Genomic DNA, 70,647 nt, shown 5'->3' on the forward strand with positions numbered 1-70,647 from the left:
GAATGATGTAACTATGCATTAAAATAGAATTTTCATTTTTTTAAATTTTTCTCAAAATCTACGGGTTAACCCCTACGAAAATATTTAATTTTTCGGTAAATGCTCTATATACTGAAACCTATGATTTTTATTGTAGTTTCAAAATTTTTAAACACATTCTACATTTGTATTAATATATATTAAACTCTTTTTAGTGGTACATGGGCATCATTTATTTTTTTTGTCAATTAATTTAATAAAAGTTCATAATACTCCCTAAACTGGCGGAATAACCACTAAAAAACCGCTATTCCCTAGAAAAACAGGGACAAAAAAGGTTCCAAACGTCTTTGACTTTCATCATATGTTAGTGAAGGATGCAACTATGCATTAAAATAGAATTTACATTTTTTTTTGTTTTTTTCTCAAAATCTATGGGTTAACTCCCTATGAAAAAATTTAATTTTTCGGTAAATGCTCTATATACTGAAGCCTATGATTTTTACTGTAGTTTAAAAAATTTTAAACACATTTCTACATTTGTATTAATGTATATTAAACTCTCTTTAATGGTACATGGGCATCGTTTAAATGTTTTGTCAATTAATTTAGTAAAACTTCATAATAATCCCCAAATTAGTTGACTAACCACTATAAAATAGTTATTCCCGAGAAAAACGGACACAACAAAGGTTCCAAACCTCTTTGACCTTCATCATATATTAGTGAAGTATGTAACGATGCATTAAAAATATAATTTTTGTTTTTTTGTATTTTTCTCATAATTTATGGGTTAACCCCTACGAAAATATTTAATATTTCGGTAAATGCTCTATATACTGAAGCCTACGATTTTTATTGTAGTTTTAAAAATTTTAAACACATTCTACATTTGAATTAATGTATATTAAACTCTCTTTAATGGTACATGGGCATCGTTTAAATGTTTTGTCAATTAATTTAGTAAAACTTCATAATACTCTCTAAATTGGTTGACTAACCATTATGAAATCGCTATTCTCTAGAAAAACGTAGACAACCAAGGTTCCAAACCTCTTTGACATTCATAATATGTTAATGACGGATGCAATTATGCACTAAAATAGAATTTCCATTTTTTTTCTCAAAATCTATGGGTTAACCCCTACGAAAATATTTAATTTTACGGTAAATGCTATATATACTGAAACCTATAATGTTTAGTGTAGTTTTAAAATTTTTAAACACATTCTACATTTGTATTAATGTATATTAAACTCTCTTTAATGGTACATGGGCATCGTTTAAATGTTTTGTCAATTAATTTAGTAAAACTTCATAATAATCCATAAATTAGTCGACTAACCACTATAAAATCGTTATTCCCGAGAAAAACGGAGATAAAAAAGGTTCCAAACCTCTTTGACCTTCATCATATGTTAGTGAAGTATGTAAATATGCATTAAAATATAATTTTTATTTTTTTGAATTTTTCTCAAAATCTATGGGTTAACCCCTACGAAAATATTTAATATTTCAGTAAATGCTCTATATACTGAAGCCTATGATTTTTATTCTAGTTTTAAAAATTTTAAACACATTCTACATTTGAATTAATGTATATTATACTCTCTTTAATGGTACATGGGCATCGCTTAAGTCTTTTGTCAATTAATATCTTAAAACTTCATAATACTCTCTAAATTGGTTGACTAACCACTATGAAATCGCAATTCTCTAGAAAAACGGAGACAACAAAAGTTCCAAACCTCTTTGACCTTCATCATATGTCAGTGAAGGATGCAACTATGCATTAAAATAGAATTTCCATTTTTTTGAATTTTCGTAAAATCTATGGGTTAACCCCTACGAAAATATTTAATTTTTCGGTAAATACTCTATATTCTGAAGCTTATGATTTTTATTGTAGTTTTAAAAAATTTAAACACATTCTACATTTGTATTAATGTATATTAAACTCTCTTTAATGGTACATGGGCATTGTTTAATTGTTTTGTCAATTAATTTAGTAAAACTTCATAATATTCCCTAAATTAGTTGACTAACCACTATAAAATCGCTATTCTCTAGAAAAACGGAGACTACGAAGGTTCCAAACCTCTTTGATCTTCATCATATGTTAGTGAAGGTGCAACTATGCATTAAAATAGAATTTTTTTTTTCTATTTTTTCTCAAAATCTATGGGTTATACTGAAGCCTATAATTTTTTGTGTAGTTTTAAAAAATTTAAACACATTCTACATTTGTATTAATGTATATTAAACTTTCTTTCATGGTACATGGGCAACATTTAAACTTCTTGTTGATTAATTTAGTAAAACTTCATTATATTCCCTCATTGGTTGACTAACCACTATGAAATCGCTATTATCTAGAAAAACGTTAATTTAGTAAAACTTCATTATATTCCCTCAATTTTGACTAACCACTATGAAATCGCTATTATCTAGAAAAACGTAGACAACCAAGGTTCCAAACCTCTTTGACCTTCATAATATGTTAATGACGGATGCAATTATGCATAAAAATAGAATTTTCATTTTTTTTTATTTTTTCTCAAAATCTATGGGTTAACCCCTTCGAAAATATTTAATATTTCGGTAAATGCTCTATATACTGAAGCCTATGATTTTTAGTGTAGTTTTAAAAAATTTAAAAACATTCTACATTTGTATTAATATATATTAAACTCTCTTTAATGGTACATGGGCATCGTTTGATTTTTTTGTTAATTAATTTAGTAGAACTTCATAATAATTCCTAAATTGGTTAACTAACCACTATAAAATCGCTATTCCCAAGAAAAACGGAGACAACAAAGTTCCAAACCTCTTTGACCTTCATCATATGTTAGTGAAGGATGTAACTATGCATTAAATATAATTTTGATTTTTTTGAATCTTTAATGTATATTAAACTCTCTTTAATGGTACATGGGCATCTTTTAAATGTTTTGTCAATTAATTTAGTAAAACTTCATAATAATCCCTATATTAGTTGACTAACCACTATAAAATCGTTATTCCCGAGAAAAACGGAGACAACAAAGGTTTCAAACCTCTTTGACCTTCATCATATGTTAGTGAAGGATGTAACTATGCATTAAAATATAATTTTGATTTTTTTGAATTTTTCTCAAAATCTATGGGTTAACCCCTACGAAAATATTTAATATTTCGGTAAATGCTCTATATACTGAAGCCTATGATTTTTATTGTAGTTTTAAAATTTTAAACACATTCTACATTTGAATTAATGTATATTAAACTCTCTTTAATGGTACATGGGCATCGTTTAAATTTTTGTCAATTAATTTAGTAAAACTTCATAATATTCCATAAATTAGTTGACTAACCACTATAAAATCGCTATTCTCTAGAAAAACGGAGACAACCAAGGTTTCAAACCTCTTTGACCTTCATCATATGTTAGTGAAGGATGCAACTATGCATTAAAATAGAATTTTAATTTTTTTTTATTTTTTCTCAAAATCTATATGTTAACCACTACGAAAATATTTAATTTTTCGGTAAATGCTCTATATACTGAAACCTATGATTTTTATTGTAGTTTTAAAATTTAAACACATTCTACATTTGTATTAATGTATATTAAACTCTCTTTAATGGTACATGGGCATATTTAATTGTTTGTCAATTAATTTAGTAAAACTTCATAATACTCCCTAAATTGGTTGACTAACCACTATAAAATCACTATTCTCTAGAAAAACGGAAACAACGAAGGTTTCAAACCTCTTTGACCTTCATCATATGTTAATGAAGGATGCAACTATGCATTATAATAGAATTTTAATTTTTTTTATTTTTTCTCAAAATCTATAGGTTAACCCCTACCAAAATATTTATTTTTTCGGTAAATGCCCTATATACTGAAACCGATGAATTTTATTGTAGTTTTTAAAAATTTAAACACATTCTACATTTGTATTAATGTATATTAAACTCTCTTTAATGGTACATGGGCATTATTTAATTGTTTTGTCAATTAATTTAGTAAAACTTCATAATATTCTCTAAATTAGTTGACTAACCACTATAAAATCGCTATTCTCTAGAAAAACGGAGACAACGAAGGTTCCAAACCTCTTTGACCTTCGTTATATGTTAGTGAAGGATGAAAATATGCATTAAAATAGAATTTTCATTTTTTTTTTATTTTTTCTCAAAATCTATGGGTTAATCCCTATGAAAATATTTAATTTTTCGGTAAATACCCTATATACTGAAGCCCATAATTTTTTGTGTAGTTTTTAAAAATTTAAACACATTCTATATTTGTATTAATGTATATTAAACTTTCTTTCATGGTACATGGGTAACATTTAAACTTTTTGTTAATTAATTTAGTAAAACTTCATAATACTCCCTCAATTGGTTGACTAACCACTATGAAATCGCTATTCTCTAGAAAAACGTAGACAACAAAGGTTCTAAACCTCTTTGACATTCATAATATGTTAATGATGGATACAATTATGCATTAAAATAGAATTTTCATTTTTTTTTTCTCAAAATCTATGGGTTAACCCCTACGAAAATATTTAATTTTTCGGTAAATGCTCTATATACTGAAGCCTATGATTTTTAGTGTAGTTTTAAAATTTTTAAACACATTCTACATTGTATTAATGTATATTAAACTCTCTTTAATGGTACATGGGCATCGTTTAAGTTTTTGTCAATTAATTTAGTAAAACTTCATAATACTCCTAAATTGGTTGACTAACCACTATAAAATCCTATTCCCTAGAAAACGGAGACAACAAAGGTTCCAAAACTCTTTGACCTTCATCATATGTTAGTGAAGGATGCAACTATGCATTAAAATAAAATTTTCATTTTTTTTTTGTTCTTTTTCTCAAAATCTATGGGTTAACCCCCTATGAAAATATTTAATTTTTCGGTAAATACTTTATATACTGAAGCCTATAATTTTTTGTGTAGTTTTAAAAAATTTAAACACATTCTACATTTGTATTAATGTATATTAAACTTTATTTCATGGTACATGGGCATCGTTTGATATTTTTGTTAATTAATTTAGTAGAACTTCATAATACTCCCTAAATTGGTTGACTAACCACTATAAAATCGCAATTCCCAAGAAAAACGGAGACAACAATGGTTTCAAACCTCTTTGACATTCATCATATGTTAGTGAAGGATGAAACTATGCATTGAAATAAAATTTTTTTTTTGAATTTTTCTCAAAATCTATGGGTTAACCCCTACGAAAATATTTAATTTTTCTTTAAATGCTCTATATACTGAAGCCTATGATTTTATTAGTTTAAAAATTTTTAACACATTCTACATTTGTATTAATGTATATTAAACTCTCTTTAATGGTACATGGGCATCTTTAAATTTTTTGTCAATTAATTTAGTAAAACTTCATAATACTCCCTAAATTAGTTGACTAACCACTATAAAATCGCTATTCCCGAGAAAAACGGAGACAACAAAGGTTCCAAACCTCTTTGACTTCATCATATGTTAGTGAAGGATGTAACTATGCATTAAAATATAATTTTCATTTTTTAATTTTTCTCAAAATCTATGGGTTAACCCTACGAAAATATTTAATTTTTCGGTAAATGCTCTATATACTGAAGCCTATGATTTTATTGTAGTTTTTAAAATTTTAAACACATTCTACATTGAATTAATGTATATTAAACTCTCTTTAATGGTACATGGGCATCGTTTAAATTTTTTGTCAATTAATTTAGTAAAACTTCATAATATCCTTAAATTGGTTGACTAACCACTATAAAATCGCTATTCTCTAGAAAAACGGAGACAACAAAGGTTCCAAACCTCTTTGACCTTCATCATATGTTAGTGAAGGATGCAACTATGCATTAAAATAGAATTTTAATTTTTTTTTCTCAAAATCTATAGGTTAACCCCTACGCAAATATTTAATTTTTTGGTAAATGCTCTATAAACTGAAACCTATGATTTTTATTGTAGTTTTTAAAAATATAAACACATTCTACATTTGTATTAATGTATATTAAACTCTCTTTAATGGTACATGGGCATTATTTAATTGTTTTGTCAATTAATTTAGTAAAACTTCATAATATTCTCTAAATTAGTTGACTAACCAGTATAAAATCACTATTCTCTACAAAAACGAAAACAACGAAGGTTTCAAACCTTTTTGACCTTCATCATATGTTAGTGAAAGATGCAACTATGCATTAAAATAGAATTTTCATTTTTTTTTTCTCAAAATCTATAGGTTAACCCCTACGAAAATATTTAATTTTTTGGTAAATGCTCTATATACTGAAACCTATGATTTTTATTGTAGTTTAAAAAATTTAAACACATTCTACATTTGTATTAATGTATATTAAACTCTCTTTAATGGTACATGGGCATTATTTAATTGTTTTGTCAATTAATTTAGTAAAACTTCATAATATTCCCTAAATTAGTTGACTAACCACTAAAAAATCGCTATTCTCTAGAAAAACGGAGACAACGAAGGTTTCAAACCTCTTTGACCTTCATCATATGTTAGTGAAGGATGCAACTATGCATTAAAATAGAATTTTAATTTTTTTTTATTTTTTCTCAAAATCTATAGGTTAACCCCTACGAAAATATTTAATTTTTCGGTAAATGCTCTATATACTGAACCTATGATTTTTAGTGTAGTTTTTAAAAATTTAAACACATTCTACATTTGTATTAATGTATATTAATCTCTTTAATGGTACATGGGCATTGTTTAATGTTTTGTCAATTAATTTAGTAAAACTTCATATTCCTTAAATAGTTGACTAACCACTATAAATCGCTATTCTCTAGAAAAACGGAGACAACAAAGGTTCCAAACCTCTTTGACCTTCATCATATGTTAGTGAAGGATGCAACTATGCATTAAAATAGAATTTTCATTTTTTTTTATTTTTTCTCAAAATCTATGGGTTAACCCCTATGAAAATATTAAATTTTTCAGTAAATACTCTATATACTGAAGCCTATAATTTTTTGTGTAGTTTTCAAAAAATTAAACACATTCTATCTTTGTATTAATGTATATTAAACTCTCTTTATTGGTACATGGGCATTATTTAATTGTTTTGTCAATTAATTTAGTAAAACTTCATAATATTCCCTGAATTAGTTGACTAACCACTATAAAATCGCTATTCTTTAGAAAAACGGAGACAACGATGGTTCCAAACCTCTTTGACCTTCATCATATGTTAGTGAATGATGCAATTATGCATTAAAGTAGAATGTTCATTTTTTTTTTTCTCAAAATCTATGGGTTAACCCCTACGAAAATATTTAATTTTTCGGTAAATGCTCTATATACTGAAACCTATGATTTTTAGTGTAGTTTTAAAATTTTTAAACACATTCTACATTTGTATTAATGTATATTAAACACTCTTTAATGGTACATGGGCATCGCTTAAGTCTTTTGTCAATTAATTTCGTAAAACTTGATAATACTCCCTAAATTGGTTGACTAACAACTATAAAACCACTATTCCCTAGAAAAACGGAGACAACAAAGGTTCCAAAACTGTTTGACCTTCGTCACATGTTAGTGAAGGATGCAACTATGCATTAAAATAAAAATTTTATTTTTTTTTGTTTTTTTTTCAAAATCTATGGGTTAACCAACCCCCTATGAAAATATTTAATTTTTCGGTAAATACTCTATATACTGAAGCCTTTAATTTTTTGTGTAGTTTTAAAAATTTAAACACATTCTACATTTGTATTAATGTATATTTAACTTTCTTTCATGGTACATGGGCATCGTTTGATATTTTTTTTAGTTAATTTAGTAGAACTTCATAATACTCCCTAAATTGGTTGACTAACCACTATAAAATCGCTATTCCCAAGAAAAACGGAGACAACAATGGTTTCAAACCTCTTTGACCTTCATCATATGTTAGTGAAGGATGAAACTATGCATTGAAATAGAATTTTTTTTTTGAATTTTTCTCAAAATCTATGGGTTAACCCCTACGAAAATATTTAATTTTTCTGTAAATTCTCTTTATACTGAAGCCTATAATTTTTATTGTAGTTTTAAAATGTTTAAACACATTCTACATTTGAATTAATGTATATTAAACTCTCTTTAATGGTACATGGGCATCGCTTAAATCTTTTGTCAATTAAGTTCGTAAAACTTCATAATACTCCCTAAATTGGTTGACTAACAACTATAAAACCACTATTCCCTAGAAAAAAACGGAGACAACAAAGGTTCCAAAACTGTTTGACCTTCATCATATGTTAGTGAAGGATGCAACTATGCATTAAAATAAAATTTTCATTTTTTGAATTTTTCTCAAAATCTATGGGTTAACCCATACGAAAATATTTAATTTTTCGGTAAATGCTCTATATATTGAAGCCTATGATTTTTAGTGTAGTTTTAAAAAATTTAAACACATTCTACAATTGTATTAATATATATTAAACTCTCTTTAATGGTACATGGGCATCGTTTGATATTTTTTTTAATTAATTTAGTAGAACTTCATAATACTCCCAAAATTGGTTGACTAGCCACTATAAAATCGCTATTCCCAAGAAAAACGGAGACAACAAAGGTTTCAAACCTCTTTGACCTTCATCATATGTTAGTGAAGGATGAAACTATGCATTAAAATAGATTTTGTTTTTTAATTTTTCTCAAAAACTATGCGGTAACCCTACGAAAATATTTAATTTTTGGTAAATGCTCTATATAGTGAAGTCTATGATTTTTATTGTAGTTTTAAAATTTTTAAACACATTCTACATTTGTATTAATGTATATTAAACTCTCTTTAATGGTACATGGACATCGTTAAAATGTTTTGTCAATTAATTTAGTAAAACTTCATAATACTCTCTAAATTGGTTGACTAACCACTATGAAATCGCTATTCTCTAGAAAAACGGAGACAACAAATGTTCCAAACCTCTTTGACCTTCATCATATGTTAGTGAAGGATGCAACTATGCATTAAAATAGAATTTCCATTTTTTTGAATTTTTCGTAAACTCTATGGGTTAACCCCTACGAAAATATTTAATTTTTCGGTAAATACTCTATATACTGAAGCCTATGATTTTTATTGTAGTTTTAAAAAATTTAAACACATTCTATATTTGTATTAATGTATATTAAACTCTATTTAATGGTACATGGGCATTATTTAATTGTTTTGTCAATTAATTTAGTAAAACTTCATAATATTCCCTAAATTAGTTGACTAACCACTATAAAATCACTATTCTCTAGAAAAACGGAGACAACGAAAGTTCCAAACCTCTTTGACCTTCATCATATGTTAGTAAAGGATGCAACTATGCATTAAAATAGAATTTTAATTTTTATTTTATTTTTTTTCTTAAAATCTATAGGTTAACCCCTACGAAAATATTTAATTTTTCGGTAAATGCTCTATATACTGAAACCTATGATTTTTATTGTAGTTTTTAAAAATTTAAACACATTATACATTTGTATTAATGTATATTAAACTCTCTTTAATGGTACATGGGCATTATTAAATTGTTTTGTCAATTAATTTAGTAAAACTTCATAATATTCCCTAAATTAGTTGACTAACCACTATAAAATCGCTATTCTCTAGAAAAACGGAGAAAACGAAGGTTTCAAACCTCTTTGACCTTCATTATATGTTATGGAAGGATGCAACTATGCATTAAAATAGAATTTGTTTTTTTTTTCTCAAAATCTATAGGTTAACTAACCCCTACGAAAATATTTAATTTTTCGGTAAATGTTCTATATACTGAAACCTATGATTTTTATTGTAGTTTTTAAAACTTTAAACACATTCTACATTTGTATTAATGTATAGTAAACTCTCTTTAATGGTACATGGGCATTGTTTAATTGTTTTGTCAATTAATTTAGTAAAACTTCATAATATTCCCTAAATTAGTTGACTAACCACTATAAAATCGCTATTCTCTAGAAAAACGGAGACAACGAAGGTTCCAAACCTCTTTGACATTTATCATATGTTAGTGAAGGATACAACTATGCATTAAAATAGAATTTTCATTTTTTTTTTGATTTTTTCTCAAAATCTATGGGTACCCCTACGAAAATATTTAATTTTTCGGTAAATGCTCTATATACTAAACCTATGATTTTTAGTGTAGTTTTAAAAATTTTAAACACATTCTACATTTGTATTAATGTATATTAAACTCTCTTTAATAGTACATGGGCATCGCTTAAATATTTTGTCAATTAATTTCGTAAAACTTGATAATACTCCCTAAATTTGTTGACTAACAACTATAAAACCACTATTCCCTAGAAAAACGGAGACAACAAATGTTCCAAAACTGGTTGACCTTCATCATATGTTAGTGAAGGATGCAACTATGCATTAAAATAAAATTTTATTTTTTGAAATTTTCTCAAAATCTATGGGTTAACCCTTACGAAAATATTTAATTTTTCGGTAAATGCTCTATATACTGAAGTCTATGATTTTTAGTGTAGTTTTAAAAAAAATAAACACATTCTACATTTGTATTAATATCTATTAAACTCTCTTTAATGGTACATGGGAATCGTTTGATATTTTTGTTAACTAATTTAGTAGAACTTCATAATACTCCCTAAATTGGTTGACTAACCACTATAAAATCGCTATTCCCAAGAAAAATGGAGACAACAAAGGTTTCAAACCTCTTTGACCTTCATCATATGTTAATGAAGGATGAAACTATGCATTAAAATAGAATTTTTATTTTTTTAATTTTTCTCAAAAACTATGCTGTAACCCTACAAAAATATTTAATTTTTGGTTAATGCTTTATATACTGAAGTCTATGATTTTTATTGTAGTTTTAAAATTTTTAAACACATTCTAAATTTTTATTAATGTATATTAAACTCCCTTTAATGGTACATGGGCATCGTTTAAATGTTTTGTCAATTAATTTAGTAAAACTTCATAATAATCCCTAAATTAGTAGACTAACCACTATATAATGATTATTCCCGAGAAAAACGGAGACAACAAAGGTTCCAAACCTCTTTGACCTTCATCACATGCTAGTGAAGGATGTAACTAAGCATTAAAATATAATTTTGATTTTTTTGAATTTTTCGCAAAATCTATCGGTTAACCCCTACGAAAATATTTAATTTTTCTGTAAATTCTCTTTATACTGAAGCCTATGATTTTTATTGTAGTTCTAAAAATTTTAAACACATTCTACATTTGAATTAATGTATATTAAACTCTCTTTAATGGTACATGGGCATTGCTTAATTCTTTTGTCAATTAATTTCGTAAAACTTCATAATACTCTCTAAATTGGTTGACTAACAACTATAAACCCACTATTCCCTAGAAAAACGGAGACAACAAAGGTTCCAAAACTGTTTGACCTTCATTATATGTTAGTGAAAGATGCAACTATGCATTAAAACAAAATTTTCATTTTTTGAATTTTTCTAAAAATGTATGGGTTAACCCCTACGAAAATATTTACTTTTTCGGTAAATGCTCTATACACTGAAGCCTATGATTTTTAGTGTAGTTTTAAAAAATTTAAAAACGTTCTACATTTGTATTAATATATATTAAACTCTCTTTAATAGTACATGGGCATCGTTTGATATTTTTGTTAATTAATTTAGTAAAACTTCATAATACTCTCTAAATTGGTTGACTAACCACTATAAAATCGCTATTCCCAAGAAAAACGGAGACAACAAAGGTTTCAAACCTCTTTGACATTCATCATATGTTAGTGAAGGATGAAACTATGCATTAAAATATAATTTTTATTTTTTTAATTTTTCTCAAAAACTATACTGTAACCCTACGAAAATATTTAATTCTTGGATAATGCTCTATATACTGAAGTCTATGATTTTTATTGTAGTTTTAAAATTTTTAAACAAATTCTACATTTTTATTAATGTATATTAAACTCTCTTTAATGGTACATGGGCATCGTTTAACTGTTTTGTCAATTAATTTAGTAAAATTTCATAATAATCCCTAAATTAGTAGACTAACCACTATAAAATGGTTATTCCCGAGAAAAACGGAGACAACAAAGGTTTCAAACCTCTTTCACCTTCATCATATGTTAGTGAAGGATGCAACTATGCATTAAAATAGAATTTTAATTTTTTTTTTTTTTTCTCAAAATCTATAGGTTAACCCCCTACGAAAATATTTAATTTTTCGGTAAATGCTCTATATACTGAAACCTATGATTTTTATTGTAGTTTTTAAAAATTTAAACACATTCTACATTTGTATTAATGTATATTAAGCTCTCTTTAATGGTACATGGGCATTGTTTAATTCTTTTGTCAATTAATTTAGTAAAACTTCATAATATTACTTAAATTAGTTGACTAACCACTATAAAATCGCTATTCTCTAGAAAAACGGAGACAACGAAGGTTCCAAACCTCTTTGACCTTCATTATATGTTAGTGAAGGATGCAAATATGCATTAAAATAGAATTTTCATTTTTTTTTATTTTTTCTCAAAATCTATGGGTTAACCCCTACGAAAATATTTAATTTTTCGGTAAATACTCTATATACTGAAGCCTATAACTTTTTGTGAAGTTTTAAAAAATTTAAATACATTCTACATTTGTATTAATGTATATTAAACTTTCTTTCATGGTACATGGGCATTGTTTAATTGTTTTGTCAATTAATTTAGTAAAACTTCATAATATTCCTTAAATTAGTTGACTAACCACTATAAAATCGCTATTCTCTAGAAAAACGGAGACAACGAAGGTGCCAAACCTCTTTGACCTTCATTATATGTTAGTGAAGGATGCAAATATGCATTAAAATAGAATTTTCATTTTTTTTTATTTTTTCTCAAAATCTATGGGTTAACCCCTACGAAAATATTTAATTTTTCGGTAAATACTCTATATACTGAAGCCTATAACCTTTTGTGAAGTTTTAAAAACTTTAAATACATTCTACATTTGTATTAATGTATATTAAACTTTCTTTCAAGGTACATGGGCAACATTTAAACTTTTTGTTAATTAATTTAGTAAAACTTCATAATACTCCCTCAATGGGTTGACAAACCACTATAAAATCGCTATTCTCTAGAAAAACGTAGACAACCAAGGTTCCAAACCTTTTTGACATTCATAATATGTTAATGACGGATGCAATTATGCATTAATTCTCATTTTCATTTTTCATTTTTATTCTCATTCTCTAGAATTTTCATTTTTTTTATTTTTTGTCAAAATCTATGGATTAACCCCTACGAAAATATTTAATTTTTCGGTAAATGCTCTATATACTGGAACCTATGATTTTTAGTGTAGTTTTAAAATTTTTAAACACATTCTACATTTGAATTAATGTATATTAAACTCTCTTTAATGGTACATGGGCATCGCTTAAATCTTTTGTCAATTAATTTCGTAAAACTTCACAATACTCCCTAAATTGGTTGACTAACAACTATAAAACCACTATTCCCTAGAAAAACGGAGACAACAAAGGTTCCAAAACTGTTTGACCTTCATCATATGTTAGTGAAGGATGCAACTATGCATTAAAATAAAATTTTCATTTTTTGAATTTTTCTCAAAATCTAAGGGTTAACCCCTACGAAAATATTTAATTTTTCGGTAAATGCTCTATATACTGAAGCCTATGATTTTTAGTGTAATTTTTAAAAAATTAAACACATTCTACATTTGTATTAATATATATTAAACTCTCTTTAATGGTACATGGGCATCGTTTGATATTTTTGTTAATTAATTTAGTAGAATTTCATAATACTCCCTAAATTGGTTGACTAACCACTATAAAACGGAGACAACAAAGGTTTCAAACCTCTTTGACCTTCATCATATGTTAGTGAAGGATGAAACTATGCAATAAAATAGATTTTTGTTTTTAATTTTTCTCAAAAAACTATGCGGTAACCTTACGAAAATATTTAATTTTTGGTAAATGCTCTATATACTGAAGTCTATGATTTTTATTGTAGTCTTAAAATTTTTAAACACATTCTACATTTGTATTAATATATATTAAACTCTCTTTAATGGTACATGGACATCGTTTAAATGTTTTGTCAATTAATTTAGTAAAACTTCATAATAATCCCTAAATTAGTAGACTAACCACTATAAAATCGTTATTCCCGAGAAAAACGGAGACAACAAAGGTTCCAAACCTCTTTGACCTTCATCATATGTTAGTGAAGGATGTAACTATGCATTAAAATATAATTTTGATTTTTTTGAATTTTTCTCAAAATCTATAGGTTAACCCCTATGAAAATATTCAATTTTTCGGTAAATTCTCTCTATACTGAAGCCTATGATTTTTATTGTAGTTTTAAAATTTTTAAACACATTCTACATTTGTATTAATATATATTAAACTCCCTTTAATGGTACATGGGCATCGTTTGATATTTTTGTTAATTAGTTTAGTAGAACTTCATAATACTCCCTAAATTAGTTGACTAACCACTATAAAATCGCTATTCCCAAGAAAAACGGAGACACACAAAGGTTTCAAACCTCTTTGACCTTCATCATCTGTTAGTGAAGGATGCAACTATGCATTAAAATATAATTTATTTTTAATTTTTCTCAAAAACTATAGGTTAACCGCTACGAAAATATTTAGTTTTTCGGTAAATGCTCTATATACTGAAGCCTATGATTTTTATTGTAGTTTTAAAAACTTTCAACACATTCTACATTTGTATTAATGTATATTAAACTCTCTTTAATGGTACATGGGCATCGTTTAAATGTTTTGTCAATTAATTTAGTAAAACTTCATAATAATCCCTAAATTAATTGACTAACCCCTATAAAATCGTTATTCCCGGGAAAAACAGAGACAACAAAGGTTCCAAACCTCTTTGATCTTTATCATATGTTAGTGAAGGATGTAACTATGCATTAAAATATAATTTTCATTTTTTTTGAATTTTTCTCAAAATCTATGGGTTAACCCCTATGAAAATATTCAATTTTTCGGTAAATTCTCTCTATACTGAAGCCTATGATTTTTATTGTAGTTTTAAAATTTTTAAACACATTCTACATTTGTATTAATGTATATTAAACTCTCTTTAATGGTACATGGACATCGTTTAAATGTTTTGTCAATTAATTTAGTAAAACTTCATAATACTCCCTAAATTGGTTTACCAACCACTATGAAATCGTTATTCTCAAGAAAAACGGAGACTACAAAGGTTCCAAACCTCTTTGACCATCATCATATGTTAGTGAAGGATGCAAATATGCATTAAAATAGAATTTTTGTTTTTTTGAATTTGTTTCTCAAAATCTACGGGTTAACCCCTACGAAATGTTTTAATTTTTCGGTAAATACTCTATATACTGAAGCCTATGATTTTTCTTTTTGTTTTAAAATTGTTAAACACATTCCACATTTGTATTAATGTATATTAAAATCTATTTCACGGTACATGGGCATCGTTTAAAGTTTTCGTCAATTAATTTAGTAAAACTTCATAATACTCTCTAATTTAGTTGACTAACCACTATGAAATCTATTCTCTAAAAAAACGGAGACAACAAAGGTTTCAAGTCTCTTTGACCATCATCATATATTAGTGAAGGATGTAATTATTCATTAAAATAGAATTTTCCATTTTTTGAATTTTTCTCAAAATCTATGAGTTAACCCCGACGAAAATATTTAATTTTTCGGTAAATACTCTATATACTGAAGCCTATAATCTTTAGTGTTATTTTAAAATTTCTAAACACATTCTACATTTGTATTAATGTATATTAAACTCTCTTTAATGGTACATGGGCATCGTTTAAATTTTTTTGTCAATTAATTTAGTAAAACTTCATAATACTCCCTAAATTGGTTGACTAACCACTATAAAATCGTTATTCCCTAGAAAAACGGAAACAACAAAGGTTCAAAACCTCTTTGGCCTTCATCATATGTTAGTGAAGGATGCAACTATGCATTAAAATAGAATTTTCATTTTTTTTTTAATTTTTCTCAAAATCTATGGGTTAACAACCCCTACGAAAATATTTAATTTTTTGGTAAATGCTCTATATACTAAAGCCTATGATTTTTCGTGTTTTTCTTTAAATTTCTAAACACATTATACATTTGTATTAATGCATATTAAACTCTCTTTCGTGGTACATGTACATCGTTTAAATTTTTTGTCAATTAATTTAGTAAAACTTCATAATACTCTCTAAATTGGTTGAATAACCACTATAAAACCACTATTCCCTAGAAAAACGGAGACAACAAAGGTTCCAAACATCTTTGACCTTCATCATATGTTAGTGAATGATGCAACTATGCATTAAAATAGAATTTACATTTTTTTATCTCAAAAACTATGGGGTAACCCTACGAAAATATTTAATTTTTCGGTAAATCCTCTATATACTGAAGCGTGTGATATTTAGTGTAGTTTTAAAAATTTTAAACACATTCCACATTTATTAATGTATATTAAACTCTATTTAATGTTACATGGGCATCGTTTAAATGTTTTTTTCAATTAATTTAGTAAAACTTCATAATACTCCCTAAATTGGTTGACTAGCCACTATGAAATCGCTATTCTCAAGAAAAACGGAGACAACAAAGGTTTCAAACCTCATTGACCTTCATCATATGTTAGTGAAGTATGGAACTATGCATTAAAATAGAATTTTCATTTTGTTTTTCTCAAAAACTATGCGGTAACCCTACTAAAATATTTAATTTTTGGTAAATTCTCTATATACTGAAGCCTATGATTTTTAGTGTAGTTTTGAAATTTTGAAAGACATTCTACATTTGTATTATTAAACTCTCTTTAAAGGTATATGGGCATCGTTTAAATTTTTTGTCAATTAATTTAGGAAAACTTCATAATACTCCTTAAATTGGTTGACTAACCCATATAAAATCGCTATTCCCTAGAAAAACGGACACAACAAAGGTTCAAAACCTCTTTGACCTTCATCATATGTTAGTGATAGATGCAACTATGCATTAAAATAGAATTTTCATTTTTTTTTAATTTTTCTCAAAATCTATGGGTATTAACAAGCCCTACGGAAATATTTAATTTTTCGGTAAATGCTCTATATACTAAAGCCTATGATTTTTCGTGTTTTTTTTTTAATTTCTAAACTCATTATGCATTTGTATTAATGTATATTAAACTCTCTTTCTTGGTACATGGGCATCGTTTAAAGTTTTTGTCAATTAATTTAATAAATCTTCATAATACTCCCTAAATTGGTTGACTATCATAATAAATTGCTATTCTCTAGAAAAACGGAGACAACAAAGGTTCCAAACCTCTTTGACCATCATCATATGTTTGTGAAGGATGCAACTATGCATTAAAATAGAATTTTCATTTTTTTGAATTTTTCTCAAAATCTACGGGTTTAACCCTTACGAAATGTTTTAATTTTTCTGTAAATACTCTATATACTGAAGCCTATGATTTTTCGTTTTGTTTTAAAATTGTTAAACACATTCCACATTTTTATTAATGTATATTAAAATCGGTTTCATGGTACATGGGCATCGTTTAAAGTTTTCGTCAATTAATTTAGTAAAACTTCATAATACTCTCTAATTTGGTTGACTAACCACTATGAAATATATTCTCTAGAAAAACGGAGACAACAAAGGTTTCAAGTCTTTTTGACCATCATCATATATTAGTGAAGCATGTAATTATTCATTAAAATAGTATTTTCAATTTTCTGAATTTTTCTCAAAATCTATGAGTTAACCCCTTATAAAAATATTTAATTTTTCGGTAAATACTCTATATACTGAAACCTATAATCTTTAGTGTTGTTTTAAAATTTCTAAACACATTCTACATTTGTATTAATGTATATTAAACTCTCTTTAATGGTACATGGGCATCGTTTAATTTTTTTGTCAATTAATTTAGTAAAACTTCATAATTCTCCCTAAATTGGTTGACTAACCACTATAAAATCGCTATTCCCTAGAAAAACGGAGACAACAAAGGTTCAAAACCTCTTTGACCTTCATCATATGTTAGTGAAGGATGCAACTATGGATTAAAATAGAATTTTCTTTTTTTTGAATTTTTCTCAAAATTTATGGGTTAACAACCCCTACGAAAATATTTAAATTTTCGGTAAATGCTCTTTATACTAAAGCCTATGATTTTTCGTGTTTTTTATAAATTTCTAAACACAGTATACATTTGTATTAATGCATATTAAACTCCCTTTCGTGGTACATGGACATCGTTTAAATTTTTTGTCAATCAATTTAGTAAAACTTCATAATGCTCCCTAAATTGGTTAAATTGGTTGACTAACCACTATAAAACCGTTATTCCCTAGAAAAACGGAGACAAAAAAGGTTCCAAACCTGTTTGACTTTCATCGTATGTTAGTGAAGGATGCAACTATGCATTAAAATAAAATTTTCTTTTTTTGAATTTTTTTCAAAATCAATGGGTTAACCCCTACGAAAATATTTAATTTTTTGGTAAATGCTCTATATACTGAAGCCTATGATTTTTAGTGTAGTTTAAAAAATTTTAAACACATTCTACATTTGTATTAATTTATATTAAATTCTCTATAATGGTACATGGCCATCGTTTAAAGTTTTTGTCAATTAAATTAGTAAAACTTCATAATACTCCCTAAATTTGTTGACTAACCACAATAAAATCGCTATTCCCTAGAAAAACGGAGACAACAAAAGTTCCAAACCTCTTTGACCTTCATACTACTCCCTAAATTTGTTGACTAACCATTTGTATTAAATGCAGTTGAATATGATGTCTATGTGTGGAAACTGAATGGTGATCTGAGTAATGGGACTTTCTCGACCTCAGAGACGTGGTCGGTACTTCATCATCCGGGTCCGCTGGTCTTATGGCACAAGACGGTGTGGTTCTCTGGTCGAGTTCCTAAGCACGCCTTTCTGACTTGGGTGGCAGCCAGAGATAGACTAGGTACGAGAGACAGGCTTCTAAGCTGGGGTTTACATGTCCTTGCAGTGTGTGTTCTTTGTAATGGGGGGGGGGGATGAAAACAGGCAGCACCTATTCTTTGATTGTCCTTACAGCAACGAAGTATGGTGTTATTTCACTTCTCGGCTTCATTTGGCTCCTCCTATTGATTTTGAAGAAGTTTTGCGGTGGATGGTGCTCCCTTCAAGAAATTCAAATGTGGCAACCATTATGAAGCTCCTCTTCCAAGCCTCTTTATATTATATATGGAGGGAGAGAAACTCAAGAGTGCATACGGATGTTGCTAGATCACCATCCTCTCTTATTGGAGAAATCAAGAGTTTGATGAGACTTAAACTTGATCTTATGTCAAGGGCTCAACGGGTTTTAGTTGGAGAGATGTCGTTACTGGCTACCTGGTTTGATAATTTCTAGCTTTCCAGTTTTTAGTTCGTAGAAATTTTTGTCTTTATAAGTTGAGTAGTATTTAAGTTGTTGGGGTATTGGGCTGTTTGGGCTATGGACTTCCAATTTGTAAATATTTTGATGAAATAAGAAGAAGTTTCTTAAAAAGAAAAAAAAATAATAATGAAAATTGATAAGTAAAATTAGAATCTATGCAAAGACAAAAAATCGGAAGTGACTCTTGGAACAAAGCTGGTGATTTAACATAAAATCTAATATCTCACCCACCGGTCGCGTATTTTGTATGCATTTAAAGTCAAATCAGTGTATACATATATACATCAATTTAAAATAATCATATATGATTTCTCACAATATGGAAAACTAGGTGCAATAACTCAAAAATTGTAATTCATTAGAGAATAAAAATATATTAGATTCATCAGCCAACCATTTTATATTTTGACATTCTCTGAATCAACTATTATTATAACATATACAATACTTTTTGATTTTTTTCCCTTTCTTATTTTTACTTCTCTGAATCAACTATAATCATTTGAAAATATTAATTTTGTCTCTATATCACATTCTGGATTTTTCACACAAAAAATTATCAAAACGATTATAAAATTTCACCATAATGTATAATAGAATATCATTCTGTTTTAATTTATAAAAAAATACTAATACATTTATTTTGGATAACTAATAAAATCTGAATGTCTTGCATTTATTTATAAGTTTAAAACTTATTTTCAGAATTAAAATATGACTTTTAAGGTAAGTTTTAAGAATTTTTAATTTAAATTTATCTTTTTTTTTGTCAACCAATTTAAATTTATCTATAGCATGATTTTAGAAACAAGTAAAAATAATGTTCTATGTTATTCAACATTTACTACTGTATTATTTTTTATGAACTAGGTTGCAATAAATATTAACTATTTATACTATTGTTCTAATTTATTTGGATTTTATGTTGTATAGATGACAAATAGAAGATTAAAGTTCTCAAAACATTTAGCCATACTCCAAGCAATTTGTTGGTAAAAAAGGGTAAACAGCTCTTTAATACTACATTATACCTTATCGTTATGTAACAATTCAATAGCTTTTGTTAAAACTTGAATGTAATAGCTACTTAAATATTACTATAAAAATCATATTGCATGTATTAAATGCCATATTACCCTCTTACATTTTTAAAAGTGATAGTTTATTTTTCTTTGTTACTCTTTAAAGAATAGAATAAGATTGATCAATTATAAATTACATTTTGGTTATTCAGTAATTGACTCTCACGATATATACGTTAGAAAGTAACAAGCATATTTGAACACCTATCACGATGTAGTTTCTTGCTTTTAGAAACCAAATACGAACAAGAAAACTTTTATTTTGTATATTATCTTTGCTAATTCATATTATTATTTTTTAAACGGTAAACTAGCTCATGTTGGTCATATATGACTAGGTGTTCTATCCGCACATGCGGGCATAGTGTTTTTATAGATATTTATCTGTTTATAATTATTAAATCAAAACCAACATAATAAATTATTAATTATATTTTTAAAAAGATAAATCAAACATTAAACTTTGCATTTTATAGTAAAAAATATTATTTCAGGTAAAAACACAAAATATTTAAAAATTATCTTATGTTTTAAAAATATATTTTATTTATGAAAATTTTATTATATTTACTTATAGTCAATTATCAAATATAACATATAAATAAAATATTATTAATATATATTCATTAGGGGAAATTACATGTTTACCACTTTCATGGTACCACTTTTCATTTTTACCATCATTAATGAGATATTTTCAAAAATACATTCTTCATTAAGTGGCAAAAGACTTTTATGCCCTTGTTATTTATATATATAATAAATTATTATTTAAATAAAAAAAAATTAAAAAAAAATTAAAAAATAAATAATAAAATAATAAAAAAAATATAATTTTTTTTTATATTTTCGAATTATACTTTATCAAATTCGAACTTTTTTATAAAAAAAATTTTGAATATTTTTTTCGAATTGTTTTTTTTTTCAAATTTGTTTTTGAAAAACGAAAATTATGTTTGAAACTATTTTTCAAATTTTTTTATATATTTTTTAAGTATTTATATATTTATTAGAATCATAAATTTCACATTCCAAAAACTCTACCCCACCCCTCAACTCTAAACCCTAAGTCTAGATTAGTTAACCCTAAGGGTATAATTGTATTTTACCCTTATTAAAAGTGAGGGTAAAAGTAGTTAGTGTAAACATGAAAAGTGGTACTATGAATGTGGTATTTGTGGCAATTTAGTTTTTAAAAACATTCACATATATTTTAGAAAATATATTTATTTGATTAGCATTTAATTATAAATTATTTTATATCATGTTTTAAAACATGTTTTTGTTTTTGAAAATTTTATTATATTTATTTATAGTCAATTATCTAATATAAATATATAAAGATAATACTATTAATAGAAATTCGTTTTTAATTATTTATATTTTAGATAATTCTTATTATTATTAATTTTAATCACTTATTTAATCAGATATATTTTAAATTTTTTTTTATTCGACTAATTTATATCATTTATTCATTAAGGGTATAAACGATTTATTATTAATTTTAATCACTTTTTTAATCAGATTGATTTGAAATTCGTTTTTATTTTTTGACTAATTTATATAATTATTCATTAAGGATATAAACAATATTAACCGCTCTAACTTTTAACATGAGAGCTCTGTTGCAAAAATTTACTTGATAGTCAATTATCAAATATAAAATATAAAAAATATTATTAATATATATTCATTAGTTTTTATCAAAAAATATATATATGTTTATTGTTGTGTTAAATTTTAAAAACGTGGGAAAATTACATGTTTACCACTTTCATGGTACCACTTTTCATTTTTACCACCACTAAAGAGACATTTTCAAAAATACATTCTTCATTAAGTGGCAAAAGACTTTTATGCCCTTGTTATTTATATATATAATAAATAATTATTTAAATAAAAAAAAAATTGTTTTCGAATTATACTTTTTCAAATTCGAGTTTTTTTATAAATTTTTCTTTTTTAAAATTTTTTTTTCTAATTTTTTTTTTCAAATTTCTTTTTGAAAAACAAAAATTATGTTTGAAACTATTTTTAAAAAAATTTTATATATTTTTAAGTATTTATTTATATATTTATTAGAATCCTAAATTTCACACTCCAAAAACCGTACCCCACTCCTCAACTCTAAACCCTAAGTCTAGATTAGTTAACCCTAAGGGAAAAATTGTCTTTTACCCTTCATTAAAAGTGATGGTAAAAGTGGTTAGTGTAAACATGAAAAGTGGTACTATGAATGTGCTATTTATGACAATTTCCCTAAAAACATTCATATATATTTTAGAAAATATATTTATTTAATTAGCATTTAATTATAAATTGTTTTATTTCTAACTATAAATTTTATAATAAAATATTATTTTCAGATAATAACAGAATATATCTAAGAATTATCTTATGTTTTAAAACATGTTTTTATTTTTGAAAATTTTATTATATTTATTTATAATCAATTATCTAAATATAAATATATAAATATAATAGTATTAATAGAACTTTGTTTTTAATTATTTATATTTTAGATAGTTCTTATTATTATTAATTTTAATCACTTATTATCAGATATATTTTAAATTTGCTTTTATTTTTGACTAATTTATATCATTTATTCATTAAGGGTATAAATGATTTATTATTAATTTTAATCACTTTTTTAATCAGATTGATTTGAAATTCATTTTTTTATTTTTTTTGACTAATTTATATAATTATTCATTAAGGGTATAAACGATATTAACCGCTCTAATTTTTAACGTGAGAGCTCCGTTTCAAAAATTTACTTCGCAAATAATAGTATAGATTATTATTAATTTCCCCTTAATTTTAATCATTTATTTAATCAGATATATTTTAAATTCGTTTTTATTTTTGACTAATTTATATCATTTATTCATTAAGGGTATAAACGATTTATTATTAATTTTAATCACATTTTTAATCAGATTGATTTGAAATTCTTTTTTTTATTTTTTTGACTAATTTATAAAATTATTTATTAAGGGTATAAACGATATTAACCGCTCTAACTTTTAACGTGAGAGCTCTGTTGAAAAAATTTACTTCGCAAATAATAGTATAGATACTATATCTGTTTTAATAGTAAAATATTTAATTTTTCGTACATATTAAAAAAATATTAAACATTATCATAATACATCGATTTTTGTATTTTCTAGTTTAAATAATTTCATACCAGTAATAATTTAACACTCAATTAATTTTCTTAAAACTACAGTTTTTATTATTAATTAATAGAAATCCATTTGAAACATAAAAAAAAATATTTTGCAAAATAGTATTTCCTAAAATTTCCATCTTAACAGAACGGAATAAGTATACAAAGTTGTGTAAGATCCCTAATATAATAGTTTAAACTTATGACCATCACTGCCTCACGGCTCGGCCGAAAAACCTTATAAAAACAATAAGTCGTATGCATGGGCTAAAAACATACAATATTGTATCATAATGGAATGCACAATACCGCACATACTCCAAGGATTATGGTTCTGTCCAATTGAATAGAAAGGTACTCTCTATCGTTCTGAAAGTACGTTTAAAATCTAAAGAGGAACTCAAATAAGTTTGTCTCTATCCAAACATCAAAAGACTGAAGTTTGACAAAGTCCAACTTTAAAGTTTTTGCTGTTACTGTGGCCATCACTTCCACCTATCCAAGCCACTAACAAACGACAACATCGGAACCAATACCTTCCCTACACTCTCAATGAATCGTACATATATTTATGGACCAGCTTCTTCTTCATTATACAATATTCTTATTTGTGTTTAATAATTTAACATTTACTTACATATATTTATGGACCAGCTTCTTCTTCATTATTCAATATTCTTATTTGTGTTAGATAATTTAACATTTAATGACTAGTAGTAGTAGTAGCATGTTGCAGATGGTGATGACCTGAGGTGACGACTAAAATGAAACTGGATTTGTTTATATGGCAAAGCTATTATAAAGACATGTTCACATTTTAAACCAAGTTTTTGATTATTTTATGTCGTAATTATCCATGTAATGAACCATTGGTTAATTAATTAGTTTAAAAAAGTTAATTAATTAAACTATTCACCGTTTTTATTATAAATATAACCTGTGGAATTTTGCAGAGGGAAAGATGAATGGTCTACGTCTTTGGGCCACGCGGGCCTTTCGGATCCAGCTGTTCCCATGAATTATTCATTTGATTTACTCGGATTATGCTGTTTTAAAAACGAAGCAATTATGTTTATGACTACGACAAATTATATAATTTGGCGTATTTAAAGACGGAGATTACAATGCGAGACCATTTTACAATGACCAAGGCAAAAAATAAACAGAAATACTCGCATGTACGTTTCACAAGACTATTTCTGTTGAGATTGCACAGCACATGTCCAACTCTTTATTATCCGATTAATATGATATTATTTATTTTGAGTCTAATTAGCAAATTTACATGGATTTAATTTTGATTTCCTTTCCAAAACGCATCGTACTAATTAGAGTTGTACATCTCTTTATATATTAGACTCTCATTGTTTAAATCTCTAATGTGAGATTTAGCTTGTTATATTACATTTTCTCTCTCAAACTAAAGATCACATTCATCTCGTGTCCCATAACTGACTTTCAGGGATCTTTTGACTTGATCTCTGCCACACACACCTTCCAATCCTAACTCGATGGGTCTCTTTTCTACTCGAAGGGTATTTTGGTCTTCTTGCAGATTTCTCGGTCAACCGCTCTGATACCAATTGTTGAGATTGTATAAGTCATGTCTAACTCTTTATTATCCGATTAGTACGATATTGTCCACTTTGAGCCTAATTGGCAAGTCCGCATGAATTTACTTTTGGTTTCCTTTCTAAAAGACCTCATACTAATTAGAGTTGGACATTCTTTATATATTAAACTTTAGTTGTCTAATTCTCCAACGTAAAACTTACTTTGTTATATCACAATTTCTAAGTAAGTACTTCAAAAAAATTCAGAGACGGTAAATATATTAAAACCCACAAGTAAATAAGAAATTAATAGTGTTAAAAAAAAAATCAAATGGACGGTATTACAATTTTTAATTGTTGTCTCCTGTTTCATGGCAGCCACCCCACTGTTTATGTATACATAAACATGTCATAATGCAATATTAAAGGTTTAATTAAACCGTAACCATTTTTTCACTTACATGTTCATGTTATAGTCGCGAAACCAAATTTGGTACTCTTCCCGGTTCACATTAGGTATGTTTCGCATTAAGATATAAAATAATTTTAAAATGAATGTTTTGTTGTATACAAATGTCAAAACGATATATTGGTTGTAGAATGAAAAGAGTTTGTTTTAGTATCTAATATGAAAGCACAAATTGGATTTGCAGAAAAATTCCCCAGACACAAATATTCAGGGGAACAATTAACCAAAATAATTATCTTCTTTGGTTTTGTGTTGCTGCAAAAATATGTGTGATTTTTGCTTTTGATTAACTATTTTCAGTTAAATATGTAATTTAATAATTTAAAATTTGCTCTTTCAAGGAAATTCTCACATATGATTATAGTAACAATTTCTAAAACGAGATTTTGGTTGTAGTTTGAAAAATTACTTATTAGTTTGTTGAATAGTAAAAAAAATCAAGTTTGATGGAAATAATAATATACTACTATAAGTTGGGCAGTTAATTACTACTTAAACCACGGGTCTCCTCCTCGGGCACACCCATGATCACCAATAATCATTATTTTCTCTCTCTTTCCCTCTTAACTAATTGTCCGCTAATCAAAAAGATCATCATCAAATATTATAAACCTAAAATCTAACCATTCAGTGATCAAAGGATCTCAACAAAGAGAGAGAGAGAGGAGCATGGAGTCGGAGGAGGAGAAGGAGAGTAGTATAAGCATGGTGGAGGCAAAGTTGCCCCCAGGATTCAGATTTCACCCAAAGGACGACGAGCTTGTCTGCGATTACTTGATGGCACGATCGCTTGGTCACAATACTAAACAACCTCCTCCACTCCTCTTGATCCAAGTCGATCTCAACAAGTGCGAGCCTTGGGACATCCCCAGTACGTCTCTTAATTACTACAATCTTATCTTTCTAACTTTAAGATCACGCGCGTGCTTAACTTCCATCACATACTTGATACATACATGTAGCTAAAAGTTTCTTTAGTTTTTTTTTTATGGATATTAGTGAATTCACCGTCATGATTATAGTTTAGATACCTTGTTCGTTCGTGTTCGTGATTTTGGTCTAGAAACATAATTAAGAACCAGGATCAAATGATTTTTCTTCTATTTTCTTATGAAATATTATCCCTTAAATCAAAAGATCGAGGTTAGTTAATCCATATCCACTAAAAAAATCCGTAGTGATGTCTAATAACCATCCAATGATGTCACTTAATAAGATTATTATAATTCTAGATATTTTACAGCATAGTCTATACATATACTTACATATTACTAATCCTTATTCAAACATATCATTACCATTATTGGCATGTATGTATCTCTTATAGATTAGGAAAACTACTCATATAAACAAACACTAGATCTCGATCCGCGCAACCGCCCATGTTTTTGTTTTCATTTTATTTTTATATAAACATTTTGTTTTCAATTCTAAATTGGTATATATTATAATATATATGTGTCTATCAATTTTTAAAATATAATAAGTACACGGTGTATTTTTCATTGAGTAGATTATTTCAAACTTTCATATGTATTTGTATCTTCTTCTATATATATATATATATATTCGGATTATTATTTTATTATTAAAATCGTAACTATATATATATATATATAAAGATTAGTAAAATATTGTTATATTGTCATATTCAAAAATATTATAACATTTCACAAATTTAGAAAGTTTTAAAAAATTAAACTTTTCGCTTCATAGATTTATATTATCGAATAAATAATTAAACATTTAGTTTTCGTTTAATTTTAAAATAAATTGTATAGTTAATTTGTTTTCGTTGGTTTAAGGTAGTAAAGATTAATATTTAAAAAAATATTTATAATTTTAAAAGTTAACATCGACAAATATTTAAATAATTAATATATGGAAGTATAGTATTATAATATTAAATCATATCTATTTAATTTATACTATCTATAAATTCAGTGGATCATATATTGTTCTAATTATTGATAGCCCAATAAAAATTTCTATTAGACCCAAAATTTAAATGATAAGATTAGAAATTAAATGTAACATGACTTTTTAGGAATAGGTCCATTAGATCTATTTTTAAAAAAAATCACACATAAATCAATGTTGTGACTTTTGTTTTAATATATAAGATACACATAATTCTTACAAACAAACACATAATTCTTATTACAAACAAACCCATAGTTCTTACAAATAACTGCAAAAGAGAAAATTAGGAACACGTATTTACAAGAGAAGTTGACACTCTTGGCGTTATCGTCAACCAAAAATACTTGAAAAAAGTTTGGATAGGAATATCATAAGATAAGATAATAACGACGAATAAGTCAATATCTAGGTTTTGTTGGTTTGTAACCTTTGAGTGTGATTTTTTTTTTTGGCTAAGTGGACATATTTAAAAAGTTTTGGAAAATTTCAAATAATATTCGTTCTGTTTGATCATAATTAGATTCTTCTTCTCCTTTGGTACGCCTTTAATGGGTCCTTGATTATTTTTCAAATCAAGATATTGACCCTTCAACTACGTAATTATCAAATGAGTCGGCACTCATTTTATAAATATACTTTTTCTTTATTCAAACAAAGCTCCCATTTATATAATAACAAACTTGAAATTCATTCATACAACTCATCCACACGTGTTGGGTTCCAATTTGAGACTTTTGCTTCAAGAATCACACTAGATCTCGATCCGCGCAACCGCATAGATTTTTGTTTTCATTTATTTTTATATAAATATTTTGTTTTCAATTCTAAATTGGTATATATTATAATTTATATATGTGTTTATCAATTTTTAAAACATAATAAATTTACTGTATATTTTTTCACTGAATATATTATTTCAAACTTTCACATGTATTTGCATCTTTTTCTATATATATTCTTAGATTATTATTTCATTATTAAAATTGTAACTATATATATAAAGATTAGTAAAATATTGTTTTATTGTCATATTCAAAGATATTGTAACATTTCATAAATTTAGAAAGTTAAAAAAAAAGTAAATTTTTCGCTTTATAGATTTATATTATCGAGTAAATAATTAAATAATTGTTATTTTTTAATTTTTAAAATAAACTATATAGTTTAAAATTTGTTTTCATTGGTTTAAGGTAGTAAAGATTAATAATTTTTGATTTTTATTATTTAAAAAAAAAATTATAATTTTAAAAATTAACATCGACAAATATTTAAATATTTAGCATATAGAAGTATAGTATTACAATATTAAATTATATCTATTTAATTTATACTATCTATAAATCCAATGGATCATTTATTGTTTAAATCCAATTATTGATAGTCCAATAAAATTTCTGGTAGTCCCAAAATTTAAATGATAAGGTTAGATATTAAATATAACATGACTTTCTAAAAATATGTCTATTTTAAAAAAAAATCATACATGAATCAAAATTGTGATTTCTGTTTTAATATATAAAATGTTGACGGATGTTTATATATATATATATATATATATATATATATATATATATATTTATTTATTTTGTAAATACTACATCAGTAAATAACCTAATACATGGTTTTGTAACGTTAGATAATTATGCATAACCTGCTACATGTTTTATTCAAATAAATATACATGATCAATACTTTTAACTACGGATCCTATACATACAGTTATTGTTATAGTTTTCTTAATATAAGAAAACATCTAAAATAATCATAGAAAATAAGAAAAACAAAATTTTATGTTTTAAATATAATAATATTCTAAAAATAATAATGATATTTTATTTTTATTTTTAGTATTAAATTTATTTATATCTAAAATATAACAACATGAACCTATATAATATTTTATTCTCATTTTATAAAAATAAATATAGGGTCTCATTGAAATATTTTATTTAATCAAACCTGTATATACTTCTTTTAAAAAAATCAACATTAAAAGCATTTTATTAAAAAAGTATCTCCGAATAAAAAATAAGATAAAAAATAAGTTCTGAAATAAATATTTGAAAAGCACATGAAGATTTTATGAAACAAATAAATTGGTTAAATTGTCCTTTAGTATTGGTTCATATTTACAAAATTAAATAATAAATGCACTACATATTAATAATTTTCTTGTTCGAATAAAAATGTTCTAATCATTGTTTTTTGTTGTCACTGATGTACTGAGTTTTGTACTTATGTTTTAACAAGCTAAAACAAGAAAACAGAATATAAAGTTAAAAAAATGTTTTGGTTGTATGTTTCAAATGATCAGAAACGGCATGCGTGGGTGGCAAGGATTGGTATTTCTACAGCCAGAGAGATAGGAAATACGCGACTGGGCTGAGAACAAACAGAGCAACGGCCACCGGATATTGGAAAGCCACAGGGAAAGACAGAGCCATTCTAAGAAAGGGCAAGCTTGTTGGGATGAGGAAGACATTGGTGTTTTATCAAGGTCGAGCTCCCCGTGGTCGTAAAACTGATTGGGTCATGCACGAGTTTCGTCTCCAGGGTTCCTTTGATCCTCCTACTCTGAACTCTCCAGAGGTACAGGAGGAAGACTGGGTCCTGTGTAGAGTGTTCCACAAGAACACACAAGGAGACAACATGGGAAGCTGTTTTGACGAGACAGTCTCCGCTTCTCTTCCTCCACTGATGGATTCTTACATCAACTTTGACCAAGAACCCTCTTCTTACCTCGGTCATGATCAGCACTTCTTCACCAATGAGCAAGTGCCCTGCTTCTCCAATTTGTCACAGAACCAAACCATACACTCAAACCTAACCGACTCAGTCTCTGAACTCGAGACTCCTTGCAAGAACCCTATCCCCTTGTTCACTGGTGGTTCATCCCCCGCCATGCTCCCAGGGCTAGATTCGTTCAGTTCATCAGATCAGATGGTCCTCAAAGCTCTACTCAGCCAGCTCACTAAGATCGATGGAGGCATTGAGGTCAAGGAATCACAAAGTTACGGGGAAGGGAGCTCCGAGAGCCTCTTGACCGACATTGCCATTCCAAGCACTGCTTGGAATTGATGACGATGGTCGAGTGTAGTAGTGTGAGAGTCATTATTGCTATATTCATATTCATGATTGGAACTATTCTTCAAGGGTGCGTGTCTGATTGTACAAACATTTCCCTCACTCTTGTTACAACTCATGTAAAATACCACTTGAGACATTATTATACATATGAATTTCATCAGATAGTTCATTTCTTTCGGTGTAACTATTAAACAAAAATACTATATAAGACATCAATACCAATGAACATGATGGAATAATTGATTGTACAGCCAAGGGCCAAGGGTACTGCTCCCAGCAGAACTTGTGAACAAAATCAATGTTTACTAATAGCTGATTAATAATTAAAAAAAACAAAGAAAAACAAAGCAGAAAATGAATCAAACTTGTATCTTAAGTTGTGTATTTTACTTTATAGCTTTTTTTTTTTACTTTATAGCTTTATAGCTTTACTAGTTGTCAAGATCTTATATTTGGTCTACTAATTTTTGTAACTTTAAATTTTATGCACAACTAAGAAAAACAAAGCAGAAAATGAATCAAAACTTGTATCTTAAGTTATGTATTTTATTTTATTTTATTAGTATGTATTAGTTTGTCTTGTAAGTTTCGACGAGATATCCCCTCCATTTGCCAAGAAAAGAATGTCAAAGTTGGTTTTTACAGGTGTCAATATTCCGCCTCATATCTCTTCTTTCTTCTCTCTGGTTTGTGCTTCAGGCACGGTTCATTGTTCCGGACGAGCGTCCTCGGCTCCAAGACTATTGTTTCGACAGTCCTGACAGTGAATTTTGAGATTTTCAATCAAGACAACGAGTGTTTCATCAAGAGTTATCCAGAAGCTCTTGTTAGAATCTTTGGGAAGGATAACATGTTATTCAAGCAGGCAAGGACTTCCACAGGTAGATGAGACAGATTGCTCTGCAGCGTCTCGGTCCCAGAGTGTTAAAGGAAAGATTCATACACAAAATCGACCTAACAACACGAGAGCATCTAGAATCTAACTAGCTCCTCCCAAAGGGTCTTTGAGGTCAAAGATACCATCGGAAGGATATAATGAACCCTAACTCAATAAAATGAAGTGGTCAAACATCTATCTTACTCACTTCTCTGTGTTTGATTGGGGTTTATATTTTTATTGTATTGCAGTTGATACTAGAAGAAATTATCACAAAGTGACATCAAACTTGAGAAAAAAAAACAACCCTGTAGTAAACTTTAGAGATTTCAGTTTTTTTTTTATTTAGTTAAGTCTCCTTTTGATCCTTGTTTTTGGAAGGCTCTCTACATTGGTCTTATGGTAATATCTTTGGTCCATATTAGGATTTGTCTAGTTATTTGCACTTGGCGTCCATTTTTTCCAGCTAAAAGGCACACGCCGAAATGTGATGAAGATGAAAAAATAAAACGTTTGAAGAGAGGAGAGAAGAAGCATCATCAAATGAATTAAAGATATGGAGACTTCATGGAGATATATAATGATAGATGAGGTGAAGAAAGAAGGTGATATGGTGAATGAGGAAAGACCTGTGGAGCTTATATTTAGCTTACTCATTGCATCTTGTGAGACTACTACATCCACTATGACCGCAATAACGGTGAAAATACATAACTTAATGTTTTCATACTCTTGAATGAGATGCTTAAAGAAGCTAACTATGTTAAACAGAGAGAAAGAGCATAAAACCATTACTCCAAAACAGGAGCAATGATCATTACTCTGTTTTCATACTTTCATTTTCAGGAATTAAATGCTCATCAGAGCATGCTGGTTACCCCCTCAGAGGACTCTTCCTCACTGCTCCATTTTCTCACGAATTTGGGAACCATGTTTCTTACATCGCGTGCCTCTGAAACTTCTATTCATATCATTTAACTCTTTCAAACCGGACTGCACTCACTTTTCTGGCGTTCCCTGCCTACTATCTGTCCACACAAAAAAGAGATAAGAATATGGTGCAAAGACTAGTGCTATTGCATACCTCTAGTCTTCACCAGTCTTTGGGATATACCCAAAGATGAAAACAACATTCCAACTAGTAAAGAAAAATAAAGCAATAGGTTGTTCCAATGAGTATGATAGTCAAGAATCTGGTAAAATCACTGCAGCAGCATTTACAGGCTCCTTTTCAGCTAACTCACGCACTTTAAGTGAAGACAAAACACATCCACATTTCAGAACAAATCCATCAACTTATCATCATTGGCATTACTTAAATCAACGATATGGTTTATCCATGGTAATGGAGGTCGAGGTCTCAGCCATGGAGAAGAGCAGCTCAGATTAAACCTTGTTCTCTAATAACGTTAAGAACCTGTGAAGTGCTGCCATATGCCTAGGAGAAAGTGCAAAGGCAAAGCGGAGAAAGGTTTTAGCTTTCGACTCCGTGATGCATTGGCGAACCGGTTCAATTTCTTGGTTAACTGTTTAATTGGTACCTTAACCCAGTACAAAAATGTACTAGTTTGTTTGCAAATCAGAGTAATTGGTACCTTAACCCAGTACAAAAAAAGTAATTATTTTTTTACTTTGATTTATATTTACTTTACACGTGGATTAGATAACACGCCGCGAAGACAATAATTACACCTTTTGTTTTGTTTCTGTTTTAGATGACATAATCAGACCACTCGGTTAAGTACGATGTCTGGTCCATGCTCAAACCGGGTATCTTATCAAGCATTTTCGGATTCTCTTTCCCACCGATCAATCTCGCCGGGTTTCCCACCGCCGTCGTATGCGGCGGCACGTCTTTAAGCACCACCGACCCCGATCCAACCTTAGCTCCCTCGCCGATTGTTATGTTCCCCAATACACAAGTCCCTGCTCCGATCAAGACTCCGTCACCGATCTTCGGATGCCGATCGCCGCACTGCTTCCCTGTTCCTCCGAGCGTCACGCCGTGGAGAATCGAAACGTTGTCTCCAACCACCGCAGTCTCTCCGATCACCACGGCCGTCGCGTGATCTAACAACACCCCTTTCCCGATCTTAGCTCCGGGATGGATATCGACGGCGAAAGCTTCGGATACTCTGTTTTGGATGAGCAAAGCGAGGATCTTTCTGTCTTGGGCCCAGAGCTTGTGAGCGATGCGATGAGCTTGACAAGCGAGAAAGCCTTTGAAGCTTAGGAAGCAGTGGACGTAGCTAACGCAAGCTGGGTCTCTTTCCTTTGCTGCTAACAGGTCTTGTTTCGCCGATTCGATGATCGCTGGGCTTTCTTCCAAGACGCTGATGAAGAGTTCGAAGAGGGTGTTGCTTGGTAAGGCTAAAGTGCTTAGCTTTACCGAGAGAATGTTCGCCAAAGCGGATTCTAAGGATCGGTGCGATGTAATGGAAGAGTGATAGTAGCTTGACAAAACCGGTTCTTGCTCGACGTCGGATTTAGCTTCGTCAAGCATCTTAAACCAGACATCACCATCGTCTCGATCAAAATCTGGAACCAGAGAGCTTGTGATTGTGATGGGTGATCGTGAAATTCGACCAGGGAAGAGATTTATGTAATGGAAGCGAGAATCATCGTCTTGACAAAGAAGGGCTTTTCCGGTGCTTCTGGAAGTGTCGATGCAGGGTGCCATTTGAATATTTAATTGCAGGAAAGGCAGAAAGAGAGAGCGAATGGTTGTGTGGAGAAGAAGATAAACAGAGACCTTATATAGACGAGAACATGTTCGCTACTTCCTTTTTTTTTTTTGTATGGGTAAATTTGTAAGAGTATACATGAAAAGTAATAACGTGACGGTCATTCTAGTATCATCACCATAATCATAAATCTACACTATTCACCTTCCACATGCTACACGTTTTCCAAATATACACAAACGACGCACCTATGCATAGACTCTTTGACAAATCTTACACAGTACATGCTTGCATACTCTATGTTTAGTTCTACTGATAAAACTAAAATAGTATCATAGCCAATTTTAAACAGCAGAGGACAGTATCATAAAAGAAATTGACACACCAATAGGATTTTGATCGCTATCATGTGTTGCAAACTATATCACTCCATGTTCTAAAAATCAATTTAGGCGGAGCGTTGGCGGCCACTTAAACAACAAATCAGTTATAGATAAAACGATTTTTTCAAAATTTGATTTATGCGATTCAGATTGGTTTAATTTTTTTAAATTGGTTAAAAACAGTTTAACTCGGTTTAAATCGTTATAATTGATCCAAATCTCTTAAATCAAACAATAATGTTAATGAAAATTCACAAACTAGTCTTATTTTTTCTTTGTATATAATTTTAATAATTTATCAAAATAATTATATAATTAAACTTAAAACTAATATATATAATATAATTGAAAAATATATAATTAATAAATTAATAATTTATTAACAATTAGTCTCCGCCTAACTTTCAGAAAATTCGTGTAGTCGTTCATCCTTTACAAACAAACGAAGAGTTACCATCTAACGATTTTTTGGACATTGATATCACTATGCCTCAAATATAGCGGCTCTAGTGAATTATAATCTTTTATCTAGTGATTTTGTATTATAGTAAAAAAGTTGTTAACTAAGACGACAAGCAACACAAAAAACACATTTTGTAAATTTTATTGGTTCGCGGTAATATTAACCTGGTTAACTTTATCTACATTTTTTAAAGACTTATCTAACCTTATTTTATTTTTTCTTTCCAAAATGGAGTAAATAGAGTATAGAGTAAACTATATTCTATTTCTCACTCCATAATGAAATTTATTCCAAAAATGGAGTAATCTATTTTTTTTGTTCTTAACTCTATTATGGAGTACGAAATGGAAGTAGGATTTGAACATTTTTATTTTATATTCTATTTATTCCATTTTGGAAAAAAATATAGAGTTTTACATTGAAGATGCTCTAAGCAGCTTAATGTTCATCGGTCTCGCATGTTTATTGTGGAGTCATTCTTGGGTTCACCCCCTAGGGTGAACTTCTAGGTTCACCAACCAATAGGATTTCATTATTTCAAATTCGATATCTTTTAAAAAAAGAAATAAAATATTCTCAAATTATATTATGTTTTTAAAATAAAAAAGTAAAAAAAATAGTTCCTAAATTGCTCCTAATCCCTAAAAAATAAGTCTTTATTGTGTCACCTACTTTTTAATCAATATCATCAGCTCCTAAATTGTTCTTTATTTTATTTCTATATAAGTAGTTCAAAGCAACAATCAAAATAACTAACACTAGTATTTGTATATACTATTCAATTTTGAATTTATCTAATTATTGAGAAAACAAAAATTAATGATTTGGACCCAGTTTTGTAAAGCTAAGAAAAAGAACATAAAATATTATTTGTAGAAAAGTAAAACAAGAAGAACGGTGACGTTTGTAATGACATATATGTCTGTGTTTGTCTAAAGTCTCCATTGATTCTTCAAGGTTACCTGGATGGCTGAATCTAATCATTTTCTTCTTTCAAGCAAGAAGACTGAATCTAATCCTATTTCTCATTCTTGCAATTAGGATCTGATTAATTTGATTAACAGTCTTATTGCTTTTGTTTTCAGTGTTGATAGTATCATACTAGTGAGCAGTTCTTTTACACAAAATTTTGGTTTTACACTGACAGGTTTCAAGTGTGGTTAGAGTATACTACAAAATTTGATAGTATTTTACTCACGCAAGAAAATCTACAGTTATAGTATGATTTATAGCACACATGAAAAGCTAGTTCACAAAGAAAAAGGTTAGAAAGACCATTATTATGGTTACATATATTCACTAGTCAATATTGGAAATTCCAAATTGTAAGGAAAAATCAACTGACTGGTTATTAAACTTAAAAGTATAGAGAAACGTTATATTATAATTATTGTCAATTGCGTCTAAATGGTGCTTTGACACATGGTATATGTGACAAAATATTGGTTGTGTAAGAATCCATATTCTGTAAACCGATGAGTTAAAATATCTTATCTAGTTGGAATTTAAGGGTCTTTGACATCAGAAAACAACAAGGAAAAAAATCAAAATCACATCCTAATCTTTCCTTTTCATTGCCCACAACCACACATACATTATTTGGTTTTTTCATTTCAACTTCAACCGTTCAAATGGAAGTGGCTCTTCAGTTTATTGAAACACACAAAATCCCTACATTACTATTTAGTTTGCTTCTCAAAGAATATTGAAGAAATGTCAGAATATACTCTAGGATATATGTGGTTATTAACAACAGTAACAAGAATCTGAATTTATATCTTTGTGACAAACAATGTACGTACCTCATAAACTTTGGGTAATCCACATTCCTTTAAACCAATGAGTTAAATAAGTAAATTATCTTATCTAGTTGGAACTTAGGGGTCATTGACATTAGAAAACAAGAAGAAGAAAAAAATGACCTCCTACTCTTTCCTTTTCATTAGGTTTTATGAGTATTAGGTTTTCCACGTCAAAAACCAGCAGGGCGATCAAGTTGCATCATCAGTTTGAACAGTCGGGAGTAGAGAATATCTAACATCCTACGCTTGTGTTCCAAATGGAATGTAGCATCCCTGTAGACGTAATGCGGAGACTTGAGAACCCATCTTTGGCTTTTCATTGAGCGGAGTGAGGTATCTGCTTGCTTGCATGAGTCCTCTAAAAAATGATCTAAGCTTGATCCTATTCTCTTGCTTTGGCGGCATCTGGTAGCAGAAACAATATATCACCTTTAAATCTCTACAGAAACCATTAAAACATAGTATCCGATGTGCCAAATGGAGTTAAAAAAGGAGGTCTAATACTAGACAACATAACGGAGCCACCATTTTGATCCAAAAAGAAAACAACAACGGAGGCACCATTATAAGCCCATATCAAACCAAGCCCAAGCACGTGCCTCACTGTTGGTAAATTCTAGGATGATGATGAGTCTGGTAAGTAAATGGCAGTCTTGACCTCACTCACTCGTTTCCCTTCTTCTTCTTCTTCCTCTTCCTTCTTGTCCTCTAACGCTCGCCATCTCTTCCTTTCTCCATCTTCTCCTTCTTTTTCCATCAAACAAAGATTCAATCTCTTCTCCTTCAAGCCATCTCGTTCTCTCGCATCCATGTCGTCGTCGTCTTCTTCTTCCCCTCCTCTTCAAGAGAAAATCACCGCTCCTTATGGCTCCTGGAAGTCCCCGATCACCGCCGACATCGTTTCCGGAGCTTCGAAGCGTCTCGGCGGCACCGCCGTCGATTCCCGCGGCCGTCTCGTCTGGCTAGAGTCTCGCCCCAACGAATCCGGGTATCTTATCTTCCTACCTACTTTGATTTCAATCAGATTAGAAACTAATTGGATTGATTTGAATGTTGAAGGAGAGGGGTTTTGGTGGTGGAAGGAGAAAAGGGACCAATTGATATCACACCAAAAGAGTTGGCAGTGAGGACTCTAACTCAAGAGTACGGTGGTGGTGCTTTCCGGATTTCCGATGATCAACTTGTTTTCTCCAATTACAAAGATCAGCGCCTTTACACGCAACACATTCTTCACAAAGGTAATAACAACACCTCTCTCTCTTCGAGTTTGCTTAATTGGCAACTTCTCAATGTTGTTCTTGTTCTACTTTCAGATTCATCTCCGAAGCCAATCACCCCTGATTATGGTTCCCCAGCTGTTACTTATGCCGATGGAGTCTTTGATTCACGTTTTCACCGCTACATTACTGTTAGGGAAGGTTCGTTCCTTGCTCCTTTAACTGTTTGGTTTTGTCAGTGATTTATAACTGATCCGATTGGCTGGACTTTGTAGATGGTCGCCAGGACACATCAAACCCTATTACAACCATTGTGGAGGTCAATTTAAGTGGAGACACACTTGATGGTAATCATCATCATCATATATCCAACTTTGTTTGTAGTATTATTACTTGCCCTTGCAATGTATTTCTTTTGTGATCCAGAACCTAAAGTTCTTGTCAGTGGCAATGATTTTTATGCCTTTCCACGATTGGACCCCAACTGTGAGCGCTTGGCTTGGATTGAATGGACTCACCCTAACATGCCTTGGGATAAAGCACAGCTCTGGGTTGGCTACATTTCTGAGGCCGGGTGAGCATCTGCTACTTTCCACTTGCATTGCATATGGATTACTTTATATCGAGGCCGCTGATCATGTTCATGCTTTTATATAGTTCTTTTTTGTATTCCTTTACACTTGCATTTTGTTATTAATCAGAGAGCTATACCTTTTTTTGCAGAACTATTGATAAACGTGTATGTGTTGCTGGTTGTGATCCCGAGTATGTGGAATCTCCCACTGAGCCCAAGTGGTCACCAAGAGGTATTTGTCTGACATGAAATTATATGCAGAAAACGATCTACCATTTCCATTTCTTTCTCATAAGTTTTAGGCTAAACTAGGGTCTCTGACAATAAAAAGGAATCACTCGTTGCAATCATCTTTCTTCTTCTAGCCAATTAACCAAGATTGTGACTCTCTGACTTTATTATGCAGGTGAACTCTTTTTTGTAACTGACAGAAAGAACGGATTTTGGAATATACATAAATGGGTATAAAAAAACTCTTCCATTTGCCATTTATAGTTACATTTTAGTTTTCTAGTCTGCCTTTGATCAATACATGGATTTTTTTTTTGTCACAGATTGAAAGTACCAATGAGGTTGTTTCAGTATATCCTCTAGATGCTGAGTTTGCAAAACCGTTATGGGTTTTCGGTACAAACTCCTACGAAATTATCGAGTGCTCTGAAGAGAAGAACATAATTGCATGTAGCTATAGGTAATACGGAGCAAACCTAAAATTTAAGTACTTCAACCGTTCTCTGATAATCTATATGTGATCGAAAAATTGTGTTTCTCTTTGGTAACAACTTATTGTTCCTGAATGCAGGCAGAAAGGAAAGTCATATCTTGGCATTTTGGATGATTCGAAGGGTTCATGTTCTCTGCTTGATATTCCTTTAACTGATTATGACAACATTGTAATATATCCGTTTTTTTTTCCTTTTCAAGTTTGTGCCTTTGATTCCCAGTTGAATCCAAAAGTAACGAAAAACTGTGCTTCCATTTTCAGACATTGGGTAATCAATGCCTTTATGTTGAGGGAGCATCAGCAGTTCTACCACCATCAGTTGCCAAGGTAAAAAATGATTCACAGTGTAGGTTTTAATTGAGGATATATTGTGTCTGATGATAGCAGTAGATTTATAGCTTCTTCTATCAACAGGTAACACTGGATCAGCATAAGACGAAAGCACTCAGTTCTGAGATTGTTTGGTCTTCTTCCCCCGATGTTTTAAAGTACAAGGCTTTCTTCAGCGTGCCAGAATTGATTGAATTTCCAACAGAGGTTCCTGGTCAAAACGCTTATGCTTACTATTATCCTCCAACCAATCCGCTCTACAACGCTAGCATGGAGGAGAAACCTCCATTGCTAGTCAAGAGTCACGGTATGCAAATATACCCATTTGCATATGCTTTCAAACTTGCTTAGTTCAAACTTGTTCATCCTAATATTGCAAAATCAGCTATGCATGCCTCTTTAATAAAAAAATTTCAACCATCTGAATCTACAGGAGGCCCTACTGCTGAATCACGTGGATCCTTAAACCTGAATATCCAGTACTGGACAAGCCGAGGGTGGGCATTTGTTGATGTCAATTATGGTGGAAGCACAGGTTTGTACTACAGTTATATCATTTTTGTGAAAGAAGATTGTCTTGAGACGTCCTGTTTTCAGTGTCCCATTCTCAGCATGTATACAAACGTTGGTCTATTGTGACAAAATGTTGCATTATTTTGAAGGTTATGGTCGGGAGTATCGGGAGCGGTTGTTACGGAGGTGGGGGATTGTTGACGTGGATGACTGTTGTGGATGTGCTAAGTACTTGGTATGCATTTTCTTTGCCTGTTTTATGTTGAAACAAAAATTCCAAAACATGTTTGGTTTGGGCAGGTATCTTCAGGAAAGGCAGATGTTAAGCGGCTCTGTATATCTGGAGGTTCTGCAGGAGGTTACACAACTCTTGCAGCATTGGCATTCAGAGATGTCTTCAAGGCTGGAGCGTCTTTATACGGGGTGAGTACGCTATATTATAATTATCGTTACAGGAATTTTACACTTGTGTCTTCAAATACATTGGTGATTGGTGCTTGAAGACCTTATGAGCAGGTAGATAGCTCATATTTTGCTTTGGCTTCTTTTTTAATGCAGGTGGCTGACTTAAAAATGCTGAAAGAAGAAGGTCATAAGTTTGAATCCCGCTATATCGACAATCTTGTTGGTGAGTCAAATGCCTCGAAGAGCTCTTTTATATTTGCTTTAATTTTGTTTTGGATCAGCTGCCATAATTCTCTAGTACGTACGCAAATGTAGGAGAAGAAAAGGACTTCTATGAGAGGTCACCAATCAACTTCGTCGATAGGTTCTCTTGCCCCATTATCCTTTTCCAAGGATTGGAAGACAAGGTTTTTAAATTTGCCACTCTTGCTTCTTGTTTTGTTTCATCACTCGTGTGTGAACATTGAATTCATCATCTTTGTATATGTTGCAGGTTGTAACACCGGATCAATCTCGTAAAATCTATCAAGCACTAAAGGAAAAAGGTCTGCCTGTTGCCCTTGTCGAGTACGAAGGAGAACAACACGGTTTTCGTAAGGTAAACATCTTCTTTGATCACTTTGGATGTACAATGACGAGTCTTAAAGATATGATTATAGTAATAATGCAAAAGCATATTTATAATTTGGTTAACAGGCAGAGAACATCAAATACACACTGGAGCAACAAATGGTGTTCTTTGCCCGAGTCGTCGGAGGGTTCCAAGTTGCAGATGACATCAGTCCCTTGAAAATCGACAACTTCGACACTTCTAGTGATGCTTAGATTTGTGTTTTCTGTTATATTTTAATCTTAACACAATAACATTTCGCCTCTTTCTTCGTCTTGTTTTGTTATAATACATGGTGTGGTTGTTGACCATCTCTTTATCATAAACCATTCACAATCTCTTGCTTTGGTGCCATCTGCTAGCAGAAACAACATCGCCTTTTTAAGGATATTGAAACTCTTCATAAAGCCATATAACATAGTCTACCATGTGCCAAATCCATAAATTCCATTCGAGTGAAAGAGATACATCCCAAACGCAGAGAAGAGGCAGCACACAATTAATAATGGACTTAGTCAAAAGATCTTAAGAACCATCCCATTCCCATGTACTTGAGACTGGCATTCTGGGACAATGATAAAGAAAATCTACTAGTCATATTAACCAACATACAAACTTCGAGGCCTACCTCACCAACGAGCATGAACTCCCTCATAAACTTCGAGAACCAACCCATTCCCAGTACCTCACTTCGAGTACAACACAATAGGAACTCCCTCAAGTGCCGACATTAGGAGCACGAGTCGACAATGGTTGTCCATACGAGTATCTCCACTGACCACAAGCCTCGCATTTCTCCAGATTCACCTCGTTTTCAAGAGTGCAGAACTTGCAAGACCATACTTTGTTCTTCATTTCTCTTTCCTTTGGCTTTGCCGCAGTGCATAGCTCGCATATTGGAGCCAACAACTGCGGAAAAGATAGCAGGAAGCTTCAATTTTCAATTCGAAAAAAAGCAAACAATCTCAGAGGAAATAATATTATTTACAAGACTCACTCACCGGGTTCAATAAGGTGCATTCTGCACACTCCCACATTGCACTTTCTTCTCTGCCTTGGTTTTCATTGCAACTGGTGGATGGTGAAGTTTCTGATGATTTCATAACACCAGATATTGGTTCATCTTTGGAGGAAGACGAAGGACCTTGATCACCAGCTGGGTTGCAACTTCTTTTACTACATCTACTACTTTCAGAAGCTTCTTCCTCTGTTAAATCAATGACATCTGATCCCCAGGAAGATGGAGGGCATGATGAACTGGTAGCATTTGAGCAGCTACTGCTTCTTTTTGCTGACCTTACCGAAACAACAGGTTCCGCACATGCGTCACTATAATTCTCTTGGTCTTCTAAAGCCTCTGCGGACTGGGAACCACACCAGATGTCATCAAGTAAACGCCTTTCAGCAGCCATTGCAGCAGCCTGGATTGGGGTAAGATCTGACATAATGCTGCTATCACCACCAAGGCGTTGAGGTCCTGAGGGTAACAAATTACCCGCACGCACTCTCTTTTCAGCTGCTTTAGCTGCTGTTACGCGAAGAGAAGAGAGGGGAGGCTGACGAGAAAAGCCACCCAAGCGCTTGCCAGGAACATCAAAGCCCTGGCCTGTCCCTGTGATACCCTTTGACATCAACTCCTCACATTCCTGAGACAATGGACAAAATTAGTAATGCAGCAGCAGCAAGTAAAATCTAATTGTCATTTTCCTTTCAAAAAAGGCATATGACTATCCCCTACATAAGAATCACAATTCCACCAATTTGATTTTATCACAAATAAGGCATAGTGGTGCAGCTAGCATGAGCTTAGAACAATGATACTAGTATTCAACAAAGAGAACATCCTACCATTACAAAAAAAAACATCAAACATGAGATTAAGCAAAGGAAAGGACCTTTCGAAGTTCATCCCAAAGCTTATAAAAACTAGCATTGTGAGGACCATGAGCATTGTGGCAAAGCTCGTGGAGCATAGTGTCAAGGATCTCGTGATAGGATAAGAAATCTCCATCGTGGTTTACCCTCCGAAGCCTCAATTTGACATGAACGCCTCTATTAACATTCACTCCCAAAAGCCTTGGATTCGTTGGGCTGCAAGCAATTTCGAAATCAGATGATTAAAAGAGGAAAGAGAGCCCCTTTTTTAAATAAAAAAAATTACCAGAATTCGGAGAGAAGCTTGACACGCCATTTGCGTCGAGTCATAATGGGCTGAACCTGATTCGCCACTTTCTCCAGAATCTTCCTCGCTTCTTCTTCCTTCGGTTTCTTCTTCAACGCCTTTATCTCCCACACCTTGTTCAATTCCCCCAAATTCATCCCCACAAATTCTTCTGGGGACAAAACCTAAGATTCGATTAAAAATTCTAAACTTGTCGGAATCGGAGGAGACCCAGAAGCAGTAAATTCAAATGCGGCTCTTCTGTATATCTCTATTTCTCGTCTCTCTCTCGAATTTTCACGAGTAGAAGAAGAAAAGAGTCTTTGTTGGCGCGGGATCACATCGAATCGAATCGAACAAGAGCAAAACAATAACATTTATATTTTCGCAGAAAATTAAATATCTCTTTAGCCCAAAATTAAATTAAATTATAACCAAGGGGACACACTGTAATAAATGTTTCCTGGAATAATGCCTCTCTCTCTCTCTCTACTCCTTCCCCCTCTTTTATTTTTCCCTTGCTCAGTTTGTTTACACAACTCCCCCAATTCAAAATCATTTTATCATTTTTGCAACATGTGATATATTCTTATATGTATATCAGTTCTAGATTAAATAAGAATAGATATCTATGTTATCATGTTATAAAAACAATAAACAAGCTAAAATCGGTTTTCACAATGATGAAAAAGCGCACTCGTATGTAGGCTATTAGCCGATGACCAAAGGCATGAGCCACGTGGGAGTTTAGTCTGCAAGGGTCCGCTCACATAACTAAGAAATTGAGTACACAAACAAACGTTTTCATTAATGTAGATGAACATACAAACTCGATATAATAGCTACCAGATTAGATCTAAAGTGAATCAGAGACTTTGCTCGCATGCCATTCTCATTTTAACATATAATACATCTTTCGTCTCATTTTCTCATCTGTGTGAAGAGTTCCGATGGCTTTCCTCCTGCTCCTCCCGTGTTCCCACCAAACCCTGAGAACCCACCACCACCGCCTTGCCCTTGGCCAGCGAAACCCCCAAAACCACCACCTGTTGAAAAGACATACAATGGTCCACAGATGTAATAAGAGCATGATTGTGTATGTTTAAGATGTTATATGTATATACCTCCTGATGCTCCAGCAAAACCTCCACTATTAGGAGGAGCAAAGCTTCCAAACCCTCCCGAGCCTGAACCAACTCCACCAAATCCACCACCACCCGATCCTGAACCAAGTCCACCAAATCCACCACCAGCTCCTCCTCCTGGAGCAGCACCGCCGAAACCACCACTACCTGAGGCTAAGCCAGCGAATCCACCAGTTGGACTAGAAGAAGCACCTGCGAATCCCCTACCAGCCGAAGCCATGGCGGCAAATCCACCAGTAGCACTAGACCCAGCAGCAGCAAAACCACCAGATGCTGGTGCAACTGGGAGGCCGCTTCCTGGGTTAGAGCCACCAAATCCGGTAGGAGAACCAAACGTAGCTCCTGGGAGACCAGCACCAAAGACGCAATTCCCCCAAATTCATCCCCGCCCTAAGATTCAATCCTTCCCGAAGCAGATACACACTTATTTGAAAACCTGATTTAATACAGAGTGGCGGGACTAGAGACACAAACGCCACCATTACCACACACAATTGGGCCCATTATAAGCCCATCTCAAACCAAGCCCTCTCGGAAAGCCATATCCACAGCACGTGCCTCCGTTGGTTAAATAAGGTTAAGTCCGGTTTATATTATTCATTCTCAAAACTAATAAACCGCAAAGTCTTACTAAATCCCATTTTCCAGAGAAAAGAAGCGAAATTTTCTCGGGAAAAAGAAAAGAAAATGGCCGAAGAAGAAGAAGAAGAAGCTGCAATGGAGGATCCATGGATTGCTGCACTGGAGGAATCTTGGAATCAGATGTCGAAAGCCAGAGATTTTCTCAAAACCGAAACCTGCAACGAAGTAGCGGCCGTCATCGACGCACTCTTCAAGAGCCAAGAAAGCAGCGAGTACAAATCGGCGCGTGCTCTCTACGAATGCTGCGTCGCTCATTTCGCAGACTTCTTAACCCTAAAGCTTCTCAAGGCGTATCGAAGCTGTTCCACCGATGGCCTCCTCAGGTTCCGGATGATCTACCTTCTCTCCCAAGCAACCACCGAGCTCAGAAGCCGAAACTTCCAGTTCTCTCCCTCCGCTCTCCGCGACGTCAAGCCTCTCGTGATTTCGTGCCTGGAGATGGAAGAAACGAGAGAATCTGATATCAAGATCCTCCGGAGAATCGTCTCCTTCGTGGCTTACAACGTTGGTATGTTGGACGAGGGAGGATGGGAGGAGCTCAACGGTTGCATCCTCGGACTTACTGATACTTACCCTTGCAGAGCCTTTCATGTCTTCCTCGACGTGCCTGCGGTCTGCGATGACTTCATCACCCTACCAGTTATTCAGAGAGTTTACGATGAAGCCGAGTTGGTGCTGCTTAACGCTGAGAGAGTCGGGGTCCAAGATTGGGTCTTGGCGTTTCAAACTGTTGTTAAAATTGGGGTTCATGCCGCCGATTCGGAGATGGAATCGACCTTGATGGAGCGTATTCGCAAGTTGGCGGATGATGCGGTGAAGAAAGGAAAGGGAGAGTTTGTTGATAGAGGGCTCCAAGATCTCAAGACGTTCCTTGCACGAGACGGCACCCTCTCTAAGTACAATAAGGAACAGCGCACCTTTGTAGCGGAGTTAGCTTTCAAGATTGCTTCTTGCCGTCACGAATCTAAGAAAGAAAGAAAGAAGGTTAAGAGTGAGATTTCGAGTGTGCTTCGAAAACCCAACATGTATGGCCATGATGATGATGATGATGATAATGATCACATAGCAGGAGGGTTTGAAATTGATTGGTGTAACCATTTGTCCACCTTATCATCACCACTTGAAATCTTAAGAATCTTTGCGGTAACTGATCTCGAAGAGAGTTCCAGAGAAGTGGCTATCAGAAGGCTAAACCTCCTGCTCTCTGACCACACTACCAAGAAGGTGGTGATAGAGGTTTCAGTGATGAGACAGCTCCAGCCACTGCTCATTTCTTGCCTTAAGGAAGACCGGCTCTCAGTCTCAGACAGCATGTTCAAACTCCTAGGCGAAGTGGTGTTCCACGTTGCTAATGAAGTGTTAAGCAACAAAGAAGAAGACACATGGTTCGATCTATGGGACTATATTGTATCACAATGCAAGACACAGTTCGAGAAAGCGGTCTATATCTTCCAGTCTCTAACAATGATGCTTGATGATATGGATATTTTGATTCCTGTGATTGATGTTCTTCTCCCTGAGATCAACACAAGGCTAAACCCACCGGTACAGCTGCTTCTGGTAGAAGATAATAGTTGCTGGGTCTTGGCGTTTGTGGGTGCTTTTTGTGCAGCGGTTCACTTGGTAGAGGTCACAAGTCATGCTGATTCTGTTAAGGAGATTACTTTGAAGATTATAGATTCGGTGAGAGAGCTTGTGGAAAGAGGAGGAATGGAAGTTGGGGTTGTGAGGAGAGCTTTCACAGATTTGGAGAAAGTTGTGAACAAACAGATGAAATGGTACAGTAAGAGCGACTACGGATTCGTCAAGGGTCTGCTTTCGAGGCTCTACGCAATCAAAGCCATGAAAATGGAAAGCAGGATGGTGTTGTGGAGAATTAATGCGATCGTGGAGAGGGGAGTGCATGATGATCTTAAAGAGTGACCTTGATTGGATGAGCAAACCTGAGGAGGCTTAGGAGTGTTGTATATGATTTGGGAACCATGCATGCAGAGTACGGTTTTTTTACCATTGGAAATGAAATGAAGTGTAAAGAAAGACAAGACACACAAGATTGATAAAAATGTAGTTATGAATGAAAACAATGTGAAGAAAGACATCAAACTGAACAAGATAATCTTGTGCGATGTAATGAGATAGGTAATGGTAGGACATGATCATAATACTTCCACAACCGAATATCCAATCTAGCTTCGACAAGAGAATCATCAAACTGAACAAGATAATCCTGTGCGACGTAACTAGAGTAGTCAAGGAACACAAGACTGGGGGTCTTAAAGATAAAACATGAATCATCTAGATCACAAGAACGGTAGAAAATGGTTATCCTCTTGATGGATGAACCCCAAACCTGTTTGATCCAAAACGAGCTATAAGGTCCATCATAGAAAATGTGAATTTCCTCAAGCAAAGGGCTAGCGAGGAGGACACCATACATTTCAGAAGATGCAGCAAACATGACTGAAAAGAGAGAAAGAGATTTAAGCGCAGGGAAAAGCACACTGAACGTTGTCGTTTCTCGGGCAAAACATCCAAGTGCTAGAGTGAGCTTAACCAGTGTCTTGCTAAAGAACAACTCAGACGGTACGAACTGACGTTTTGGTGATATCAAATGTAGCTCCAAGACTTCACGTTGTAGGGCATTGTAGATCAGAGGGTAGATAAGATGCTGAGCTTTCTCAGATTTCCATTCCAAAGAGAATTTGTGAATGGGAGAATCACCTAGCAATACAAGGGTTCTCCTCACGAAATCAATGAAGCGAAGACCAGCTTTTGGTAGTGAGGGATCAAAGACCATGGTGGACTCATCGAAATCAAGGTTGTGAACCAGCAGTTTGAGTTGGAAGCAAAGATAGGATCTCACTCAGAAGTTCATCTGGTAAGCTACTGATTAAATCTCTACCACCAGTTTCAACCTTTTTGGGAGCCATAGCCTCTCCAGATTTTACAAGTGTACCTGCAAAGCTCTTATTTATGATCATCATCTTATAGAAAAGTTACCAAACGTGACTAAGCAAAATTGTATAAGCATCAAAAACTCAAAACCTTGAAATAGGTTACCGGAGGGTTGATCGAAACTCTTGCTCCTAATTCATGGGGAATATAATAGGTTTCTACCAGCTCGTTTTATTTATCTTTTATTTTCTTATCTATTTTTTCAGATATCATAATTTACCTATATAATTTTTTTAGGGTAGTTCCGTGAGCAACGTGCAGAACTAGCCATGGACATTCGGTTTTCGGTTTGGTTCTATAATTGTAGGATATGCGTTCGAACATTTAGAAAGTTCGATTGGGTTTCGATTTGTTTTTTTCGGTTTTTTGGTTCGGTTAGGGTAACAAACTTGGGAACCGGCTTACATCAGAATAATTTCGGATCCCATTCGGTTCTGGTTTTTTGATTAATTCGGTTAAAAAGGTAAAAAAAATTGAGTTTTGGATTAATGTCAATTTTTTTGAATTTTCGTATAATTTTTGGATAATTAAGATAATTTAAAATATTTTGGATATAAAATATTATAGTGATTCAACATATATTCATTATTATTTATTAGTAACAATCTGCATCATGGACCAATTCATTATCCTAATAACATGCATTATATACATCTTTTGTTCTTGTTTTTAATCTGATCCGAACACTGAGCCGGATTATTTTCTGGATCACCAGATTACTGGATCGATTATGGTGAACTGCGGATCAATACATTAATAAATTTTAAATATTATAATATATGTATATAATATTAAAATAGTTAAATATAAAAAAATTCATGTTTTCACAAAATATAATTAAATACTTAAATATTTTATTTAATTTAACCTTCTCATAAAAAAAATATTATTAACTAATTTTTCTAACACCTTAAGACTTTAGTTAAAATTAATAAATGAGTAAATAACAATTACTATAAAATTAAATTTTAACAAGAGTTATTGAAAAGAAAACTAATAAAAATTTATTGAAAATAAAATTGACAAAATTTTAAATAGATTAACAATAACGAAAATAAAATGATATTGAATTATAACAATGAATTTTAGTTTTTATCACCATTTTCTTTAAATTATAGTAATTGTTTTTATCAAAATAAAGAATTACAAATAAATTAGTTTATGTAATTTTATGAAAAATTTAAAAGTATATCAGGGTTTATTAAATGTTTAGAAAATATCATCACATTCAAATGGATTTTTATCTGGTTAACCAGTGTCAGTTGTGGGTTAATGACAAATTTTCAAGTTTTTTACCAAGTTTTATCCGGTTTTTAATTGCGAGTTTTTAACTAAAATTTTACAAAATAAAATATTTTGATATATAATTTCACAACATTTAAAGGTATAAAAAATACCCATTACAAACTATGTAATTATGAGAACTCTTAAAACCCCTACAAATCTATCTGTTAAATTAGCCCAAAATCTGTTGATTTTTCTTAAAAACAGAAACATTTATTTGGACCATATTTTTGTAGCATTTTAAATAAAATACAGAACTCTTTTATAGAGTAACTATGGAAATAATATTATACTAGTATATATGTTTCCAAACAACACAATAATTGATGTTGTGTCCAAACAATATAAAACACTAAGTCTTATTTCTGAGTAACTTTTATAATTTTCTTTCAAATATTTAAATCAAATAACTAATTAGAACATTCAAATAATTTATGAAAAAATTAAAAATAAGGATAACTTATTTTTGCAGATATAGATAATACAAAAAAAATTCAATCAATATCAAATTAACTAAAATAATGGGTTATTGTGTTTATTTTTCATAAATAAAAAATGACTATTTAAATTCAAATAAAATTTCATATTACATTAAATATTGTATATAAATAAAATGAAATAAATTGACATCAAATCAACTTTATAATTAAATTTTTATTAAAATATATCATACAGTTAATCAAATAAATTACTGAGGAGTTGAACTAACTAAAATTAAATTAAATAATTTATTATAAAATTTCATATTTAATTTATAAAAAATAAAATAGTATATATATATATATTAAAATACACTTAGATAATAATGTTAAAACATATTATTTGAAAGTAAATTCTTAAAATAATTATAAAAAAAAAATTAAACTGATTATAATATGAACCAAATTATTAGCAAGATAAACTACAAAAAATAGTTTTAATAATTTTATACCGCTAAAATCTCTCTTGACAGTAAACAACATCCAATTATTTAAAAAAAAAAGAAATCTGCTCTGTCGCGCGGATCATAATCTATTTAAATCTGAAATAAGAACGTACATAAAATCTCAAACAAATAAATTCAGAAATTATTTAATTTAAAATAAACTATTTCCTTCTTCCGTATATATAATACTAGTTAGTAATATAATTATGTACAACAAAACCAAATACTAATCCATATTATACACTGTTTATAACTAACCAAAGAAATTTGAATTTTTAAAGTTCCGATCAAAATCTAGTGTACTCAATAGAATAAAATGTATGACCCAAAATAGTTTTCGGTTGTCTTCTTTTCGAGTTACAGGAAAATGCCCATGCCTATTGATAAATACAGTCTGTTCAATCTAGAGATTGAGTTTGTTATGTTTCGCGAAACCATTCTATCGATTAGTGTTCACTTGATTCTACAAAACCGGACTGTTCCATACATAAACATCAAAAATCAATGAACTATATTGTATCAAATAACCTTTGTTTTCTCACACATTTAAAAAAAAAAACCCAATTTTATAATTCTAAAATCTGTAGTACTTTTGAGAACAATTCAAGTGTCCCATATCATAACAATGGCGATGACAACAACTCCAGACAAAACAGCCAAAAACTTAAACCTAGGCTCATCCACGTTAACCTTTTTGTTGGGAAGATACCCTTTCGCCAACAAATGATTCACTGACACGTACACGAACACCCCACACGCCAAGCTCATAGACACTGCGAATATCCAATCAGCCACCCTCCCTTGCGTCGTTGCGTCTATCACTATTCCGATCGCAACACCTATCGGGCTCGAGATGGCGAACGCGAAAGAATACATGATGGAGGAGAAGAGAGGACGGTCAGGGATCATACGGAGAAGAGCTATTCCCATGGCTATAGCTGCGAATACCTTGTGGAGTGTTATTGTCCATAGAGCTCTCCACGCATCTGCTTTGGTCTCTGAGATCCCAATGGCTATGCCTTCGAAAACAGAGTGGAAACAGAGAGCTACGATCAGCAGAATGCTATCTCCTATCCCTGAACCTTGATTCGGTTTCTCTTCTCCTGAAAACGAAAAAAGAAGCAAACTTTCAGCATAATTCTTGATTGAGATTTGAGAAATCAAGAATCTTTTTTAAGGTTGGTACCTTGAAGCTCCACGTCTTTGGATGGGGTCTTGGAGTAGACATGAGCGATGACGGAATCAGCGAGCATGGTCAGCATATAACCAGCACAAGCCAACATATAAGCGAATGGGTAAGCAGGAGACGGCTCCGACTCTCCTTCCGCCGTCAGCAAATCCGTAAACGTCTCGTCTGCATCTGACAAGAAATGCATCAGGGCCGTCGCGAGAAACACTCCTCCCGCGAACTGTGTTCCCAGGACCAAAAACGCTTGGCTCCATTTCAAGAAGTAGGGAGACACGCCGCTGATGAACGTGAGCACAAAGATGATGACAAGACATGCGATTTTGACTGTGATTAAGGATTTTGACTTGAGATCGGTACTCTTGGCGGGTGGAGCCTCATCGTCGTCATGGTCTCCTCCACCTCCATGGGAGAGACAAGGGACGACCAAGACAAGAAAGAGGAAGAAGAAGAAGAAGACAAGAGGACGAGACATGTGAAACTTGAGAGTGGGATTGTGGGTGTCTGTGATTCCAAGTTGTGAGATGTGTCGTGTAATAAATATGAGTGGGTGAGTTTTAAGAGTCGTAGTACAATATAAAAGTCAATACTCTGTTTTGTAGTACAATAATTTTATGTGGTTCCTGATTAATTTGACAACTACAATAGTGAAAATGATTACAGGTGAAGGATCATTGTAATTGGTCGTTAGACTTGTGACCCTCTTTGGAGAGGTTGACTGACCCAACTGTACTCTCCCATTGCACCTTAAGGCACGCAATGAAACTGACAGGTAAAATCACTCTATTTTTATCACCAATGCAATACATACAAAATAGACGTTTCAACAAACTTCCTTCTCAAAATTCATAATCATAATTAATTCATTTGGTTGTTAACCAAAACAGATTAGAACAATATAAATTTGCTGATCATATAAAAAGGAAACTCTCATGGAAAAAGTTAACTTTGTAAAGCCGAGACAGAGGTCACACATAACACAACTCTTTTAGATGAGAGAGTAAAGACACGATTTTTTTAGTTTGGAGTTTACCTAAAACCCCCACAGCGAAGAACAGTAAGCTCCTGCTTTTGTTTTATGGTGTAATGCATCAATGAGGATATAATCGTCTCTCACTATACATAAAATGTTTTTAGATCCTTCTAACGCCTCCAGAGTCGGCCTTGTCTTTGTCCTTGCATTCGCCTGCCATATTCAATAAAGACAGTCTTCATATTGGACAACCATAGCAACAGATTTTGCAATTGATACGAAAAGAAGACTCACTTTTGATACTCGATGGACCTCTCAAGGAACTCTTTGGCAACATCTTTTCTCTCGTAAGAGGCTAGAACCGGTCTGATATCAGCTGGACCGTTACGTGCAACATCTGCAGACCCAAACAAAAAAAAAAAAAAGGATCAACCAACCAACATTGATAAAGGCAGTTCACAAGACTGGAACTGAACCATTACTTACATTCGAGGAAGGGTATAAGATCAACAAGCGCAGTGTCATCAGATTCGAGTTTGTAAGGCTTGATTGGCACACAATTCTCTGGCTGAAGGCTTGTATCAAAAGCATTCCCGCTTACATACAGAATCCTCTTCGGGTCTCTGTTCAGCTTCGACAGATCCTGCAGTAAGGGGATTTTAAGAAAGTTGGTTCAGAAGCAGCTGCTTTGGTAGGTGAGAAAGTATGTAACTGACGTACCCTGTAGTGCTTTCCATTCTCATATTTGGTAGCGCCTCTTGCTAGCTTATAACGTATGTAGCCATTCGGGTCTAACTTCTCACATACCGGATATACATACTTAAAGACAATGAAACGAAAGTGTCAATATTAGGAAACTACAACATGCAAAAGGACTAGAAACGAATAGAACCTACCATATCCATCTGGTCAGAATAGACGACAATCTCATAGAATTTGCCAAGGTGCTCCAAGAATGCATCCACACCTGGTCTTTTGAACGTCCTCCACCCTCTTTCTCGCTAATTTTATTGGTGTTGTAAATAAAAAGACAGAATCAGTTTAACAGGACTGATTTGCCCCCCCCCCCCCCCCCCATAACGTAGACACTCTAAGCAAAGCAAATGGTGGTAATGAGAATCCAAATTGAAGAAAATGGGGTGGGTGTTACCTACCTTCCAGTCAGTGTAAAGAAGGGTCTCATTCAAATCAAGAACGAGAGTGTAGACTACATTCTGTTCGGAGGGATGCAAATCAGGAAGAAGCTTTTCCGAGAGAGGTTCTGTAAAGCCCTGTAAGCAGAAATAATAAGAAGAAATGAGAAGAGAAAGAAGAATATAGTGTCAGAAAGGGTGAAAAGGAACATACTTTAACATGTTCCTCGACTTGTTCCCTAAGCTCCAAATACATTTCAATGGCTCTGGCAGGCACTGAACATAATTCAAGCCAAAACCCCAATTCATGATATGTTTAATTAAAGAGATCGATACTGCTACTAGTTGTGGTGATGACATAGAAAAAATGTCTATATACCTTTGATGGCAGCAGAGTACAACATTGCCTGATATTTCTGCAAAAAACATGTAAAGAGGATGATGCATTGTCAAGGGAGCTAATCGAGAAACAAAGGTTAGTCAGAAATGATTTGAGAGAGAGTGTTGTAACAACTCACATCAATGGCGGAGGAAGAATCAAGAGCAGGAGGTGGTGGCTTCATAGCTGATTCACGGAAAGACTTAGTCTTTTCATTCACTTCATCTAATGTGTAAGCTGCACCAATCAACAACAAAACAAGAATCATGAGAGATCTAAAAAGAGTCTAAGATCAACAGTTGAGAGAGTAAGACATGCCATAACTTAAATTGAATGCAAAGTCAAAGAGTAGTTTTAGTAGAAGATGATAACGACATACCATAGCTGGTGTAACCAATTGCAGCGGTGGCACCAGTGAATGCCCAGATGAGTCCGTTACTTAGGTACTTTAGACCTTTCCGCTCCTTCCCTAGAGCCTCCGCGGCGGCTTCAGGAGGAGGAGGAGGAAGGTGATTTGGCGGTGGAAAATCAGAAAAGATGGACTGCTGCTGGCTAGAGGAGGAGACCTTCGATGAAGAAGAAGCTTCCGTAGAGAACAACGCCCTCCTTGGGTTGCGAGATCGAAGCTTGAGTAAACTCGGCACAAGGCGAGATCGAACAGCAATAGACGAAGCCATTTCCCGATTTCGGCGTCTCTGTTTTTGCCCCTGGGGAGGGTTGAAGTAGGGTTTTGAAATGATCGGACAATCTAAAAATAACCCAATTGGTCTTCTTGTTAATAAAAAAAAAACACAATTGGTCTGTTTGGATACAGGATTACGCTGTTTGGTACTCGGTTTATTTAGACATTAGGTTCCAGTTCTGTCTAGAAGTTTAAGATCCCTTCAGATATTTAGAAAATTCAATTCAGTTTATATTTGGTTATTTTGGTTTTTGGTTCGGTTTGGTAACAAATAGGAACCAACTAATATCTGAGTTTATTTCAGATCTCATTCGATTCCGATTTTTTGGTTAATTCGGATTAAAAATCAAAAATTGAATTAAACATAATTTTTTTGGGTATTTAGATAAAATTTTTGGATAGTTAGTTTTAAATATTTCAGATAAAAAGTATCCTAATTATTTGTTTCTATTATTTTAGTCTATAAAAATATTTTTAAATAAAATATAGTTTTTGGTTTAATTTTGTTTTTCTCGGTTCTAAAAATATACGATTAGTTCGCTTAATTGATAGGATCCATATCCTAACCAAAATTCATTTTATGGTTCAGTTCGATTCAGTTATACAGTTCCGAATAAATGTGTTCAGACCTGACACCAATATTACTTATTGACTTCTTTTTCTTAATTTTTGTAGTCATATTTTTCCTATTTACATTTTTTTTGAAACCGGTAAATATATGATACTTTCCAAAATCAAAAATCAGCGAGATAAACATTACAACCCAAAGCTAAAGATGTAACCTAGAAGGCTAGAACACATCTAATTAACATAAAACAAAGAAAGACATAATCACTAAGAACTTGTGGAACAAAAAAATAATCATCAAAGAAGCGAAATAAATCAATAAGGAAAGCCAGATTTCATTTATTCCATTCATTCTTAAAATGAGTTACCAGTTACAGCCTAAACAAGAAAATGTTGAATATCGTAACTATTCGAGATAATAGAAAAGTTCAAAGACAAATTCCGGTAAAAAACACAGCCATTGCGTCTAAAGAACAAACTTCAACTAACAAAAGCCACAAATAAACAAATATCACCCGAATAAGCGACGAAGAACATATTTTACAATCACACTATTCAAACCCGGTTGAACTAAAACTCCATAGTCCTTTACTAAAAATTTTGAAAAAATCCATCGACTTAAAACCAGAAGCCTGTACAAATTCACAGCATCGAAACTTTACACAGTTCAACATAAAGCCCCACATGCCGAGCACATATCCCTTACTGAAAACAATTCCGGCTAAAAGACTTGAACCCACATAAAACCAAGGTTCAAAATTGCGCTAGGCGTAACACGTGCGGACCGGTAGGGCCTAGAGCGGAATCGATAAATCGGAGATTATACGGGGAGTAATCGCGAAGGAATTTTGAAGCTTTTAAATAATTTTGAAGATTTGTATATTAAATATGTACGAGAATAACGACGGTAGCCTTTGGTCTAGTAGTTGGTATCATTTGCCAATATTACAAGGCTCAGGTTCGAGAGCCCTAAAGTCAACTTTTGACCATTTTTCAATTTTAGGTTAATGAAATCGACAATTACCAAAATGTCCTCGTCCCTAACCTATCACTTACGAGTTTACAGCGGCTGTTCATTCTTTTTTCTCACAATTTCTTCTTTCTCTTACAAATCTTGTTCCTTTTAATCAAAATATGATAGATCTTTACCATGAATTGAGATGCTAGGATTCGAGCTTGATTTTGATCTAACGACTTCGATCAATGGCACATGCAAGAAACGATAAAGCAAAGAAAGAACGCAAACACGATTTAGTCACCCGAGTTCACCGCACTCCTCCGATGAGGAAGAGCCGCTATAACTCTCCGGAGCTGGACGATACCAGCAACTGCACTATAGAGATCTTAGCTCAAACCGAGCTCTTGAGATACAACAATGGTCATCTACTTCTTCTGCCTTTCTCTCTGTATCTTATCTCTAACTCTCTCTCTCTCTATGCTGTTATATCACATTCAGCTTACAACATTAAGAGAGTAATACAAGTATATATACAACTCGTTATCCTAGTGCAACATTAAGACAGAACGGTGACAGCTAGCAGTACGACAAAGGGAGCGTTTCAAATAGAGCTGTCCAATCCCTTCTCAGCTCTTGATTCAGCATCTGACACAAATGATGACATGTATCTAGTTATTAGGGCTTTCACATTTCCACATAAATATGCTGTCGCTTGTAACCATGAATCTTAAGAGAGAAAGATAATAAAACTTACGTTTCATCTTCACCAAAGTCTCCTTATGTTTAGAACCTTGAGGACAAGGTTCTTTGGAGGGTGGAATATTGATAAGATCTTAACCAAAATAAACCAATAGTTTGGTTTAAGAATACACGTGTATTAGTAGAATTGTGTTCTTGTATTAGTGGAATTGTCTAACGTGTGTTAGTTGGGAGATTGGGTAGTTACTTTAGGTGTTTGCTATTATAAATTGATGTAGTTTTATTTGGATGATATAAGGGAAAAAAATTGCAGTAAAGTGTTCTTTAAGTCTTTGAGATCCATCAGACTCTACATCATGCTTGTAACATAGCTTCTTATCTTTATCGAGGCATTATCCTTGCAGTCCATTGGGTTCTTTTTTTTGTGATTATGACAAAAATGTTAGTACGTTTTGGTTTATGTAGACTCGTGTTGATCCAACGAGAGACATTATATGTGGTATTGGGAACCGTGCACCTAAGAAACTTCTTCCAAAGGTTTATTTTTCTCTCAACAAGCCTAAAGGGTTTGTCTTCATAACCTTTAGCTTCTCGACTCTTTTGACAGACTTGTAACTTGTTTGGAACGTACCATGGCAGATACATCTGTTCTTTTGGAGAGAAAGAAACCAAGTATGTTGTTAGTTTGTTTGACGAGTTCATGGCCAGTTGGGTATTGAACAAAACTGCAAGCTTCTCTACAGTTTTGTCTTTTTTCCCGACATTTAGTTTTTTTTCAACAATTTTAGGACAAAAAGAATCCAGACGCTCTGATCTGCTGATAATAAAACCAGAAGCTATATTGAGATCTTCATGGTAATTAGCTTATTGATACAACAAGAATATTCTGTAATATATTCTGTTATACTGTTAGAGTAAACTAAGGGAGATCCCTGATATTGTGTAACCAACGTTTGTATATATTTATGAGTGAATACAACGCTACATACAAGGAACAAAAACAAAAGGTCTTCGACTACTGCGGCGTCAAAAAATGGCTCTCACAGTCTACTCAGACGCAGATTGGGCAGGCTGTCCCAACACACGACGTTCGACTTCGGGTTTCTGCATTTACTTGGGCGACAACCTAGTGTTTTGGTCAGCGAAAAGACAACCTACAGTGTCAAGATCAAGCGCAGAAGCAGAGTACAAGGGAGTCGCCAATGCAGTTGCTGAAAGCTGTTGGATTCGTAACCTACTGCTCGAAATGGACATCCCTCTTAATAGAGCTACGATCGTGTACTGCGACAACATCAGTGCCGTTTACCTATCTTCCAACCCTGTTCAACATCAGCGTACAAAGCATATAAAAATCGATATCCATTTTGTTCGCGAAAAGGTACAAATGGGTCAGATTCGAGTACTACATGTGCCGTCATCCTTGCAGTACGCTGATATCTTCACAAAAGGACTCCCTACAACATTGTTCAACTCCTTCCGGTCCAGTTTAGGCGTGCTTGATCCCCATGCTACAACTGCGGGAGGGTGATAGACAACAAGAATATTCTGTAATATATTATGTTATACCCTTAGAGTAAACTAAGGGAGATCCCTGATATTGTGTAACCAACGTTTGTATATATTGATGAGTGAATACAACGTAACATTCAAGGGAAAATATATTGTCTAACACTTATGTTGCTTCTTCTACATTCTTGGAGCATGGCAACGAAGCAGATTCGGAAAAGGAGACATCATAGCTCTCGAGATGGAGCTGACTGCAACATCGTCAAGCTTAAACTTCGAGACTTACCAAGCAAGCGAATCGAGCATCACTAACGCGTCAGCAAAGATCACAAACTGCGGGCCAGACCGCAAAGTCTTAGGTAATTAGTGGGGGAGGAGGTATTGGATACCTCGGGTCACAGCTGGCTGACCAGCACATAACCGCGGTGGGGCAGGTGGTCCCAATTGACATGCCTAAATGATGATGAGAAATCACATGTAAAATAGTTGTTAATAAGTGGAAGTAGTTAGTGGTTACTAGACAAATAAACGTAAGCCCTATAGCTTATGAAAAATAGATATTGAATAGTAATTAAATAAAATTAGCTACAGTTATAAAATAATTATCAATGATTTTGTTTTAATAATATCGATTGATTATTATTGATAGATGATTTAGAGGGATTAAGTTTAATTTTTTAATCACAAATTTAAGGTATTTATCAAAATGGTTGTCCATTAGAGAAGTTATATCAAATTTGTATTAAAATTAAAAAAAATTCCATTTTTTTGTCCATGGGAGGAGATACTTAAATCAAAATAAAACTGAGGGGGAAAAGGAAAAGCAAGAAACTTAAAGGGACCGGAGTGCACTAAATAGGAAATAGTGAGGATATTAACTTTTAGAGTCGCATCTAAGAAAAAAACAAATTAGGGTTGTTGAAAGGAAAGGCGATATTTTCTGATTCGTGACGAGGCGATGGGCGAATTCGAAGGTAGGATTCAAATTTTCTTTGTCTGGTGTTTATAATTTAGTATTGTTCGCCGGAATTCAAACTTTACATGGTGACAGGGTGGAATCGGTGGGTGGAACCTGCGTTTTTACTGTGGAAACCTGAGGATCCAGACTATGAGAGACCTGTGTACGATCCTGAAAAGGCTAAGTTTACGGCTCAGGAAGAACTTGACAGGATGCGCGAAGAAGTCAATCAAAGCGATGTATGTGTGTTTGGTTTTTTGATTATGTATGTGTGTTTGTTTAATTTAGTCAGAGCTGAGTGTTTGTTTGTTTGTTTGTTTAATCACACGACGACAGGGTTTTGATATCGATTTCGATTACTACCGCTGCGTTTTCAACTACCATCGTGCCTATCTCGATGATGTTGAATTTGGTGAGTTCGGGAACGAGCCGGAAACCACTGGGGATTTTCTCACCAGACTCGCTCAGAAATCTCTTGAGGACAACAATGCAAAGGAGAAGAGACAATTCGAGTTTGTCAGGGTTGTTAAATCCAATTTTCACTTCTCTGCGGGGCTTATGTTTCTGATAACATTTGAAGTCATTGATCCTTATGATGGCAAGATCAAGCCCTTCCAAGCAAGGGTACGCTACCTCAACGATACCTTCACTGAGTACATCTTCTGCAGACCTAAACCCAATATTGGAGGTAGGTTTGTTAACTTCTTTACATATATGTTTGTTTCTTGAAACTCATTGCATTTTGATTGCTTTTGATAGTAAAATACTATGGGAATGCCAAGACAAATGTCGCCAAGAAACAAAGGTACCAAACATCTGTCTACCCAGTGTCTTTACTTTTGATTCTTGTATGGTTGATTCTTCATTTATTGATTTTTGCAGATTGGAGTCGGAGCTTTTATATGCTACAAGCATGGTGAGTAGTGAGTAGTGAGAACTGGAGAGAGCTCTCTTATTTTCCTTGCCTATTTGCATCCTATATCTGCTCGTTTTTCTTAACACTCAACTGTGACTTGACTTCTTGTGTTCCTATTGAATAATAATAGACTTATAATGTCAGCTCTCTTTTAGACGTATTTCGACTCTTCTTTTAGAGGCCATTCTTTTTTATATAAGCCACCATTTATGCCATTTATATTATTCCCATTCGAGAGAAAAGAGAGAGAGAAACCAGATCTCAGTTCGGGTCCGGCGTACGGCCGGCGCGTGAGCGTGCGTGCCGTCGCCGGAGCCCTTTTCTTTTTTATAAGTTGTCCCCTTTCGCTCCCTCTTCGCAGTTCCGTCATCGACCGCCTTGTCGGAGCTCTGGTACCGCAACCATCCTCATCGGTGGCTCAGCTTCTGGAGTAACGACGCGAGCGATTGGAGGTTCCCGACGGAGATGGAGTGGCTTGCATGTTTAGGTAGTGTGTTCCGGGAGATGGAGGCTTCCCTAGCTCCATCGATGCCGGCCTTTTGCGGGAGGTGAAAGCTTTCTCAGTTTTACCGTCGCCGCTCTAGCTTCCGGGAAGGAGAGGCTCAGTCAGATCTGTCTTCGCCGGCTTTTGGTCACGGAGAGTGGAGGCTTCTAAAGTTCCGCGCTGCCGTCTTGAAACCCGAGGTCCTTTGGGTTGTGGTGTCTAGCTTGAGGTGTGAGAAGTACGGTTTGCTTCTGGTAGCGGTTCTCGGCTCGCCTGTTTAGGGTTTGTTGTGGTTCATAGTCGGAGGAGATCTCGTTAGTTCGATGGATCTATCCGGCGAGAAGACAGAGCGGAGTAGAGTGGTTATGGTTACGCCGGTGGCTCTTCAGGTTCTGAGCTCCGGTGAAACGAGGTTGTCGGTGGTAAGTTCCGGCGGCTGTGCGAAGGGGGTGAGATCAAGTTGAGGCGGGTGACGCTTGGCATGCTGATGGCCTAGATTCTTACACGTGTGCAATTCCCAGCCTCCTTGTCGCGACCCGAGGGCAAGCTGTTCGGGTTAAATGTTTGGGCTTTTGGGCCGTCTACTTTTCTTGGGCTTCGGCCGTTATTGCTGTAGCCCATTTCGTTTGTGGGTCGTTTTTTTTGTTAGCTCTTTGTGTAATTGGGCTTCGGACGTCTGGGCTTGGCCCGTTGGATTAATTTAAACAACACCTTGGCGGAAAAAAAAAAAAAAATATTATTCCCATTCTTTAAGAGGGAACCACGAACCAACAACAAAACTCTAGCTAAGATTTTCTTGTAAAACATGTAATAAATACTAATACTAGCCGATTATACAACTTTTTAAAGCTTTCAGCCCTATCTGTATTTGAAATTTGAAATTTCTATTAGAAATATTCTCGTATCGAATGGATTTTTTTTTTCTTTATAAGTAGGTTAATCGATTCGTTGGTCGAGAGAGAAAGAATTGATGAAAACTATGGTATGAACTCTCCTTTGACTGCTTAAATTGTTCACTATTGTCAATATATGTCCTAAAACGGAAAACGGAACTTTCTTCTTGTGACGTCTGAACCACTTGGTAATGTATATACACTCCTCATCAAGGTCTAAAACAGAACTGAGAAATGTTTTAGCAAATAAAAGAAAGAAACAGAAATAAAACGCACACAAATAGACGCGAGCGAGTAAGTAAATAAAAGAAGAAGAAAAGCAGTCGAGAATGTCTAAACCAGAAACTATTCTCTGGAGAGAGTGGAAGCAAGTAAAAGAGTTGTTTTTGAGAAGAAAAAAAACTATTCTCTGGAGACGTTTTCCCTTTTGTCCTTTCATCAGAAGCTCTATAAGACAAAAATGACTAATTTACGTAAGAATCGAAACATATACATGTGTCTATTACACGCTATTTAATTAATGTAGTTACCTTCTTAGTATTAGACAAGGCGAGTCTTCCTCATCTTTCCAGACATTTTACTTTTGCCCTTCATAGTGATCAAGAAGCTGTACAAAACGAAATGATTTTAACTGTAAGAATCAAACCATGATCAAAACAGGTTATTCAATTGAAGATCATACCTGAGGATAAATAACGCTAGTAAACAAAGACTTATTTGCTTCTGTACCACGGCTGATTTGTCTAACTATTTTTCCATATCCATTCATCCCCCAAGTAAGTCCTGCTGAATTCTGAACTCTCCAATAATGGATTCCTGTCAACTTGTCAGTTCCATATCCGTACACTAATAACATGTGCCTGTCCAGTTTGCGACACTTATTTGTAGGTCCCGTGTAGATACCATCCTGATTCATAAACAAAATTAAAAAAAAAAGTGAATATGGATTGTATGGAAATATTAAGACATCACAAAATAAATGACTCTACTTGCTAACCCCTTTGAAGGTACTAAAGGCTGTGTGCACATCTATAGTAACTGCCACAGGTCCCAAATTGACCAAGCGCATGAGTTCTTTTTCATCGACCTCCTTTAGAATGATGAGATCTTTAACCTTAAACGTGCGAGTTTGCTACAGTATATTATAAGAACAAAAACTAAGGACACCACAATATAAAAATTTAAGGATAAAAATAAAATATTTAGTATATAACCTTGGCTTTTTTTTTGTTGGTACATAGAACCGGTTTGGGTTTAGATGAATCCTTTTTCGATTCTAGGGCTAACTGAGGACAGTCACAGTCTTCCTCTAAAACAGCACCCCAATTGATCATAAAACTCCTTAGATGCTCAAGGTTTTGTAGTCCACCGGTGGTATCTACTTTGTCAATCAAACCTACTAGCATATGGAGAGCTGATAAGTTGGCATCAGGAGGATCAAATCTGTCTGCAATTACAAGACTTGCAGACAAGCCTCTCGTTGAAGCAATCGTCCAGCAAGTACCTTCAAATAAACATAGGGATATTGAATTATATATGTATTCCATTTTGTAAAGAATATGCATCAGCAAAACTGTAAGGAAAAGAAGGACATGATTCCAAAATATTAAATAAGTTTTTAATCTATACGCGCGCGTATTTTCATGATTTATTTTAGTAATGTCAAGTAGTATATAAATAAATATCTATGGTGTGGTTTAGAAATTTTGTTGAACAAATCCAGTTTTGCACTTATTCTTCCTCGGACACCAATGTAAACTGCTATAGTTCTTCTAATTTTTGGTAAAACCAAAAAAAAAAACCGTTTCAGTTGCGCAAGATCCAAATTTTTTACTTATACCGGAGAAGCCCAAAAGTTAATAAAATCGGATTGGAAACCTCGAAATGCTTTAAGTCTTTTTTTTCTTTGTTCAAATCATAATGCTTACGTCTATTTCCTTGATCGGTCACGTTTCTTAGAGCACCGTTCCTTTTGGTTAACCAATCCAACTCAGTTTGTGTAGTGCCTTCTTCAAGATCCTTCAACAAAAAAAAACTTATAAGGTTTTAGATGGAACTAGGATAAGATGTCTCTATTTTAAAAAAAAAAAAAATTATATATATAATATATATATAAATTCCAACAAGTTTTATGCTAAAAAATTCTTCACTCTCCTAAAAGCTCGAGATAAAGAGCAAATCGGAGTAAACATTCCGGCGACCAGAAGGAAAAAACGGCCGGCTAGGTTACAAGAGATGTCTCTCACTCAAACTAAAAGACAAATTAAAAAGAAACAGATGCTTAACTGTTGGAAAATTGTCATCGGATGGGACCAATTTCTGAGGTTGGGTGGGCTTTTCCTTTTTCTTTTTCGTTTTTTGTTTGTTGGCTTTATAGCCTTTTCCTCCTCCATAAGAATAGACTTCATCATCATCATCTTCTTCTTCTTCCATTTCTTCCATCTGTCAAATCAGGTCGCTATGTCACATCAAAAAAGTATTTATAATGATACTAAATAACACAGATCTGACCGTAAGAAAGTTGTGTGTAAAAAATAAACAAAAGTCTAATCTGTAAAAAGCTCAATAACTTTGCTATGGAGATGATATGCTTCAAAAAATAAAAGAAATGAGGAGAAAAGAAAAACTATTCTACCTTCGTAACGTCACCTCAAACGGAGAAAGAAAAAAGAGAAGAGATATGAACAATGAACGTCACCAAAAATGGACAACAAGGAAAGGAGATATGAACTGTGAGCGACTGTTGTACTATTTATCAGCACTGTTTATTCGTGTACTCTTTTTTTTTTTCAAGTTTTAGTCCCTTAAGTTTAGATTTGTTTTCTTTCTCAAAAAAGTTTAGATTTGTTTTAACTAAACAAAAACTACTATTGCTTTATATTTGATCAGGTCCTGCAAAATATTTAATACTATTAGTTATACCCCCTATCCTCAATTCTCCCGTTTAACGAATTCTGATATTGTTGTCATTGATGACCGGGTGATTGTGGTCGAGTGGTAAGGAGACGGGGCTGAGACACCAACATGTTTCAGGTTCGATCCGCCTGCTGCGCGAAACTAAGTCACAATTATCCTGGTCACCCAACACGGATATGGGCCCATGCTTTAGGGCCTATTTGAATACCCGGAGAGAGGGTCTATCCGTGGGCTGCACCTCCCCTTGGGGATTAGTCTGGGCCTCTCCATGGGCCTGGAATACCTCCAGGTTAATCAAAAAAAAAAAAAAAGTTAGTTAAAAAAAAAACGTTTACAAAGGTCAATAAAGCTTACAGATAATTATAGTAGATAACGCGGTCTCCGCTAACACAAACTCAAAACAAACCAATCATAAAAAATTGAAGTTTTGCATGTGTCGCAATGTAGATATTTATTTTTTCTAAGAGATCACAAAAGGTGGTTTTCATTTGAGTTTATGGGACAATTTGTTGTTGGTAGTAGTCAGTTCGTTATGTGTTAAACTGTTAATTACATGTTTGATAATAAGTAAAATGAGGAAAGATAGTTAAAATCTGTATTGGAAACTTTTATTTTGCTTACTATTTGTTTGTTAAAGAACAAATTATGGCTCCTATTATTAAATCAATATTACTACACGTATGATGATTATAATAACTTTGAACCAATAATATATATATATATATATATCTATGTTACACATAATCAAACCATTATAATACTTATTAGCTTTTTGGATTCTTCAGAAAAGGAAAACTGCAACTTAGAAACAAATTGGCAAAAGACTTCCAAAAATCTGGATTTACACAAAGAATGTTTGGCATCAAATTGAACCCCACAAGATTATTATACTCAAATCACATTTTTGAAATCGGGACGTGCTACAACATACACGGATATTATCAAAAATATTTGAATGTGTATTCGCTTATTATTTAGAAAGGCTACTGTTGACAAAAAAAATACTCCGTATTTAGAAAGTCTTCACAGAGAGAAACTTATAAGTAATTACGAAAAGGTCATTTTGGTGAAGGATAAGGGGCGAAGCCAGTAAGAAAAATGAGGGTGCACATCCACTCATAATATTTTTTGAAAGCTACTGTATTTTCTCGCTAATGTTTATGTGTCCACCAAAAATTGTACCCAGTCATAGTCACTTTTGGATTCGCCCCGGATTAACAAATATGTGTCTTTTAGGTTAACTTTTGTATTTATCTCTTTGTTAATCATTTCGATTTCAAAGGGTTTCCCTATCACAAATTGGCAACCATGAATTGTTTGTTTTTTTTTCATAGAAAACGACACCCTTAAACCCTAGACTGACACTACTACTTTATTGGAGCCCACCTTAAACTTTTTCTTTTCTTTTTATTAATTAACAACCGTTATATGCAAGCCTTGTTTGAAAACAGATAGATATAAAATCTCACTCGCCTTGAACTATATATCTTCCTGATCAATGAAAGATAATCGTGTCTTATTACCCTTGATGTTAATGTTAGAAGCTGACATGTATGTATTTGATTAATGCCAATGTGGTTACTTTTTCTTCTTGACTAGTAAATTAGTCTAAGGTTTTAAAAAATTAGTCTGAGGTTAAATAAGAAAAAGTAACCTAAGACTTCTATATATAGTTAGTACACTAATTAATTTAATAGTCAAGCCGCCTGATATAGAATCTGATGTATATTTGGATTCATCATTCATGTCCAACAATGTTACTTGGTTATTTTTCTTTTGTCTAATAATCAAGGGTTAAGATTGTGAATAAACTGAAAACAAGATAGATTCTGCTCACAAGAGCTTATTGAGACAGAAAATGAAATAGCTTTAAGAAGCTTTATTGTGCAATGAAACTAAAGAAAGGAAGAATCTTTAGGCTTGTCACCAAGATAAGTAAGATTGTAAATGATTCATAAATATGAAAGGAGAGGCTGCATTCAACGCAGCCAAAGTTACCGACACTAACCATCTAACAACATATATATAGTCCTAAGGAACCCTAGTTACATGGTTAACAAACACTTCATATTGGATCATAATATGGGCCTTGGTGTGGGCTTTAATACTCTCCCGCAAACTTAGCTGCGGGTGAACACGAAGCTGCTGAGTTTGAAACCACAACCTGATTACTTGGGTGTACTTGTAGAAGACTAGTTGGTGATGAGGTCTGTAGCAAGTCTTGGACATGTGGACTGAAGGTAGAATGTAGCTGATAAGAGCAGAGCATATTTTCTTCTTCAAAGCCATATACAACTTCATATTGGCCTATACTTGTAGAGCTTTATAAACTCTCTCAGAGGTATGTGTGGCCATAACTTGGTATGCACTTGTAAAGCTAACGTAACTCTCTCAGAGGTGTCTTTTGCACTTGTAGAATTATCATAAACTTTCTCAGAGGTGCTTCTTACCATTCCTTAGGGTAGATACTTGTAGAGCTTCCAAACTCTCTCAGAGGTACTCCCTTTCTATTTTACTAAAGGAAAATCACCCACTGTCTTCATGCTTCAGGTGACAATAATGTAACTATGTCTCAGCTTTGAGTCAAACACCATGCTCCTTCTTTTGCTTACTACAAGCTAGCCTTCAACATAAGCACTCTTCTATCCGTTTGCAGCCACATCTTGCTCTTAATGTCTTCTTCTTAACCCAACTACTGTTTTTCATTAAACCACAATCTCAATGAATCTTCAGCAAAATAACTTCTCTTTAGCATTTCATCAAGCATCTGGTGTGCATCCGTCAAACCAGGAACTTTCAACCATAAATCCCATCTTTATCGAACCCAAAACAAGCCTATTCAAGCACCATTCCAACTAACCTCTTAATTCCAGACTTAGTCTATGCTAGTCATCATCTGAACCAGCCAACAAAGCACCGAACCAGCAATGTCCTATCAAACTATTACTACAAGGCAATACTCTATGTTCTGTTCTGTCTTAGAACAAAGAAATTACCTTGGATCGAGTACACGCTGGATTTTCTGCCCATGATCTCTGATTTTTTTTTTTTTTTTTTTTTTTGATGTGATGTCACGGCTTCGCTCAATGCTTCACCAAATTTTCAAAACCCATCTCTTTTCTTTGTTGTATCTGGCATTGATACAAGCAAGCTCTGAGTAAGATGACCATAGTCTCCGACGCGTTACCACAACCCTGCTGACGTGAAGCTTTTGTGTGATGTTTCTTTAGACCCACTTTGCTTGAAGCTCCAGGAAGAGGACGACATGTTTTAGAGACGGAGACGAGTTGATAATCTCTGAGCGAGCTTGAACATAATTTCCAGATCATGAGATGTCTGATTTAGATAGAAGCCGAAAATAACTTCACTGTTTTAAACACAAAGGATGGAGCTTGACTACGATTTGGCTTCAACGGGTTCTCAGAAACGGCAGTGAAGTGACGACTTCAAAAATCTGAATGCTTTAGTGGGGATAGAGTAAGCGGAAGCTAGAAGAGGAAAAGAGATACTCCCAATAAATCGACTGAAGCTCTGCTACCATGTGAATAAACTGAAAACAAGATAGATTCTGCTCATAAGAGTTTATTGAGACAGAAAATGAAATAGCTTTAAGAAGCTTTATTGTGCAATGAAACTAAAGAAAGGAAGAATCTTTAGGCTTGTCACCAAAATAAGTAAGATTGTAAATGATTCATAAATATGAAAGGAGAGGCTGCATTCAACGCAGCCAAAGTTACCGACACTAACCATCTAACAACATATATATAGTCCTAAGGAATCCTAGTTACATGGTTAACAAACACTTCATATTGGATCATAATATGGGCCTTGGTGTGGGTTTTAATAAAGATAACCGAGTAAGTTGAAACGCAAAAATTGTGATTTTAAACTAATTTGGTACAAGAAACATCAAAATCACCACTGGTATAACAACAAACTAACCTTTTTTGTTTGTCAAAAGAACATTTAAATTATTATTTAACTAAAATAACATTTAAATCCTTGTAAATAAACTAAAATAGTTGCTTGGGAACAATATAAGATTACTAATCTTTATAAAAATAACGTTAAAATAAATAAAAACTATAATTAAATATCCAAATAAGAAAACTAAGGAACAAGGTTACGACAGTCTGTAATAGTAATATTCATTATAGACTTCTCAATAAAGTTAAATTACTTGTATAAATTTTAAAAGATTAACTGCAAATAGCTGTAAGTGTACTGTTAAAATTATTTACAAGGATTTTTACAGTAAAAGTACCAAACGTTACTACCAAAATGTCCTTTGGGGCAACAAGGACGGTAAACTTTAATTCGTCGTAACGAACAAGTTTTCTTATGTATGTGTAGGCCCCAGCAGAAAGGATATTCTCAAAGATCAATATTTGACCCCGAAAAGAAATATCCACCGAATCACACTCAAATGTCCTATCCCAAACCCCGGTATTTGCTCTCATATTCTTTTTTTTTTCCATTTTTTTTAATATATATATATATATATATATCTATATATATATATGTATATATTTATAGAAATAAAATATGCCTAATATATCGGTAATCAGATACGGTTACAAGCTTATTTTGAACAAAAGTATCAAAGTCAATCTATTACATGCCTAGTTTCGTCCATCCACTAAACCCGACACGTTCCACTAGTTTGTTTTTCGAAATTCTTCGATATCGGTAGCCGTTCTCAACCATTGACGTTGATTCTCGAAAAAGTGAGGTTGTCTTCGTTGCCTCGGATGTCGGGAATTCCCTTGACGTCTCCGGAGTAGCTAGTTCCCGATGATCTCCACGAAGCTAGTAACCTTCTGTGTCGATGAAGCACAAGACGACCATAGGGGAGGATTCATATACCTGCCAATAGCCTTGCAATGCCACCAAAGCCGGTTTGTATGTAACGCCACACGACGCTTAGAACCGCATCCCAAACCGAACAAGTGCTCGCTACTGCCGCCTAGGAAACCTGCAGAAAAAGCGGGCTGGAAGCATCGTCACTCCCAATCTAGCTAGTAGTCTCACTACCTATAAGGAATATCAGGCACACCACCACGAGAGCATGAAGATCTAAAGTGGTCCTCGGAAGCGGCCTAGATCAAACGAAGACACCAAGGTGTGAATGACTCCCGAGCACAGCCTCGCCATTTGAAGCCCATGAGAACCAAAGACCATAACCTATATGTGAGAAACCTCCTCCGGTGTCAATGAAGAGAGGCTGAACCAATGAAGCCTTGAGACAAAACTGAACGTAAGCATGACCAAAGCCCGGAAATAGCTAGAAATGGAGCCGTGAAGATGATAACTGAAGAGAAGTGTCCATACGAGCTGTCCACCCGAAGCCATAGACGACACCAGGCTACTAACAACCCAAATCTTCACACGAGTCTGAACCAGAACAAAACACCATCTCCTCTGCGTGCACTTGTCTGAGACCCGCTTCCGTTCTAAGGAAGCAACGAAATTCACTTGGTTAAGGGACGATAGCTCCGAGCCACTCCGACGCCAGAGAGACCCTGAAGACTAACCCCCTTCGCCGAAAGAACCCAACTTGAACTCTGGTAGAACCAAAGACTCAAAATCAAGACCTAACCATGACCAATCTTCAACGACAAGACTTCCGGGGGAAATGAACTTAAAACTGATCTACCCACAAAGCCCTAAAATCCGACCATCCGCCGCACAAGCTGCTTCAGAGCCTCACTGTGAAGTCACCAGTAGCAGAGACGACACCAGATCTGAGAGGCTGCGCGCAAAGCTTCAAACCTGGTCGTAACCCTACTGCAAATCCACAAGCATATCGACACGGAACGCATAGAGACAACGAACATCAAACATCAAAGAGGAAGGGGGAGGGAGGGGCCCTCCGGCGCCGGCACATGCACTCACGCGCCGCCGGACGCCAGAGACTTTA

General features: G+C 33.0%; 10 protein-coding genes and 1 pseudogene across 11 annotated transcripts in view; 4 read left to right on the forward strand and 7 right to left on the reverse strand.

The window, feature by feature from the left end:
- Positions 1–23,582: 23,582 nt before the first annotated feature.
- Positions 23,583–30,956, forward strand: LOC103832544 (NAC domain-containing protein 21/22). The gene is made up of 2 exons (XM_009108564.2): positions 23,583–26,644; positions 30,011–30,956. Exons 1-2 carry the CDS (start codon positions 26,443–26,445, stop codon positions 30,772–30,774), a joined length of 966 nt encoding a protein of 321 aa, XP_009106812.1. The 5' UTR covers positions 23,583–26,442; the 3' UTR covers positions 30,775–30,956.
- Positions 30,957–31,193: 237 nt separating this feature from the next.
- LOC117127336 lies at positions 31,194–33,004 on the reverse strand. The gene is given in 3 exon segments (XM_033277406.1): positions 31,194–31,650; positions 31,653–31,825; positions 31,932–33,004. Coding segments are annotated over 3 exon segments (483 nt in total). The 5' UTR covers positions 32,081–33,004; the 3' UTR covers positions 31,194–31,489.
- A 241-nt stretch (positions 33,005–33,245) lies between these two features.
- Positions 33,246–36,294, reverse strand: LOC103832545 (serine acetyltransferase 1, chloroplastic). The gene has a single exon (XM_009108565.2). It carries the CDS (start codon positions 34,338–34,340, stop codon positions 33,372–33,374), a length of 969 nt encoding a protein of 322 aa, XP_009106813.1. The 5' UTR covers positions 34,341–36,294; the 3' UTR covers positions 33,246–33,371.
- Positions 36,295–37,573: 1,279 nt separating this feature from the next.
- LOC103832547 lies at positions 37,574–41,703 on the forward strand. Its single transcript, XM_009108568.3, has 18 exons — positions 37,574–37,980; positions 38,052–38,230; positions 38,306–38,410; positions 38,485–38,556; positions 38,636–38,783; positions 38,933–39,015; positions 39,190–39,245; positions 39,338–39,474; positions 39,586–39,676; positions 39,769–39,834; positions 39,922–40,144; positions 40,271–40,372; positions 40,500–40,585; positions 40,651–40,773; positions 40,909–40,978; positions 41,071–41,162; positions 41,249–41,353; positions 41,452–41,703. The coding sequence occupies exons 1-18, from the start codon at positions 37,637–37,639 to the stop codon at positions 41,578–41,580; spliced, it is 2,211 nt and encodes a 736-aa protein (XP_009106816.1). The 5' UTR covers positions 37,574–37,636; the 3' UTR covers positions 41,581–41,703.
- An 80-nt stretch (positions 41,704–41,783) lies between these two features.
- Positions 41,784–44,892, reverse strand: LOC103832546 (DNA-dependent metalloprotease WSS1). 2 transcript variants are annotated; one of them, XM_033277758.1, is made up of 6 exons: positions 44,651–44,892; positions 43,527–44,572; positions 43,261–43,456; positions 42,501–43,011; positions 42,367–42,452; positions 41,784–42,274 (listed from the first exon to the last, which is right to left on the reverse strand). In XM_033277758.1, exons 2-6 carry the CDS (start codon positions 43,682–43,684, stop codon positions 42,083–42,085), a joined length of 1,143 nt encoding a protein of 380 aa, XP_033133649.1. In that variant the 5' UTR covers positions 43,685–44,572; positions 44,651–44,892; the 3' UTR covers positions 41,784–42,082. The 2 variants fall into 2 exon arrangements, with proteins under 2 accessions (XP_033133649.1, XP_009106814.2); XM_009108566.3 differs by having other exon boundaries at positions 42,367–43,011.
- Positions 44,893–45,301: 409 nt separating this feature from the next.
- Positions 45,302–47,533, forward strand: LOC103832549 (annotated as a pseudogene).
- Positions 47,366–50,732, reverse strand: LOC103832716 (F-box/LRR-repeat protein At1g48400-like). The gene is made up of 2 exons (XM_033277407.1): positions 48,132–50,732; positions 47,366–48,034 (listed from the first exon to the last, which is right to left on the reverse strand). The coding sequence occupies exons 1-2, from the start codon at positions 48,295–48,297 to the stop codon at positions 47,412–47,414; spliced, it is 789 nt and encodes a 262-aa protein (XP_033133298.1). The 5' UTR covers positions 48,298–50,732; the 3' UTR covers positions 47,366–47,411.
- Positions 50,733–50,965: 233 nt separating this feature from the next.
- On the reverse strand, positions 50,966–52,250 carry LOC103832550 (zinc transporter 11). Its single transcript, XM_009108571.3, has 2 exons — positions 51,664–52,250; positions 50,966–51,580 (listed from the first exon to the last, which is right to left on the reverse strand). The coding sequence occupies exons 1-2, from the start codon at positions 52,136–52,138 to the stop codon at positions 51,081–51,083; spliced, it is 975 nt and encodes a 324-aa protein (XP_009106819.1). The 5' UTR covers positions 52,139–52,250; the 3' UTR covers positions 50,966–51,080.
- Positions 52,251–52,551: 301 nt separating this feature from the next.
- LOC103832551 (mitochondrial import inner membrane translocase subunit TIM50) lies at positions 52,552–54,910 on the reverse strand. Its single transcript, XM_009108572.3, has 10 exons — positions 54,528–54,910; positions 54,288–54,385; positions 54,149–54,185; positions 53,984–54,045; positions 53,791–53,907; positions 53,533–53,637; positions 53,357–53,455; positions 53,123–53,279; positions 52,931–53,033; positions 52,552–52,849 (listed from the first exon to the last, which is right to left on the reverse strand). The coding sequence occupies exons 1-10, from the start codon at positions 54,823–54,825 to the stop codon at positions 52,807–52,809; spliced, it is 1,119 nt and encodes a 372-aa protein (XP_009106820.1). The 5' UTR covers positions 54,826–54,910; the 3' UTR covers positions 52,552–52,806.
- A 4,462-nt stretch (positions 54,911–59,372) lies between these two features.
- Positions 59,373–60,594, forward strand: LOC103832552. The gene is made up of 5 exons (XM_009108573.3): positions 59,373–59,534; positions 59,612–59,757; positions 59,855–60,206; positions 60,278–60,323; positions 60,401–60,594. The coding sequence occupies exons 1-5, from the start codon at positions 59,519–59,521 to the stop codon at positions 60,447–60,449; spliced, it is 609 nt and encodes a 202-aa protein (XP_009106821.1). The 5' UTR covers positions 59,373–59,518; the 3' UTR covers positions 60,450–60,594.
- Positions 60,595–61,988: 1,394 nt separating this feature from the next.
- LOC103832553 (cathepsin L-like) overlaps positions 61,989–70,647 on the reverse strand; it is a 34,213-nt gene continuing 25,554 nt past the window's right edge. The window contains exons 3-10 of the mRNA XM_009108574.3: positions 64,447–68,298; positions 64,098–64,253; positions 63,740–63,830; positions 63,026–63,315; positions 62,809–62,943; positions 62,494–62,718; positions 62,342–62,418; positions 61,989–62,258 (exon numbers count right to left, since the gene is read on the reverse strand). Of these exons, the coding sequence (XP_009106822.1) occupies positions 62,389–62,418; positions 62,494–62,718; positions 62,809–62,943; positions 63,026–63,315; positions 63,740–63,830; positions 64,098–64,253 (927 nt within the window). The 5' untranslated portion in view covers positions 64,447–68,298 and the 3' untranslated portion in view covers positions 61,989–62,258; positions 62,342–62,388. The remainder of the gene's footprint in view (positions 62,259–62,341; positions 62,419–62,493; positions 62,719–62,808; positions 62,944–63,025; positions 63,316–63,739; positions 63,831–64,097; positions 64,254–64,446; positions 68,299–70,647) is intronic.

The sequence above is a fragment of the Brassica rapa genome, chromosome A08, assembly GCF_000309985.2.
Source record: "Brassica rapa cultivar Chiifu-401-42 chromosome A08, CAAS_Brap_v3.01, whole genome shotgun sequence".
NCBI classification, from domain to species: Eukaryota; Viridiplantae; Streptophyta; class Magnoliopsida; order Brassicales; family Brassicaceae; genus Brassica; species Brassica rapa.

Coding starts and splice junctions, on each gene's coding strand:
- LOC103832544 (XM_009108564.2), top strand. CDS start 26,443: ATGGAGTCGGAGGAGGAGAAGGAGAGTAGTATAAGCATGGTGGAGGCA. Junction 26,645..30,010: donor CGAGCCTTGGGACATCCCCA/GTACGTCTCTTA, acceptor TCAAATGATCAG/AAACGGCATGCGTGGGTGGC.
- LOC103832545 (XM_009108565.2), bottom strand. CDS start 34,340: ATGGCACCCTGCATCGACACTTCCAGAAGCACCGGAAAAGCCCTTCTT.
- LOC103832547 (XM_009108568.3), top strand. CDS start 37,637: ATGGCAGTCTTGACCTCACTCACTCGTTTCCCTTCTTCTTCTTCTTCC. Junction 39,016..39,189: donor GCCCAAGTGGTCACCAAGAG/GTATTTGTCTGA, acceptor TTTATTATGCAG/GTGAACTCTTTTTTGTAACT. Junction 40,774..40,908: donor CTGGAGCGTCTTTATACGGG/GTGAGTACGCTA, acceptor TTTTTAATGCAG/GTGGCTGACTTAAAAATGCT.
- LOC103832546 (XM_009108566.3), bottom strand. CDS start 43,684: ATGAATTTGGGGGAATTGAACAAGGTGTGGGAGATAAAGGCGTTGAAG. Junction 43,457..43,526: donor AAGCTTCTCTCCGAATTCTG/GTAATTTTTTTT, acceptor AATTGCTTGCAG/CCCAACGAATCCAAGGCTTT. Junction 42,275..42,366: donor AATGCACCTTATTGAACCCG/GTGAGTGAGTCT, acceptor TCTTTTCCGCAG/TTGTTGGCTCCAATATGCGA.
- LOC103832716 (XM_033277407.1), bottom strand. CDS start 48,297: ATGATGATCATAAATAAGAGCTTTGCAGGTACACTTGTAAAATCTGGA. Junction 48,035..48,131: donor TCAAACTGCTGGTTCACAAC/CTTGATTTCGAT, acceptor TTGTATTGCTAG/GTGATTCTCCCATTCACAAA.
- LOC103832550 (XM_009108571.3), bottom strand. CDS start 52,138: ATGTCTCGTCCTCTTGTCTTCTTCTTCTTCTTCCTCTTTCTTGTCTTG. Junction 51,581..51,663: donor CAAAGACGTGGAGCTTCAAG/GTACCAACCTTA, acceptor TTTCGTTTTCAG/GAGAAGAGAAACCGAATCAA.
- LOC103832551 (XM_009108572.3), bottom strand. CDS start 54,825: ATGGCTTCGTCTATTGCTGTTCGATCTCGCCTTGTGCCGAGTTTACTC. Junction 53,638..53,790: donor TTCTTTACACTGACTGGAAG/GTAGGTAACACC, acceptor CAATAAAATTAG/CGAGAAAGAGGGTGGAGGAC. Junction 53,280..53,356: donor AGAATGGAAAGCACTACAGG/GTACGTCAGTTA, acceptor CCCTTACTGCAG/GATCTGTCGAAGCTGAACAG.
- LOC103832552 (XM_009108573.3), top strand. Junction 60,207..60,277: donor ACCTAAACCCAATATTGGAG/GTAGGTTTGTTA, acceptor TGCTTTTGATAG/TAAAATACTATGGGAATGCC. Junction 60,324..60,400: donor AATGTCGCCAAGAAACAAAG/GTACCAAACATC, acceptor TGATTTTTGCAG/ATTGGAGTCGGAGCTTTTAT.